This window comes from Haliotis asinina, chromosome 15, assembly GCF_037392515.1.
Source record: "Haliotis asinina isolate JCU_RB_2024 chromosome 15, JCU_Hal_asi_v2, whole genome shotgun sequence".
Taxonomy (NCBI): domain Eukaryota; kingdom Metazoa; phylum Mollusca; class Gastropoda; order Lepetellida; family Haliotidae; genus Haliotis; species Haliotis asinina.
Window position 1 is genome coordinate 6,685,417 of NC_090294.1, and position 72,089 is coordinate 6,757,505.

At 38.8% G+C, this 72,089-nt stretch overlaps 4 protein-coding genes across 5 annotated transcripts in view; all 4 read left to right on the plus strand.

Annotated features, from left to right (window-relative positions):
- The first annotated feature begins 4,556 nt into the window (after window positions 1-4,556).
- Window positions 4,557-14,169, plus strand: LOC137265804 (uncharacterized). 2 transcript variants are annotated; one of them, XM_067801262.1, is made up of 3 exons: window positions 4,557-4,731; window positions 5,537-5,707; window positions 11,301-14,169. In XM_067801262.1, exons 2-3 carry the CDS (start codon window positions 5,542-5,544, stop codon window positions 12,152-12,154), a joined length of 1,020 nt encoding a protein of 339 aa, XP_067657363.1. In that variant the 5' UTR covers window positions 4,557-4,731; window positions 5,537-5,541; the 3' UTR covers window positions 12,155-14,169. The 2 variants fall into 2 exon arrangements, with proteins under 2 accessions (XP_067657363.1, XP_067657364.1); XM_067801263.1 differs by having other exon boundaries at window positions 4,703-4,795.
- Window positions 14,170-15,827: 1,658 nt separating this feature from the next.
- Window positions 15,828-30,777, plus strand: LOC137266325 (uncharacterized). Its single transcript, XM_067801812.1, has 12 exons — window positions 15,828-15,936; window positions 16,657-16,827; window positions 19,786-21,381; window positions 21,975-22,072; window positions 22,414-22,632; window positions 26,500-26,721; window positions 26,989-27,073; window positions 27,361-27,563; window positions 27,731-28,142; window positions 28,736-28,878; window positions 29,501-29,684; window positions 30,006-30,777. The coding sequence occupies exons 2-12, from the start codon at window positions 16,662-16,664 to the stop codon at window positions 30,281-30,283; spliced, it is 3,606 nt and encodes a 1,201-aa protein (XP_067657913.1). The 5' UTR covers window positions 15,828-15,936; window positions 16,657-16,661; the 3' UTR covers window positions 30,284-30,777.
- A 6,941-nt stretch (window positions 30,778-37,718) lies between these two features.
- On the plus strand, window positions 37,719-48,260 carry LOC137266234 (uncharacterized). Its single transcript, XM_067801731.1, has 5 exons — window positions 37,719-37,740; window positions 38,478-39,494; window positions 43,541-43,775; window positions 46,838-46,941; window positions 48,172-48,260. The coding sequence occupies exons 1-5, from the start codon at window positions 37,719-37,721 to the stop codon at window positions 48,258-48,260; spliced, it is 1,467 nt and encodes a 488-aa protein (XP_067657832.1).
- Window positions 48,261-71,618: 23,358 nt separating this feature from the next.
- LOC137266326 (uncharacterized) overlaps window positions 71,619-72,089 on the plus strand; it is a 13,754-nt gene continuing 13,283 nt past the window's right edge. Inside the window, exon 1 of the mRNA XM_067801813.1 lies at window positions 71,619-71,665. The gene's annotated coding sequence lies outside the window, so the exon portion shown is untranslated. The remainder of the gene's footprint in view (window positions 71,666-72,089) is intronic.

Below are 72,089 nucleotides of genomic sequence, written 5' to 3' on the forward strand. Positions count from 1 at the left end.
TTGTTAGCGGGTACCCGGCGGGATGACATGAACTGTGACTGTTAACCGTCTAGCATCACGGACAGTCTTGGTTGTATCTTCCCATTGGTTGTATCTTAAGACTTACATCGAGTACAAGCAGATCCTGTGACAATGGTCATAGGAATACACCATGTGTACAGAGGCCAGTGTATGAATACACATTAAGTCTCTGCCAAAAGGCGGCGTCGATAGTACCATTCCGACTGTAGAAACGATAAGTTACCTTTGACGATCCCGACTGGAGTTTTTCTTTCATACTCATTTGGGGTTTTTAACAACAGAATGTTCTCCACTATGTTAAGGAAGAAGAAACATATCTACAATATCTCTGTTTAATTCTGATCATCAGATTTGAGTATCGCTATGACCATAACGTACATTACTTAGTTACAATATTTGAAAACTCGAACCATTACTTTGAACAGCAAAATAATATGTTGTAAACAAAGATTACTTGAAAACTCTGATTGTATAGTATGTACCAAGTACTCTACTCTCAAATAATCGTATAGGTAATAAACATATATTTACTTTATTTTCGGTCTTTGATATGGTCAAAGGCGCTCAATTAGTGAGAGTGGGTGTTGACATTGACTCATACCATTACTGCACAAATACATATGCATATTGCTGCATTACCTGTTCTTCAACCAACATGTGACAGAGAGGTGGAGAATTTACAATGAACAATGTTAAAATTTATCCTTATCTGAAGGGCCCAAATGCATGCCAGTGCAAACGTCTTTATCAAAGAGATGAAATCACATCGCTATGTGAACACAACCCAACATTCTTGTGTAGACAATTTTAGATCCCTATAAACTTTTTACGCTTAGACTGCATAAAAAGATTAAATTACTGTTTCTCGGGCACATTTTTTATCAAGAGTGGCGAGTTCGGTAAAACGTTTTTGTATTTTTGATCGAAAAAAGTGACGAGAGAGGAACACATTGTTTTTGTTTATCAGAAATACAGCTTGGAAAGTTTAACACGTGTTAATACAGTCAGGCCGCGTTAGTCCGGACCCCGACAATCCGATTCCCCCGATATCCGAACAATAACTAGCTGTAACCAATCTTGTTTACTATGTAAACTCATTACCTGTTGATTCATTAATCCGGTGCTTCACTCTCCGTATCCGGACGTTAATTAGTGGTAACAGACTAGCTAATTACACATACTTTTGCTTTATTAATCCGGTGGTACATCAAAAAGGTTAATTTGAATGAATGATGAATGAATGAATGAATGAACGTCTTTATTTCTTCTAGAGTTGTATCCGAAGATCATACAAACGCAGATCCATTATTTACAATACATCACACACATCTAGCAAAATGGAACAACATTTGTAACAAAATGGAAGTATATTTTAGGCTGTTCATTAAAAGATAATTTACAATGTACAATTTGTAAGCAGTAGGGGTGTGTTTAATAGATGTACATCAGATGTTTCCTTAGATTCCACACGAAATGACAAAATGACAGTATTATGTATTCCCATGTATCATAGTCAATTATTTCTCTTAAATCATGTATCTCCGGGCCGAGAAATAGTGCCAGTATGTCACCATCGTCGAGTATATCTATTTTCACATATATATCTACATCAAGTTTATCAATCAGACTGGAGAAGAAATTGTTCTGTCGGACATAAAAAAATTCACAGTGTAGGATCATATGGCTGTCATAGTCAAAGCAATGTCGATTGCAGTGGTTACATTCTTTTGATATGTTTGCTCTTGATCCGATTTTGACAGAGAGTTCCAGGGGTTGTCGTAGATGTGGATAGACATGGATGAGATAATGAGAACGTGCATTTGTAATCGTGTGTGGATTATGCAGTATCGTGAGAGATCTGGTCTCTGTGTTAGCCTCTCTCTCCAAATGCAACAGATGTCATATTTGGGATTTCACTTTCTTAGTAAAGTACAAATTCTAGTACGTTTTTGGTTGAGTCCCATCCGGGATTCGAACCCGCATCCTCAGAGTCAGGCACCTAATCGCCAGCACACAAAGTCAGCCGCCTAACCCGCTCAGTTTCTCTCTCCACATGTTTTGTTCATATTCCGAGAGACGTCTAATTATAATAGATCGCCAAGCTGACTTACTTGGAAATGAACCGCTGTAAATAATTCCTTGATATAATGATCTAAGTGATATTTCTTAGCAGTGTGCAAGAGATTACTACGTATGCTTGTGGGACACCTAGTATTGTTAGAGAAATGGGTGGTGATATGAGCACAAAACATATCTTTCGTTATTGAGTTGCAATCACTATTGCAGAGCCATCCTAGTTGTTGTAATCTACATTTGCCTATGTAACCATTCACTGACCATATTCCTAAGTTTGAAACAGAAGTGCCTGTTGGGTGTCTTTTGCCCAATCCTTGTAAGCGTCGAGCAAAGTAGCCAGCTCATTACCGTATATGGCTGATAGCAGTTCACAAGCTTGTAGCCAGAATCATTCGTTTGCATATGTCAACACACGTAGCTGGGTGGAGGTCATAGTTGTTCAGGACAAGTGATCGTAATGAATTTACGCATTGTCCTGCTTTTGAACAAGAGAGCATAACTCTTTCTCTGCAGGATAAATTACTGTTTATTATTATTCCGCATTACTTAAAAGAGTCAGAGTTATAAATAGTGGCCTCACCAAATTTGTATTTTACTTTATTATGGGTCTGGCCTGACTTACAGAAACAAGTGACTTACTTTTAGAGGCGTTGTAGGTGAGTCTCCATTTTTGTGCTTATAGGTGAACTGAATTAAGTGATGTCTGAAGACCGCTAGGGGTTGAGGACAGGAGTGTTGTATCATCGGCTAATAACACACAAGGTATGTGTATTCCATGAATGGAGAAACCGTTGTTTGCTTTCCTTAATTCACAGATAAGGTCGTTAATGAAGGTAAGACAATAACAAACTGACATAACTCTGCCTTGTCCAACACCCTGTTCAATAGGGAACTCATGAGATCTTTCTCCGTTGTATGATAAATAGGCATGACTCTGTATAGCTGTTCAGTAGGAGATTCCGTAATTTGTCATATAGTTTGACAAAGAGGCCTGCATGCCAAATACGGTCGAAAGCTTATTCATTATCTAAACATGCAGCAAATACTTGTGACTCTATTTCCAAGTACAAGTAAACACATTCTAAAACTGTGAATACAAACATGACTGTTCCATGCTCTTTTTTGAAAGAGAGCATCAGGTAAGGATTGGAGGTTATCGTGTGTATATGTTTCTATTCTACTTCAAATGATTTTTCTCTAAGAGTTTAGACAGGCACGATGTGAGAGTTATGCCTCTATAATTACGATGATCATGCTTGCCGTTCTTGACTTTATGAGCAGATATTATCATACCTTGCCTGAACGCTCGTGGATACTACTGACACGTTAGTATATGGCTGAATAGGTATTTGAGTGTGACTACATGTGTCTCTCCTCCAAATATAAGTGCTTGTTTGTGATACCGTCAGATCCTGGAGACTTGATTCTTTTGAGATTGTGTATATGTGCAACATATGTCATATTTAGGATTTCACTTCCTCCGTAAAGTACAAATTCTAGCACTGTTTTGGTACCGTTACTCTTACTACTGTGTATATGTGATCTGACTTCTAAGTGGGTGATTTCTGTATAGGATATCTTCAAGTTGATTGTGCGCACAACCGTTTTTTTCAATAACTGAGTGAAGTTTTGATACAATGTTGCGTTCAGAGTTATCGAATGCGTCAGATTGGTGGGGTTTCGCTACGTCTGAGTAATAATCGCCTCACAGCTTACATGCCAGCTGATGAGACAGCAGTGCTTACGTTGTAGACTAGTTTTTCCATGACTGGACATGTGCGCCTCAGCTTACGGACATGTTTATAACATGTTTTGATGTCGCATGTCCGACCTAGTTCTGGTCGTATCTCTTTACATTGTTTACGTTTGATTTTCGATGTAATCGGGATGATCGGCAAAGTCAAAATTATTATTATGGCAATAAAAACCTGCTACACGCATAAATAAAAGTGATACCTGAGAAACTTTTCACATTTTTATTTAGCCTTGTCAATTTCACTTTCAACATTACATGTGTGAAAACACACAGACAAAACATCAAGGCAGTAATGAAGTTTAAATAGTCATAACCAACCCTACCAGAGTTATACATTTCAACATCATTCTGTATAAGAAATACGTTCATAGCCTGCAACCGTACAGTTGTACAGGCTGTATGTAATTATATTGATCCATGCCCTTCAAGAATGGGACAACTTGTAAAATGGGTAGCTAATAAATCTACTTTCGGTTTCTTTCAAATCTATGTATTCTATTTTTTAAATGTATGTATACATTTACAATGACAATGACAATGGCAGTGCATATTATATTTATCTGTATTTACAGCATATGTCTGCATTGATATCAGTACAAAGCCTTCACTGGGTTAGCAAGTCATATCTTGCCCTTCTTTACCTCTCATTATTCCAGGAAAGGGAATGCCCTGGGTAGTAAGAAACCTACTTTCGGTTTGTGTTACAGCGAAATTGACTTATGGTTATATCTTATGTGGCCACTTCATTTCCACATACATTCGTGATTGTCACGCCACACTGAACACATACGGACATAGCTGTTAATCGGCTGTTAAGAGCTTACACCACCGTGTTTGATATACGTGTACAACGTTGAGAACCTGAGACCGACCCACAGGTATGTACGACTAGTGCATGTATAACATGCAGTGGGATTGTCGTGCTGTGAAAATCAATTATCGGTAAGTGTGCTATGTTTGTGGATGGGTCTCAGTTATTGACGAGAAGCATGATATGCTCAGGGCCCGATTTCTCGAAACAGACACAAGTTTTTACTCAAATCTCAAACTGAGTTTCACAATTTGAAACAGCTGAATGTTTAACGCAAATGCATTTTTGAAATATGAAAGCCCAAATAACTTCAGTAATCTAGCCACAAAACTCATACTGTCTCCTATAGGTTGAGTTTCAAGCAGATTTCAGTTCATTCTGTGAAATGCGTTTTCTCAAATATGACTAAAACTCAGACTTAAGTCAAACAACGTTAAACTCACGTTTAAGTTTGTTTCGAGAAATAGTCGACCAAAGACGTGTAATAACCTATCCTTCATACATACATACACACATACATACATACATACATACATACATACATACATACATACATACATACATACATACATACATACATACATACATACATACATACATACATACATACATACATATAAATACACTCCCCCTCTCTCTCTCTTTCTCTCTCTCACACACACACATTCTCTTTCTCACACACACACACACAAACAGATAGACAGACAGACAGACAGACAGACAGTGAGATACAGCTAGAGTATGCCTACGTATATTTATGGCAGTTCAGCTGCAATATATTTGTGGGGCGCCAATGTTCTGATCGAAATCGCCCTTGCAATATTCCTTCATTACCACCATTTCTTATGCCTTTCTATTTCCTGTGTCAAAAGGAACTATGGGCGAGCATTCTGTGATCAAAACAACCCGTATCCACACCTCTGTGACTGAAAGAGCTCTGAAGCTGTATTTCAAGAAATGGCAAAGTGAGGGATATACCGTAACTGACGTCTACATAAACAAAGATGAGGAGGCAGCATCGGTACATTTCAAAGAATGTAACTGTATGTACACATATATCCAAATTTCTTTAATAAAAATATGAGTTGTCTCCCTTTAATGCATAACCATAGTGCATCTCCCATAAACCTACATTTATATTACTTGCGCTGCTCCTAAACACATATAAAAAATATTTATATTTAGAATTGGACCTATCACATCTAAATTTTTCATCCACACAACTTAAACATATTTGCGGAAAATTATTAATTTCCAGAAATTATTTTGATAAAACATACGTATTTTTGAGTTTATAAAAATTAAAGCACGGTTATTTTAGAACAAGAAGTTGCCTGAATCGCAAGATTCATCTCAACTTTGAGCTTGCAGTCTTCAAACTAATAGGCCATGGCCCTATTCCAAAAGCATTTAAGATCTTTACATTATTTCTTACGAATTCATTCTAATAAGGTGTGGATTACATAAATAAAATACGTAATTTTTTAACTCGTATTATCATCAAACAGTGTTGTGTGAATCTGTTCCCTTAGAAATTGATAACGCCATCGTGCATTGAGCACAATATAACAAGGAACACCTTGTATAATTACGTTTTTAATTTCCAATAGTAAATGGTGCTACAAAAACTAAGCGTGTAACGACATGAACTTTACAAATGATAAAGTCTGAACACTCTGCTAGAGATTTATCCATATATCCAATATCGTAGCTCATAAGTAATCACCTCCGTTACTACTCAAGTTACTTCTGAGTGCAGATGCATATAAGTAAAAAGAAACTGAATCGCTAAACTACTATAGTAAGGTGGCAAATCTTGGGAAGTGTGGCTTCAAAATGTTACTAGTGAGTGAGTGAGTTTAGTTTTATGCCGCACTTAGCAATATTCCAGCTATATGGCGGAGGTCTGTAAATAATCGAGTCTGGACCAGACAATCCAGTGATCAATAACATGAGCATCGATCTGCGCAATTGGGAACCGATGACATGTGTCAACCAAGTCAGTGAGCCTGACCACCCGATCCCGTTAGTCGCCTCTTACGACAAGCATAGTCGCCTCTTACGGCAAGCATGGGTTGCTGAAGGCCTATTCTACCCCGGGACCTTCATGGGTCTCAAAATGTTACTAAAACCTTAACCATTTGCTAACTGGCCAACCTGAAGAAAGAACGTCCCCAGTTTGACCGGTAGCAGTTAAAGAGCGTTCGCTACCTCTACGCTTTTCTGTATCTTGTATGGTCTTAGTCGTCGACGCTTTGATGAAAGTTCCAATAATCTGTTTTGTTTGCACATCACTTGTTGCCAAGAGTCATGACCCTTGTGGTTAGAGGCTGAGAAGAAGTGTTTGGTTATGTTGTCATTGATCTTCTCTAGACCCTGCTGACTGAAACGAACAATACCGTCATGTAACCCCAAGATTTCTGGAACATGGTATCTCAGATTATGCATGTAGGGTGTTACATCTGTACATTGAAACGTCTTGGCGAAGTTATTGCACCACATCTCAGTCTTTGTGGCTGCATCATCCGGGTCGGGAGAAGCGGTTTTCAGTAAACAGTTAATTTCACGAAATCCCTCCCAGACTAACTGAACGTCTCTAGCCCGACAACTGTCTGCAATCAGATCTAGCGCCTGGAATTTCTCGAGAAAGGTAAATTTTTCAGGTCCTTGTATATCTCTGAACTGGAATTCCTTTGTGTCCCTTTTAATCGATACTTCGAACGGTATGCCGACATTACGTAAGACGTTCTCCAGGCCTGCCATATGCCTCAACTTGTCCCTGTCGACAGAGCTGAACGTACTCTGTTCTCTGATATTGTCCAAGGTTCGCAATTCTGCGCCAAGTTAGTTGAAGAGTTTGTCTATTACACGTGGAAATAAGTGGAGGTGATCAATAACGACCATCGTTGGAGGAATCGATGAAAATAAAGGACCATTTGTGATTGAGAAATTGTTTTTGTTTCTCCTACTACGAGTGCTCGGGTCACAGTCGTAAGATACGCATGCGCCACAACTGGGGTTCACCATAGACCAGCTCAAGGAGAAGTCCTTCGTCTCCGTCTTAGTGCATTTACAGTACACACAAGCATATGTTGCTGCAATGGAAGATATTCCTACAGCAGTAAAAAGAAACAAGTAATCACCCCCTAGGCAAATCGAATACAAACTCTCCGTTCCTTGGAAAGTACAAACGAATTCTGAAGTTCACTGATTTCCTCAATCAAATCATCTGCGAAGAAAGACGGGCACGCGCATAGATCCCTCATGTTGTTAATCTCATCATACTTGGAATCCCAGCCGATGTAATGAACTCGTTATCTATCGGATGATATAGGTGTGACCTGTGCATGGTACCATCCCTCCTGCCAGCTCCTCGGGATGGAGGTCTTGGGGTAACGTCTTGGGCGTGCTTGACACTTGTTTCTAATTGGATACTCAAAATAGTTTAGGCATTAATTGTTTAAGTGAACGCATATGAATATATCTGTATTTTGTTTGGGGTTACATTTAGAAATCATTTATAGTAACGGAACGTTTAGCACAGAGAACAAATTGTACTTTCACCTGTACGTATTCTGAGACGTTACTTTAGCCAATTTTAAAGCATTGTTGTTTACTGTATTTAGATTTAATCCACCATACATACTCACTAATTATAACGTAAACTGTCATCCTCGTCAAAACTCGACATCTTGGAAGTACGTGTGCTTGACATATTTCGCTAATAATGATGGTTGTGTTGACGTGACGTACGCGCCTTTTGTCAACCGGTGAGCAGAGAAATGTGGTGTAGAAAGAGGGATAACTCTAGGCAGCTCTTGCCGTTAGAGCGATATATTTCGCCATATGTGCCGGGACGACATTGAGAGTGAATCGGCTGTCACGTCATTTCCGGTACAGTTAGCGTTACATAACCATGGTACCAATCTAAAGGTTTTAGCAACAACCGTGCTCCAAGAATTAAGCGGGATACTTTGCAGATAATCCCTAAACTAATGATGGATATCATGAGCATCGATCTGTGCTCTTGGAGGTGCGAAACTAATAAATTTTGTGTTGTTGTAAGCTCGATAGGTAGCAAAGCTGTATAATTAGACAGTATTGAGGGTTTGCTCAACTTTCGGGGTGATCTTTAGCAAAACTCGTGTGTTAACCCGGGCTCTTTTCACAATGCTAGTTTGGGCTATGATGACATGTGTCTGTCTGAGCGGCGTGTTCCCTTTCTACCGGCAGGTATTGTTATCGGAATAAAAGCAATGAACCGTTCTAATCCTTAAAACCATCACATTAGGCAGGGTTCATCTCAAACTTCACACCATACTTTAATGAAGCAAGTAATATACCACACTAAAGTTTAAAATGAACTCATATTTTAATTCACAGTCACGTTTAAATTTATACATAGAAAGAAAATTTGATCTCACTCGTCTGAGCGAGCCTGGATGACCGCCGCCAAATCAAGTTATTTGCTTCTTATGACAAGCATTCGTTGCTGAAGATATGTTATACCCCGATCTTCAAAGGTGCAGCTGCACAGGCCTACGTGAAGTGACACGGGGTTATCGGTCAGAACTGCTTCACTCATACAGTTCATTAGTGGTAGGTGGCTGCTTCTATGTGTCCGGACCTACTGTACAGATTGTCCTGTGCTACACTTCCTGGTACAATGTAGATTGCCATTTGAGATGGTTGCACCACTCTGTTATGGGCTCCCAGCTCTAGGCTCTAGGTCGCTTTTAGCTGTATTCCAAAAACATCACGACGGGGGACACCAGAAACGGGCTTCACACATCGTATTAATGACAGGAATCGGGGAGCGAACGCTTTCACCACTGGAATACCCCACCGCCCCTTCACCTGTAGTAAGTCCTCAGAATGCTACACAAAAAATATCTCAAAATATCCACACCATGTATGCATACGTTGTCTACCAGGTGTCTTTACCACACTGTGGTCACATGCTACGTATAACACTTTGCAGATTCTGATACCTTTCGGTATGTACGAAACAAATCACAAATACATGCCAGTTCAGCCTATAATTTTAAAAAGACGCGATGAATAAAAGCCCACGAAATCGAGTTCAAACGATTCACTATGTGCATTGAATAGGTTCGCGGAGCTTGAAACGTATGCCTGCCCGGAGTATGGGGTCGTGAGCAGTAGTCTAATCGACCTTGGTTAGGTACACAAACAAGTCAATGATCAATCCATCGGCTCTGACTGGGTTCGGTGTCGCGGCTGCTTCATTTCAAAGGAGGTAAACCCATGTACAAAATACTGCACTTGCGATCATTCGCTTATAGTTCTGTTTATCTGGGTTTTTTTTATTAATTAGCAATGCTTTTCATATATCATGAATAAGTGATAAGGGTGTTTCAATTGTGCTTTATTTTTTTTGTTTCATGTGATCTTTAAGATAGTATTGAAGAATCATACAAACGTTATACTAAAAATATCCCAAGGAAAGTGAAACGTAAGCACAGCGGTTAAGTTTAAACCTTATTAGATTTATATAAATGTATTGATTTGAATGTAGAAGTTATTTATTTAACTCAAGGTATTACCAAAGTCCGCGTCAGTTTCAATGGAGACATAATCCTAACTTAACGGTCTTTAGGGCTTTGTTTAGTGTACCTAGCTAATACAATTGTACAGCCGAATTCATGTTTTTAAATAATTATAATGCAATGAACGGTAAGAGATTCAATACACACACGTGAGTTTGTTTACATAACGGCTATCACGTTTCTGCTACTGAGTGTTTTCTGATTATCTTACGCGGGCTTGGTCTGAAGGTTTTATGTAATCTTCCGACAATTTATGAGTGAGTGAGTGAGTTGAGTTTTACGCCGCACTTAGCAATATTACAGCTATATGGCGGCGGTCTGTAAATAATCGAGTCTGGACCAGACAATCCAGTGATCAACAACATGAGCATCGATCTGCGCAATTGGGAACCGATGACATGCGTCAACCAAGTCAGCGAGCCTGACCACCCGATCCCGTTAGTCGCCTCTTACGACAAGCATAGTCGCCTTTTATGGCAAGCATGGGTTGCTGAAGGCCTATTCTACCCCGGGACCTTCACGGGTACCGACAATTTATGAAAATGTGGTTGACATGAATAGCTACAATTTTCATTTCAATATATTTATTACAAAAAATGAACTTCGACACTGTGCTAATGTTTTACTACACTTATGATATTTTAGTCTGACGTTTGTAGAATTCCTTTTCAGCGTATTCATTTTAAATTCCACCTTGGATATAGCAGCAAGATTCGGAACACTGGTGAACACCGGTAAAAAATGTAATGTTTCTTCTATTTGAGATAGTATTACTCTTCAGCACGTTATAGGCCTTATTACTTACTACGTAGTTTATAAGTCGTTATAACGAGATCTGAGGTTATAACGAGATTATGTTGTTGTATTTTTAAAATGCAAATGTTCCTTCAGGAGCTTCCCATATTTCAGCTGAATCGGTATTCGACTTGTCCCGGAACAACACAAGTCGGTAACGAATCTTGAAAATCAAAGTTTGTAAATTTGAAATTGAGGAATTGCGGAACTTTCAAGCGTTCTCAAGCTTTCAAAAGTAACATCACTACAATTCACGTTCATTGCATTTCAGTGAAGCCTGACCTTTTGAAAAGACCTCACAAGATAGGAGGTGTGACATTCTATACGTCCCTCTACCCCGAATGGCTGAAGCTACCATCCCCATTTTCCATCCATGACCTAGATCCACAAAAGATGCGTTTCCTTAAAACGTCTGAGAGGACTCTGTCTGATTTTGAGAGGCAGCTGCACGATATTTATACAACATGTGAATTTGATTCGGAATACTCTGTTATCCTAACGTGTTGCCTTACCAAAGATGTTCCTAATGCAGAGCACAGAGCAGATACATGGGAAGCTGAGGTACGAAGTCTGTGTGAACAGTTCTTCAGTTCACTTAGCACTGAGCGAGTGAATATACCCCCTGAAATTTGGAACGACGTAATTAGAGCCATTGGCGACCTGCAGATGCCTAACAGGGATGAAGCAGTTTTACACATTAATCCTGAGTTGAACCTCCTAGATGTGGTCGGTCACAAGATCATCACAGAACCTTTGATGCAAGTGCTGACAACTATCAAAGAAAAAACAACGAACGATTACATGTATAGGACAGATCAGATCATGGTGGTCATGACAGTCAGATTGTGGCACCTCCATTTACTGAAGAGAGTGGATTTTGACAGGTTGATGTCAAGGAAATATCCACATCTGAAAACTGAGTTGGATCTCTGCAAGGAGGCGATAATATTTTCAGGGGTTATGTTTGACATTGAGCCCGCTCGTAAAGACCTGAAGGATATGATGCTTGCGACAGGACAAGAGCGTTTGTGGGTCTTATCTGAAGAGAAGTTCAAACTTGTTCAGAAGAGATCCGTAAGAGAATACATTGAGAAGAAGCTAGAAAACGTCAAGGGATCTTTTTGAGACATGAGAGGACACGGTTAACGTGTACAGTCAGTCAGAGGCTGACCCGAGACGTATATATCTGAAATTTGCACACACAGTCTGAATGAACAGGTCATATCTCTTGACCTCGAATCTGTCCCATTGGTTGAATCTGCAGAATGGAAGAAACTGTGTTGTGACCTGATTAGACCACATGAGGACGTTTTTGAGATCGCTGTTGGACGAGACAAGTTCTTCTTACTCCAACGGACAACGTTGTTGAAGACGTGACTAAAGGCGTGGATGGGATCATGTAAACATAAAGTGTGCTTCTCACAATACATTAGGTCATCTCTTGTTTTCCCAGAATAACCGCATTTGACGTATTTGTTTTGGAGGGAGAGGTTTTACTTTTTGCTAGGAAGACCTCTTCCCAGGTTTTACTTTTCGTTAGTTAGACCGCTTACCAGGTTTTACTTTCTCTAACTGCCAATGAACATCAGCATACAAATGATACATGAGTGTTTGAAATCAATTGAATTGAAATGACTTAACTCACAATACAAATGTTTTTGTATTTCATGCTCATTCTTCCAATAAGAGGTGTGCCACAGGAGATCAGAAGAAAGAAAACGAATTTTGTTTCATCTTGTGTGGTTAGTTTATTTATGTACATGATTATTTGTTGCTATATATACTAGTACATTAAACGGACTGAAATAATGATCATGGGCGTTCAGACAAATATGTACGACGTTGAGCATTTGAGACCGATGTATGTGTGACTAATGTAAGTATAAGCAGCAGAGGGTTTGTCGTGAAGATGTAGATTGTATTGTAATATTGTAGATGAATCCCTACTGCAAACCCAGTGTTCTTATGCAGGTGAAACAACTGAATTGTTTGTGATTAATTTATGTGACGTTTGGGAGATGTAAATATGATAACAATGCGAAACAAGTACCTCAGTTATCTCCCTTTTCTTTATTGATTAATCTGTAATATCCCTGTGATATGAGCTACTCTGTGATGTCGACCGGCGGTAAGTCGCCTGTGTTTGTTGCGGCTGTCCAACAAGACCCGTTATATGTTCATAAGCAATCTGGGAATTCTAAATCACGGATGACATCTCGACACCAGACAGCTTCTAAGACTTCAGGTCTGTCTCATGTCTCAAGTCACGCATGTGATATCACCTTAGTTATGCAAATGACTGTTTTAATAAGACCCATTTGTTAGCGGGTACCCGGCGGGATGACATGAACTGTGACTGTTAACCGTCTAGCATCACAGACAGTCTTGGTTGTATCTTCCCACTGGTTGTACCTTAAGACTTACATCGAGTACAAGCTGATCCTGTGACAGTGGTCATATGAATACACCTTGTGTACAGAGGCCTGTAGAAACTGAATACACCTTGTGTACAGAGGACTGTAGAAACTCTTATTATATAGTATGTACCTAGCGATGCAAATGGCTGTTTTAATAGTATGTCTCTCTTCACCCATTTGTTAGTGGTTCACGGCGGGATGACATGTACTGTGACTGTTAACCGTCTAGCATCACAGACAGTCTTGGTTGTATCTTCCCATTGGTTGTATCTTAAGACTTACATCGAGTACAAGTTGATCCTGTGACGAGGGTGATAGAAATACACCTTGTGCACGTGTACAGAGGCCAGTGTATGAATACACATTAAGTCTCTGCCAAAAGGCGGCGTCGATAGTACCATTCCGACTTTAGAAAGTTACCTTTGACGATCCCGACTGGAGTTCTTCTTTCATACTCATTTGGGTTTTTTAACAACAGAATGTTCTCCACTATGTTAAGGAAGAAGAAACATGTCTACAATATCTCTGTTTAATTCTGATCATCATATTTCAGTATCGCTTTCACCATAACGTGTATTACTTAGTTACAATATTTGAAAACTCGAAGCATTACTTTGAAAAGCAAAATAATATGTTTTAAACAAAGATTACTTGAAAACTCTGATTGTATAGTATGTACCTAATACTCTACTCTCAAATAAACGTATAGGTAATGAACATATATTAACTTTATTTTCGGTCTTTGATATGGTCAAAGGCGCTCAATTAGTGAGAATGGGTGTTGACATTGACTCATACCATTACTGCACAAATAGGTATGCATTTTGCTGCATTACCTGTTCTTCAACCAACATGTGACAGAGAGGTGGAGAATTTACAATGAACAATGTTAAAATTTATCCTTATCTGAAGGGCCCAATTTAAGACTTCGTCGCAGTGCAAATGTCTTTATCAAAGAGATGAAAACACATCGCTATGTGAACACATCCCAAAATGCTTGTGTAGACAATTTTAGATCCCTATAAACCTTTTACTCTTAGACTGCACAAAAAGATTAAATTACTGTTTCTCGGGCACATTTTTTTATCAAGAGCGGCGAGTTCTGTAAGACCTTTTTGTATTTTTGATAGAAAAAAGTGACGAGGGAGGAACACATTGTTTTTGTTTATCAGAAATACAGCTTGGAAAGTTTAACACGTGTTAATAAAAATGAATGAATGAATTAATTGTCTTTATTTCTTCCAGAGTTATATCCGAAGATCACACAAACGCAGATCCATTATTCACAATACATCACACACATCTAGCAAAATGGAACAACATTTGTAACAAAATGGAAGCATAATTTAGGCTGTTCATTAAAAGATAATTTACAATGCACAATTTGTAAGCAGTAAGGGTGTGTTTAATAGATGTACATCAGATGTTTCCTTAGATTCCACACGAAATGACAAAATGACAGTATTATGTATTCCCATGTATCATAGTCAATTATTTCAGTTAAATCATGTATGTCTGGGCCGAGAAATAGAGCCAGCATATCATCTTCGTCGAGCATATCTATTTTCACATATATATCTACATCAAGTTTATCAATCAGACTGGAGAAGGGATTGTTTCTGTTGGACATAAAAAAATCACAGTGTAGGATCATATGGCTGTCATAGTCAAAGCAATGTCGATTACAGTGGTTACATTCTTTTGACATGTATGCTCTTGGTCCGATTTTGGCAGAGAGATGCAGGGGTTGTCGTAAATGTGGATGAGGTAATGAGAACGTGCTTTTGTAATCGTGTGTGGATGTTGCAGTAACGTGAGAGATCTGGTCTCTGTGTTAGTCTCTCTCTCCAAATGCAACAGATGCCATACTGGGATTTCACTTTCTTAGTAGACCACGAATTCTAGTACGTTTTTGGTTGAGTCCCATCCGGGATTCGAACATTTAAAAAATTATACATCATACATCATTCTGTATAAGAAATAGGTTCATTGCCTGCAACCGTACAGCTGTACAGACCGTATGTAATTATATTGATCCATGCCCTTCAAGAATGGGACATCTTGTTAAATAGGTAGCTAATAAATCTACTTTCGGTTTCTTTCAAATCTATGTATTCTATTTTTTAAATGTATGTATACATATACAATGACAATGACAATGGTAATGCATTTTACATTTATATGTATTTACAGCATATGTCTGCATTGATATCAGTACAAAGGCTTCACTGGGTTAGCAAGTCATCTCAAATGGACTTTCCCCTTCTTTGCCACTCATTCTTCCAGGAAACGGAATGCCGTGGGCGGCCAGAATACATTTCCAAGCCTACTTTCGATTTGTGTTCTAGCGAAATTGACTCATGGTTATATCTTATGTGGCCACTTCATTTCTATGTACATTCGTGATTGTCGCTCCACACTGAGCACACACTGACATAGCTGTTAATCAGCTGTTAAGAGTTTACGTTGAGAACCTGAGACCGACAACAGGTATGTACGACTTGTGCATGTATAAGTTACAGAGGGATTGTCGTCCTGTGAAAATGAATTATCGTGTGCTGTGTTTGTTTCGCCTGTGTAACCAACGATTTTGTGTTCATGTTAGCTATTGGAAAGTGTGGATGGGTCTTAGTTATTGACGAGAAGCATTATATGCTCTGGGCCCGATTTCTCGACAGAAATCTCAAACAGTTTCACAATTCGAAACAGCTGAATGTTTAACATAGCATGAATTTGTTTTGCATTCTTGAAACATAAAGGCCCAAACAACTTCAGTAATCTTGCCACCAAACTCAAAGGTTGAGTTTCATGCCGATTTCAGTTCATTCTGTGAAATGCGTTTTCTCAAATATGACTAAAACTTCTGTTTGTTTCGAGAAATTGGAGACGGACATGTATACCCAAGTGTCATCCCCATTTGTATGCATATACAGATACATGTAACTACACACACTCTCTCCACCCCGTCCCCCTCTCTCTCTCTCACACACACACACACACCCTCTTTCTCTCATACACACACACTCACACACACACACACAAACAGATAGACAGACAGACAGAGAGATATAGCTAGAGTATGCCTATGTATATTTATGACAGTTCAGCTGCAATATATTTGTGGGGCCCCAATGTTTTGATCGAAATCGCCCTTACAATATTCCTTCATTAGCACCATTTCTTATGCCTTTCTATTTCCTGTGTCAAAAGGAACTATGGGCGAGCATTCTGTGATCAAAACAACCCGTATCCACACCTCAGTGAGTGAAAGAGCTCTGAAGCTGTATTTCAAGAAATGGCAAAGTGAGGGATATACCGTAACTGACGTCTACATAAACAAAGATGAGGAGGCAGCATCGGTACATTTCAAAGAATGTAATTGTAAGTACATGTATGGACGACATTGAGTGAATCGGCTGTCACGTCATTTCCGGTACAGTTAGTGTTAAATTATCATGGCTGGTACCAATCTAAAGGTCGGTTTGGATTAACTGACTCTGTTACACATTTAGCGACAACTGTGCTCCAAGTGTTAAGCTGGACAGTTTGCAAATAATCCCTAACCTAATGATGAATGTCATGAGCATCGATCTGAGCTCTTGGAGGTGCGAAACTAATCATTTTTTTTGTTGGCGTAAGCCCGATAGTTAGCAAAGCTATATAATTAGATAGTATTGAGGGTTTGCCCGACTTTCAGGGTGATCTTTAGCAAAACTCGAGTGTCAGCCCGGGCTTTTTTCACAATGGTAGTTACGACTACGATGACATGTGTCTGTCTGAATGGCGTTTTCTCTTTTTGCCGGCAGATATTGTTATCAGAATAATAGCGGTGGACCGTTCTAATCATTAAAGCAAACAGATTAGGCAGGGTTCATCTCAAACGTCACACCATACTTTAACGAAGAAACTAACATACGACACTGAAGTTTACAAAGTCACATTTTAATTCATCATCACATCACAGTCATAATCAATAAACCGTCTGAGCGAGCCTGCACGACCGCCGCCAAATCATGTTCTTAGTTTCTTATGACAAGCATGCGTTGCTGAAGATAAGTTATACCCCGATCTTCAAAGTTGCAGCTGCACAGGCCTACGTGAGGTGAGACGGGGCTGTCCGTCAGAACTGCTTCACTCATATAGCTCATAAGTGGCAGGTGGCTGCTTCTATGTGTCCGGACCTACTGTACAGATTGTCCTGTGCTACACTTCCTGGTACAATGTAGATTGCCATTTGAGATGGTTGCACCACTCTGTTATGGGCTCCCAGTCAGCTGTAAACTTGAGCGAGTGAGTTGGGCTCTAGGTCGCTTTTAGCTGTATTCCGACGGGGGACACCAGAAACGGGCTTCACACATCGTATTAATGAGAGGATTCTTCGGCGTGCCGAGCGAACGTTTTCACCACCGGGATACCCCCACCGCCCATTCACCTGTAATAATTCTTAAGAATGATACAGAAAAATATCTCAAAATTTCCACATCATGTGTGGAGCACATTTATGTTTGCATACGTTGTCTACCAGGTGTCTTTAACCACACTGTTAGTGTGACGTGCAACGTAAAACACAACTTTGCAGATTCTGGGTTGTTTTTCGGTATGTACTTGCCGAAACAAATCACAAAAACATGCCAGTTCAACCTATAAAGTTCAAAAAAGCGCGATGATAAAATGCCCACGAAATCGAGTTCACTATGCGCATTGAATAGGTTCGCGGAGCTTGAAACGTATGCCTGCCTGGGGTATGAGGTCGTGACCAGTAGTCTAATCTAGGTTGTGTACAGAAACAAGTCAATAATCTATTCTTTACATAAAAACACATGTTGATTGTGATCAGCACACTCTGTCACAGAGAAAACTCAATGTCCGGTTTATTCACACCTATATGTCTGCCTGCCTGCCTGTCTGCTAATGACAATATGCACTGCACAACTTCAATCACTGACCACATCCAATGAAATTAACACCTATCATATACGCCATAAACAAAGAGCACATCCATCCGTTTTGAATGGGTTCGGTGTCGCGGCTGCTTTTGTAAACCCAAATACAATTTAAAATATTGCACCTTTGATTTGCTATTTTACGCTTTTAATTCTGTTTATTTTTTCTCCTTAATCAGCAATGTATTTTATATATCATGAATAAGTGATAACTGTGTTTTAATTGTACTTGATGTTCTGGTTGCATGTGGCCTTTAAGAAAGAACTGAAGAATCATACAAACGTTATACTAAAATGGCAAAGTGGTTAAGTTTAAACCTTATTAGTTTTATGGAAATATATTGATTTGAAAGTAGAAGTTATTTACATTACCCCAAATCATTAGAAGGCGCGCGTAAAATGTCCAGTAAACCGACATAGGGATAAGGGGGGTAGTTCAAGGTATTACCAAAGTCCGCGTCAGTTTCAATGAAGACATCATGCTATCTTAACGGTCCTTAGGGCTTTCTTTAGCGTACCTAGCTAATACCATTGTACGGTCGAATTCGATTTTGTAAATAACTATAATACAATGAACGGTAAGAGATTCAATACACACACATGAGTTTGCTTACGTAACAGCTATCAAGTTTCCACTACTGAGTGTTTTCTGTATCTTACACGGGCTTGGTCTGAAGATTTTACGTAAGCTATAGCTATGATTTTCAATTCAATGTATTTATTAAAACAAAAACTATTAATCTTGGGCTTGGTCTGAAGATTTTACGTAAGCTTCCGACAATTTATGAAAATGTGATTGACATGAATAGCTACGATTTTCATTTCAATATATTTATTTTAAAAAATGAACTTCGACACTGTGCTGATATTTCACTACACTTATGATATTTTAGAGTGACGTTTGCAGAATTCCTTTTCAGCGTATTCATTTTAAAATCCTCAAGGGATATGACAGCAAGATTCGGACCACTGGTAAACACCACTTAATAATGTAAGGTTTCTTCAATTTGAGATAATCTTCGGCACGTTATAGGACTTAATACAACGAAGGTTATATGTCGTTATAACGAGATCAGAAATTGTTACAACGAGGTAATAGATCATTATTACGAGATTATGTTGGTGCAGTTTTTAATACGCAAATGTTCCCTCAGGAGCTTCGACTTGTCCCAGAACAACACGAGTTGGTAGCAAATGTTGAAAATCAAGGGTTGGTAATTTGAAATTAAGGAATCGCGGGAATTGCACGCTTTGGAGATGGCACATAACGTTTATAAGTAATATAAATACGAAATATCAAACGAAAGACATAATCCCTTCTCTATGTCATAATGTCTACATACAATTACTCAGTTCAAAAATAACATCACTACAATTCACGTTCATTGCATTTCAGTGAAGCCTGACCTTCTGAAAAGACCTCACAAGATAGGAGGTGTGACATTCTATACGTCTCTCTACCCCGAATGGCTGAAGCTACCATCCCCATTTTCCATCCATGACCTAGATCCACAAAAGATGCGTTTCCTTAAAACATCTGAGAGGACTCTGTCTGATTTTGAGAGGCAGCTGCACGATATTTATACAACATGTGAATTTGATTCGGAATACTCTGTTATCCTAACGTGTTGCCTTACCAAAGATGTTCCTAATGCAGAGCACAGAGCAGATACATGGGAAGCTGAGGCACAAAGTCTGTGTGAACAGTTCTTCAGTTCACTTAGCACTGGGCGACTATATATACCCCCTGAAATTTGGAACGACGTAATTAGAGCCATTGGCGACCTGCAGATGCCTAACAGGGATGAAGCAGTTTTACACATTAATCCTGTGTTGAACCTCCTAGATGTGGTCGGTCACAATATCATCACAGAACCTCTGGTGCAAGTGCTGACAACTATCAAAGAAAAAACAACGAACGATTACATGTATAGGACAGATCAGATCATGGTGGTCATGACGGTCAGATTGTGGCACCTCCATTTACTGAAGAGAGTGGATTTTGAAAGGTTGATGTCACGGAAATATCCACATCTGAAAACTGAGTTGGATCTCTGCAAGGAGGCGATAATATTTTCAGGGGCTATGTGTGACATTGAGCCCGCTCGAAAAGATCTTGAGGATATGATGCTTCCTTTCAGAAAAGATCGTTTGTGGGTCTTATCTGAAGAGAAGTTCAAACTTGTTCAGAAGAGATCCGTAAGAGAATACATTGAGAAGAAGCTAGAAAATGTCAAGGGATTTTTTGATACAGGAAAGGACGGGATTAACGTGTACAGTCAATCAGAGGCTGACTCGAGACGTATATCTGAAATTTTCACTCACTGTCTGAAGGAACAGGTCATATCTCTTGACCTCGAATCTGTCCCATTGGTTGAATCTGCAGAATGGAAGAAACTGTGTTGTGACCTGATTAGACCACATGGGGACGTTTTTGAGATCGCTGTTGGACGAGACAAGTCTCATGTTGTCGTTACTGCAACGGACGACGTTGTAGAAGACGTGACAAAAGGCGTGGAGGAAATCATAAACAATAACACTGTGTATAGGGACTCTATCCAGTTCAGCTTCAGATGCCATCGTTTCCTCACAACGTACATGCGTAGTGACACAGACAATTTAGAAAGATCATATGCCGTAGAAATTCACGCAGACTCAGAAACGTTTTCATTGAAGGGCACTAAACATGGGGTGAAAAGTGTCAAACAAGAGCTGAAAACACTTTCTCAGGCGATAGTGTACAAGTGCTGCGTTTTCGACAGTCCTGGAATAGTCAAATTACTTTTGTCAGAGGAAGGACACTCACAGACAAATCACATTGCTTCCAGTAAGAGGTGTTTGATAGAGTACCAGGTAAAGCCCACGGGTCTTTCAGAAGAAACTCTCCAACACCAGCGAGGGCACATGAGATGTGACGACACTGCGAGATCTGTTCCAGCTACTGATGAATACACATTGGTTCAAGGAGTCACCACACCTGTGCTGGACGAAGGTAAGCTCATCTTGGTGTCATGATTTTTTAACAAGTTACAAGCTATAAACGTCAGTATTATACACGCAGTTTGATCCTCTGAGTGAGTGATTGGCAATATCACGCTTTAACCACTTAACTACATTAAGCTTGATTACAAAATACTTTTCTCACATGAATATATTTAAATGGTCATGACTAATATCAGGTGTGAGATAGTGAATAACAAGTTAGACAACCTTTCTCAAGCACAACTGGAGACGAGAGCACATGAAGCATGTGCTCTATGTGGCAAGGAAATATACGAACCAGAATGCTATAACAAACACATTCGTGTCTTAACCCGTTTTCAAACATCTTTCAGTGATCAATTCATGTAATTTCCAGGAATGGTGTATCTTTCATGCACAGTGGAATTTGTTTGGACAGACCTGTTCTCATGATCAGGTGTTCTGCACGAATTAATATAAATAACATTTCTCAATTGCAAGCAGTCATCCTGGCAATATTTCTGAACGTCACTTACACGAAAAGAGCTTTTTGTCGACATTGTGGTCACTTTTTCACGTATGTCCTGGTATGCACAACCCCAATGAATTGTGTGTGTTCTGCAGGACCTTCTACAAGTGACAATGTACCTTCCGACGTGGGCGCTGAACTGAGTCCACCATTTGAAATAGTCATCATAGATGACGATATTACGAAGCAGCAGGTACGAGTAACAGGTGCTCGAGTGCATTACATAACGTATTTTTGCGTATATAATTTCTTGTCACTTACGCTTCATATAATTTCACATTCATGTCATGAGTATATGCAGTACATAAAATATGGCCTGTCCGACCATCCCAGACGGACAATCAAAAATTAGATTTAACCAGCCCGATCGTCTTGCAAAAAAATTCTGGTAAATTCTGGTATCTGACCTGGTTAAATCCACTTTGGGTTTGTAACATTTTGAACTTGCGCTGATTTGTTCCTGGAGTTTTCGCTTATTTCAGACATATGTAGAGTATTTATTTGTGGTAAACACTTGTAATTGTATTTGAACAGACCGACGTTATAGTGAATAGCGCGTCAAGTGATCTCCAACTTAGGAACGGTTCTGTGTCCAGCTCCATCCTTGACGCTGGAGGAGAGGACATACAACAAGAATGCAACCCCGACGGAATTAAACCAGGAGAATTCGCCATCACTGGCGGGGGAAAACTCAAGTGTAAGCACGTGTACCACGCCTGTCTCCCAACACGGAGGGAAGAATCGTGGCATCAGGTACATGTGCCTGGTCCTTTGGCCATTTATAGTGCTATGTCTATGCATCTAACCTGTATGTATTTCAGTTAGTAGCATACAGATTCATACTTTCAGGTAACGCCTGAACATGTACACACAATCACTTGTCAGTGGAAGCTGTCCAAGCCGGCATCCATTTAATCCGGCAAATTGCCAACACCGGCATAAAATCTCAAACCTGTTCATGTCTTGAACATTTTATCGTCAGCCCTACAATCCGGCACGTTGTTTTAAATGGATTATTTCTTCAGGTCCGATGACTGCCGGTTTAAACAGCTTCTACTGTGCAATGCCGGTGATAACAACTTGACGGATTGGCCACTTGCCGGTTTTGACAGCTTCCTCTGTATAAAGACACATATGATTAATAAGATTTGGTTAGATTTTCAAGTTGTGAACATGTTTTTGCTGATGTCGAAAGTGTTCATCGATAGAATGGCATGCATAAAACGTCAGTGAAAAACATCAAGTTTTAACTACTTATATCCCCAAAAGTAGATGCTGTATGTTGCAAAACAGCTGTGAAAATACTTAGAATGGATCACTTGAAACCATTGGTTATACCAAATGTGTTGCACTACGGAAACCTCCACAGTTTACACACTTTGGATCAAATAACATTTATAGGTCAACGCCATGTGGCAGTGCTCTTGTCATGTGGCTGTAGCCAGTGAAGAAACCAGACAACCGAGTGATCGATCAAACAGACATTTTACTTATAAAGTTTGAAATACAACTGGTGTGTGGAAATACAGAGCTGTTACAATTAGAGAAAGACGTTGTAGAAACAGATTTGTTCTTAAAAGCATAATGGGAGTCAGGACCAAGCATTTCTTTTGGCGTTGCCTCAGAGTTGTACCTTGTAGCTGTCTGTAGTCCCGTTTGATATGATATGACATATGATATATAACATTTAACCACAATATTTATGATGGATACGCATCCGGATTGTATTGTTTTGTCTTGCGCTGGCATGGTGTCGCGACAAAACGTGATCATGGGCATCTCTTGAATCTGTTCTTTGACAGTATAATCAATGGCGAGGTATACGCGGGTCAAGCCTTACGAACTGTTGCTTTCATCTGTAGGACCCCAGTACGAAATATCTTACATCCCTTCTTTTTATAATCTCAAAACACTAACCAACAAAAGATATTATTTTTGTGTTATTGATTATTCTGGTATGGCTCAATGTAACTGAGTAAGTATTCAACATTGTTATAGCCAAATAATAAGTCATCTCAATGATAAAAAGTTCTTGCAGGTATTCAGATCTTATTGGCATAAAGATTGCCCGACCCCTGGATGAGTAGGCAATAGGCAGTGAATGGTTCACTGGGACAACAGGCTTAACTTTAGACTGTGGAATATTTTCTACTCGGGTTTGCTCAGCTCGACTATCTTTGCTTTTAGCAGCTAGGTGATATCCAGATACACTAGAGAGAATCACATTGGTGGAAGGCGGCCAGAATATGACACACTCTCTCTCCTTGCTCTTGACGATTCTCATACGGCCTGTATGTATCCTCTTTAATGTACTCTCCCAAAAAGGAAACGCACATAGGAATTTCAACTGTATTTTTATGTTTATTTTGAAACATCTTGTAGACTTTATGAGTCAATGAAATTTAACGAAACTGCACATTGGGAACGCAGTTTTATCCGTCTTTGGCAACGATAGCCGGGAAGGTACCGGAGTAGAATAGACCTTCAGCAACCCATGTTTGCCATAAAAGGCGACTATGCTTGTCGTAAGAGGCGACTAACGGGATCGTGAGGTCAGGCTCTCTGACTTGGCTGACACATGTCATCGGTTCCCAATGGCGCAGATCGATGCTCGTGTTGTTGACCACTGGACTGTCTGGTCCAGACTCGATCATTTACAGACCTCCGCCATATAGCTGGAATATTGCTGAATGCGGCGTAAAACTAAATTCACTCACTCACTTTGGCAACGACTCGAGGAAATCGGTTCAGTGTCACATGGAGGCGTGTGGTGATGCTGAATTCAATCCTATTGTGGCCACCATGGACATCCAAAACTGCAGAACGGCATCGAACGAATAATTCTCAGAATCTCGTATTGCCCAATCGCAGTGTCTGGGGCCGAGGATTGAGACGTTGTGCCCGTCTGTCCAGTGCATCCTATAGATGTTCCATCGGGTTTAAATACAGTGATCTTGAGGGCCAGAGGAGCACATTGATATTGTGGTTCTAGAGGAAGTCTCTAGTGCTAGGCGACTTGTGTGGGGACTGATATTGTCCGGTTGAAACAACTGACTCTGACAACGAATGATTGGAAGTGGGTGTGGGCGTTGCCCTGGAGCATCACTTTTCCTGCGGCAGGTGATCCCTCCCCACATTATAACACTGCCCTGGCCGAATTTGTCAATCTGGGAAACGTTCACGTCGACATCTGTACATCCGCATTCTTCCATCGCATTGTTCCAATAGAAATCACTGCACCAGATTCTACGCCAATTTGGTAGGTTCCAAGTCTGAACGTTGGTGCACCATTTAACTCGATATCGAGGATGTTGTTAGCGAAGCACAGGACCAAACTAAGGTCTCAACCTGTTCCTGACGGCCGGTGCAGAAAACCTCCTCAATTAGGGTATTTGTTGAGCGATACTGGTCGCCGTACCTGTTTGAAGACGCGGGTGATGCACCGATCCTGCGCCACAGTGGTCGCTCGAGGTCGCCCACTACGAGGGCATCTGTTACCGAATCCTCCCGGCGATATCTCCACCAGGTGCTATGGTGCTTTGGTGAATATTCATGCGTCAACTGCACGTTGAGACTGCCCAGCTTCATGGAGACCAATGGTGGTTGGCGTCACTTAGACGTGACATTTAGCGTTCGTCAACAATATTCCAAATACAGTGAATAATCGACAAACAGCGATCAACCTTGTATTCCCATCGTTGAGGCTACCTGATCCCTAACCTTCACGTGCATTACATATGAAATGTGTATTCTGTGACACCACACGCCGAAATTGTAAATCATGATGTTAAATACAGGTAATTTACGGATAGTGCGTTTCGAGACGAAACACCACGCGACTCATAAACACAGCAAACCATTTTGTAAAATGAATCACGTTCTAATTCATTGTTACATGAAACTGCAATTTTCATTGTGCGTTTCTTTTCGGGAAGAGTATGTATCCTTTTTCATAGATATTGAAATGGCAATGTTGTCACCCTTCTAGACAATTCCTTCCATAACTGTTAATTTCTTGATACTGCTCGGACAATCAAATTCTGAGTCCATCCGTTCATGATTATCTTGGAAACATCAAATGTTGGGCACCTCACTATTTTCTTTCTTTTCTGGTCTTTTCCAGCTTCTTGTCAGATACTGGTAGGCTGTTTGTCGTCATGTGCACAATTGACTGGATATCTTCATCAAGAGATTCTGTGAAATGTCTGCTATAGGAACATTCTTCCACGGTGTGAACTCTACATCTGCATCATATATAGATGAAGGTCTCATTCTCACGCGTTGATGTCTCGGGGGAGTAACATGTAATGGTTAAAATGCTTGCATGGTGCCACAACAAAACACGATCGTGGGCATCTGTTGAATATATTCTACATAACGAGATATACACACAGTGTGCATATGTAGCTTGTACAGATCAAATCTTACGAAGCGTTGCAATCAAGTGTTGGATCCAAGTACCAATACTTTCCACATATGGCCGGTACTAAAGAGCACGTATGTTACCCGGGTGGCGTACATTGATGGGGATATCAGATATGCGTTTCTCATGAGACAAAGGTTGTTGCACCTGTCCTGGTATTAGGAGCTTTTACCATTTGTGTTCTCGACTTCATTTAGGTTCTTCAGGAACTGATGTTAGACTGCCTCGAAAGAGCTTCCCAAGACGCGCACAAGACCATTGCTTTTCCAGCTTTCGGTACTGGAAACCTCGGATACCCAAAGGACGTAGTAGCCCAAACTATGATAGAAACAGCTCAAACGTTTGGCGAAAACAACCCTGAATCATCTCTTGAGAAAGTGAACATAGTGGTGCATAATGATGATCCTTCGATATTTGAGGTAAGTTTACAAATCCCTGTGATATACATTCTACTTGTCTTCAACTAGATAGATAAGTGTCGGTAAAGCGACCAAGAGCATGAATGCAGACTTGCTTATTTCAGGTACACAAAGAATTGTAATGTTTGCTTTGCGTTGAATTGGTACCGGAAAAATTATATACGATTTTCTTCATTCATTACTTACATACCACAAACGTTTCAAACATCACTTTGATGAATTATTTTAGTTTCCTCAAATTGTAATGGAATCCTTCATGTGTCTCAGGCTTTCAAAAGCGCCAGAGAGGCAACCAACGTAGAAATGGAGAGGAAAATCTCTTTCTACACCCGCAGAAACGACAGGGTCTTTGGTAAGGATCCGCACCTTTGCATTTACATGTTTGTGGGGTTTAGCTGTCTTGCTGACTTCGACTTTAGGGATGAAGCGCGCATATCGTAGACTGTTGACACTTTGGGAAACCATCTTGCTGACAGATCAATGATCCTAGTCTTGCGGGATGAATAATAGTTTTGCCCTAGCTTAACAGTCTTAAGTAAATCTGAAACAGTTATGATAAGGAGGCGACTGTTGGTATGAAAAATTACAAAATATGCAGATATGACCAGTGAAAATTCACCCACACCTATCCTCCTCCAGATACTGATGCCATGGAAGGAACTACAGGGACGACAGCCGGGACACAGACATCACAACCGGCAACCCAGGTTACTCTTGACGTGTACTCCGATGACATCAGTCATGTGGAAACGTTTCTAAGCCTGCTGGACAGATTTTGTAAACAAGCTATTACAACACAGTGTATTTCAGATGATATGTTGAAAACTATGAATCAACGACAGGTACAGTGTATGACTTGCATTCCTTCATGTCCTGCAATTTCTCTCTCTCTTTCTCTATTCTGTTCCACTAATTATATGTTTATGGCCTCATTATAAACGAAATATTTGTATCTTATGCAGCTTGGGTGTCGGTGTTCATTTTATCGGATCCTTTTCTTTTCTTGCAGCACGATAGAATTCGAACACTAAGTTTAAAGTACTCTGTTTCTGTTGACCTCAACCACATGACTGGCGCAGTTGAACTTGAAGGTCTGAAATCGGACGTGATGGAAGCCACAACCTCAGTTCACACCATTTGTAAGGACATCCTTTTACAAAGAACACGTGATGAGAAGGTCAGACTCATCTCATCTTACGTGAAATGGGGATACACTGATCTGTCAGGTACAAGGGCGATTTGTGATTATGATAACACCACTAACTTAAAGATTGAAGAAGCCTATAGGGCCAAGATGGATTCTCTCTGTCTACCAGTCATCGATGGCAACGAGTATGTTCTCGATTTTAAGAAAATGGAAGAAATCGATCGGAATGATCCCGAAGATCGGGTTCGTGTCATCAGGAAAGATTTAACAGAAGGTAAAGTGTTTCAGTTATAATACCTATATCAGCTTGGGAGTATTATCGTTATGCTAGCATTTGCGTAGCACCGATATCCAGCTGAATTGCTCAAAGGCGATTTAATTTTCCCTTGATCCATGCATGTCCATCACAACGGCACACCGTATTTTCAATCTCAACTCCCTGGGGAACATACAACTCTGTGCAACCGACTAGGCGCACCGACATAATGTGGCTTTCCCATCCTTATGAGGTACCCATTCACAGCTGGGTGGACGGGGACACATAGTCACAGTACATGCCAAAGTTTACTGCACGTTGCTGAACGTGCAACTGGGTGATTGCACTCATTCATGTGGCCACCATCTGGTCACATACCAACGGATTCATGGGTTCTTTTAAGTGCTCAGGGTTGTGTACTGTACACTAGGGGCTGTGACAACACTGAAAGAGTCTGCACACAAAGCTGACTCCAAGGTTTCTACACCTGGTCACCCGGCAGGATGCATTATAGATTGGTTGTTGTCTGCTTGTTTAAGACTCAGAACTCATTTGCGCTGATGTTTAATATTCTTCCGTGTGTAACAAGCACTTTCCATGTGACTTTATAGGAACAATATTTGAAACACCTTTGTACTGGTCTCCGGCGGATACAGAATGTCAAATGGTTGAACTCAAGAAGGAAACCAGCGAATACATGAAAGTAGAGGAGGCATTTTCAAACAGTTTTGGAGGACAAACAACAATCCTCAAGGTACTACATATAATAGTATGTACATATAATAAAATGTACTTCACACAGGATGCCTGCCACTCTTCATATCAGTGTTGAAGTTCATCGTAATTAGAATGAAAACAGTCCAACCAACTCTATTAATAAATAGCTTAGTCTGAGTGAGTTACGTTTTACGGAGCAATATCCCTGTTATATGGCGGCGGTCTGCAAATAATCGAGTCTGGACCAAACAATACAATGATCAACAGCATGAGCATCGATCTGCGCATCTGGAAAACTGATGACATGGGTGATTCAAGTCACCGAGCCTGACCACCCGACCCCGTTAGTTGCCCCTTACGACAAGCAGAGTCGCCTTTTATGGCAAGCATGGGTTGCTAAAGGCCTATCTACCCTGGACCTTCACGGGTCCATTGGTAAAAAAGGTCTGCGGTGATAAATAAATAAGACAAATGTGGGCGAACTTCAAGATGTATGTGTGGATATACATACAATTAGCCAATTGGTACACAATATATATGTTTGGAAAAGTATGGGTTACTGAAGATAAATTCTAACCCGGATCTTTACTGGTCACCCTAGTTTGAGGGCGTTTTGTATACATGTGTTTCGTCAAAGTTATATCATAAGTTCTTTTCAGATACAGCGGATTCAGGCTCGGTTGTTATGGAAGCTTTATGTAATGAAGAGACAGCATCTAGAAAAATGGCAAAAACAGAATCCAAAAGTCAAGATTGAACATGTCCTGTGGCACGGTACAAGCGTGGATGCCATTCCATGTATAGTAAAGAATGGTTTCAGTCGGAGCTACAGTGGAAAGCATGGTACGTCCGTGTTATTAGGAATATATTCCACATGTATAGGCAGCATATGGTGGTGATTCATATTGATAGCTAATTGCCTGTTACCCAATGGTGTCTCCGTGAAAGTATCCTGAAACTTAATATAGACAGTTGCAGAATATCATGACATTGTGTTGGTATTATGAATTATCTTAGGCAAAGACAAAGTGTGTGTTTTCAGAAAACACACGGATATCTCATTTTGAAATATTTGAAAGAACATTTTAAGGGAGCACTGAAAATCATTGACGTTGTTTTGAATGAATAATTTTGTCATTGATGTTTCCCATACAATTTCTTCAGCGACCGCATTCGGAAAAGGCGTGTATTTTGCAGTCAGTGCTTCTTTCTCTCACAAGTATTCCGAGCCAGACAGTCAAGGACACAAGCACATGATCCAAGCCCGAGTACTCACGGGAAGGTACTGCCAGGGGGAGAAGGCAATGAGCGTTCCACCGATGAGAGATTCGAAGAATCAAACATTATATGACTCGGTGGTGGATAACCCCAAAGCTCCCACCATGTTCATCATTTTCCATGATGCTCAAGCCTATCCAGAATATGTTATTACCTATCACTGACACCCAGGTTTGTCCACAATATCTTATTACCTATCACTGATACCAAACCAGAAATTTATTTATCAATACTCACGTCTTAAACTTTAAGGAACCATTGTATTAAATATGGACTAGGTGTATTCGACCTTATTGAAAATAAGGGAAGAAATATGTCCATTGCAAAATCGAAACGAATTTGTCAGTTATGCAATATAGAAATAGAGAATGGAATTCACTTTGTGTTCGTCTGTCCGTTTTATAGTGACCTTCGAAAGAAATATATTAAAGATCATTTGACAAAAATGCCGCCGTTGCAAGCTTTCGTATATGTTTTAACTGCTAAGAACGAATCTCAAATATTAAACCTTTCACTATAAATTAAACATGCATTAATTAAAAGGAGTGAACTGGTTAAAGAACGTGTTTCTCTCTGTGTGTAGCTTTATGTTACATACATGCTCTCTTGTATATGAGACGGAGGCCTTTTGTACAATAAACCTTTTGACTTGACTTGATACCCAAGTTTGTCCAGAATATCTTATTATCTATCATTGATACCCAAGTTTGTCCAGGATATCTTATCACCTGTGCGTGATGCTCAACAATGTTTATATTAAGAACAAAATAGGGGATGTTTTGTTTTGATGTGAAATTGCAGGAACTCCAACTGTGCGTGTGAGTGGATGTACGCCAGGTTTACAATTGTGAGTCTGTTGGTAGCTGATGCATACTAATTTGTTCAATAAATCACACTATCAGGAACACCCAGATACGGTGCTGGTCATGTGAGGTGTTCTTTGAGTTCTGCAGGTATGCTGTGTTACGAGTGTGTATTTTCTGTATATTTTGTTATTAATTCAGTAATAATTATTATTGGGTCACATTGTTTAGTGTTTTGAATAATGGCAGCAGGCTTGTCCGGAATTATCTGCCCTTGACTTCCTACTTGTTTGCGTCCGGGACAGACTGTTTCGAGGGTATTCTACAGTGTTGACGATAGCAGTAAGTGCTCGTACTTTCGGGAAACGACAGAAAATGTATATAAATGCTAGCTGCCATGGTGTAAGCAACACTGAGACACATATTCGGACATTCACAATTATTCACTGGAGTTTACATCGCCAACAAATAGGTCAATGCCTGATCAACTGTAGCGGTATCCAGCCAAGGGAGATAACCAAAACAGTTCTTCTCGTAAGCACAAAAACATGGCCAGAAAACAAGGGGGTGCGTCTCCGCGCATTTGTAACGTTGTTTCTGATTGCACAAAGAATACAAATGAACCAATGGAAAGAAGGATAACAAAGCTGATACACCTTTTTCCATAATTTGAGAAATGTGACGTCAAATGTTGACTTTGTGATGGTAAAAACTGCCGAAGTGTAAGAAACATATTTATGCAAAGCGCACATGTTTGTAAAAATTCTCACAGTTAGGAGAATCATCCAGCTATAAATTCCACTAGTAATTGTATTTTTTTAACAACGTGTTGATGTCGAAATAAAAATGGAAACGACCCAACCGTCTATACCGGAAGTAACTTTCGCTTGCGATGAAGCAACCATCCTGGTTCCCGGGTTACCCATTAATGTTGAGAGGCCCCTGAACAAGGATGCATACAGAGCCTGCCAGCTGAGATCTTATTGTCGAACGTATATTTATATAAAAGCTGTAAAATATTGGGGTTTTTTTAATTTTACTGTCACCCTTTTGGGATGGAAAGGCCTGTTGTATCATGACAATGATTATGTATGCTTATTTTGATGATGTTTTACTCACCTTTTGACATTAATCATGAAACAGTTGTATAAAGATGCAAAAAAGCTTTAAAATTATTGATATGGGGCTACTCTTACAAGGCCAGATTTCCATACTGTATGTTGTAAATATGTGACTGCTGTCACCAAAATGGATAGTCAGGAACTAGAATACTAAAACATATTTTTTTAAAGTTCAGAAATATTTTTAAAATGTTCCCAACCAAAAAAGGGCTGAAAAAAAGTTCTTTTTTCAGGGTGGGTGTCTTGAAAATCTAAGAACTTTTTAATTAAAATTTTTAATATGAAAATCAAAGTGTTTTGTTGTTATTGAAACTTCATTCTAGTAACACACCAAATTTTGTTGAAAAATTCCCATAAATAAAAAATGACTGGTTATACCTATCTACTGCTGTCAGACCGCTTACTGTGTTCAATTTGCACGACTGTTTCTCTTTCACACTAAAACCTTGGTGACTTTGCTATACTATACATTTTGTGACCCATTGCCTTAGATTTTATTTTGTATTGTATTTGAAATCTGTTTTGTAGAATTGACTTGTGACTTTGTATACCTTGCTCTCGTTGCATAATAAGACATAATATGAATGCTTGAGACCAGTCTTTGTTACATTTCTTACATTGTTTGTCACGGTAAATTCTTAACCGAAACAACTGGCCATATGTCATTGGTGTCTTGAACGTGGGCGTTTTTTTTTCCAATTTACTAGTGACGGTGATTCATAAGACTAAAACCTGTTATGTTTATAATGAATACCACTTTAAGCCGTGATACTTGAAGAGTAAATATAAACATGCTTCTTGTCGTATCTATTTGCTTATATCAACACAGTTCTCACAGACTACAGTGTAGCAGAGGTCAGTATGAAGAGCAATTATGTATTACAGTTTAGTTGCTCTCCTGCGATAATCGTTAGTAGCTTTAGGACATGTTTATTGATACTCCTTGTTTCTTGCTTCACAAATACAATCCTACTGTCAATACTGATTGTTCTCAGAATGTGGTGATTAATTGCAGTTTTCAGTCATATTTATTAACTCATATTACTTCGATAATTCAACAAGACAATAACTGAAATTGCTTAAAGGTCACATGCAACCAAAAAATCAAACATAATTAAAACACATTTATCACTTATTCATGACATATAATAATACATTGCTGCTTTTAAAAAACAAATAAACACAATTATAAGCGTACAATCGCGGTTCAAAAGTGCAATATTTTGTACTTTGGCTTACTTCCCCCGAAACGAAGCCCTCGGGAGACCGAACCCAGTCATAGCGGGTGGATATGCATTCAAGTGTAACGACGGCTTCCGATTGGCTGTTTCATTTGCTGATATGCTGAGGGTTCATTGTGTGTACAGAAAGATGATCCGTTTGATGGGCATGTTAGCAACAAGAAAGTAAGATTCTTTACGGATAACAACTTCTTTTTGTGTACTTGATGCGTCGTTTCAGTATGGATTCATTTACTGTTGTCAAACAAAATCATATACACGAAAAGAAGCCGTTATCCATGAAGAATGTATATAGAGATGTTGGGTTTGGAAAATACATGTTCTCTGAATTTGCACTCGATCCAATAAAAAATCATGTCAGTAGAGATAGTAAACTACTGCGTGGCTGGAATCTGTCATTCGTCCAAGTACAAAGCAGGACTTGAAACTGACAAGAGTTTGCACCAGTTTCCGTCAGATCCAGTCATCCGAAAAAAATGAATGTAGTTTGTTTGCAACCCACAGACATAAAAACGTCATGTGTATCACACGTGCCTAATTACATAATGTGGCAGACACGGGACTCGGGTGCACGAGTCATAAATCAACTTATTTTCTTTATGTCGTATAGTCTGATAGGTGTTAAGTTCAAATTGCACGTGGTCAATGACTGAAGCTGTGTATTGCATGTTGTCTTTAGCAGACAGGCAGACAGACATATAGGTGTGAATAAACCAGACATTGAGCTTTCTCTGTGACAGAGACTGCTTACCACAATTAGCAAGTTGTTTTACGTAACGAGTAGATTAGACTACTGCTCACGACCTCAGACGCTGGGCATGCATACTGTTTCATGCTCCGCGAACCTATTCACTGCGCATGCGTCATGGACGCAGCGCAGCACAGCAGTTGAAACCAGTTTTCCCCCCAGCGCTGGGGGGAATTTAGTGAAACGTTCGAACTCCGATTTCGCGGGCTTTTTTGTCATCGCGTTTTTTTCAACTTTATAGGTTCAATTGGCATTTTTTATGATTTGTTTCGGTAAGTGCATACCGAGAGGTACCAGAATGTGCAAACTTGTGTTTTACGTTGCATGTGACCTTTAAGATATTAGTATTTCAAAATGACTCAAAAGCATAGCGTTTTTGTTTGGTTGATTTAGTCATTGTGCTCGTGAGTTCTTTAATACACGGGGTCCTGTACAAACACAAAGGACGTCAAATGTGTGCCACAACGTAATTACATTGCGGTATTGTTCCGAATATAGGCTAAGAAGTGTGTTGCCCGATAAGTATTGCCGATGTAATCTGAGCGCTTATTGTTTAGAGCACAACTGGTTTCCGCTCTGTTCTCCATGATCTTGGCTTAGGTCACAGGTTGGATCGGAGGGTGATGGGAAAACCTTGTGCACATTTGAGGTATTAGGAATGTTTGCCTGGTGTCAAGCACTTGAATGTTTCGTCCAGACTCGACTTGTTTACAAACAACATACAGCTGTAATACCGCTGAAACAAGTATATGCGCGTGACATTGTCACAATGGTATAATCCATTCCGCTATTGGCAGAGATTTCCGATGAATGTGGACAGGGTTTTATCGTGTCTCGAAAATCATTTTGCCTAGGTAAAACAGAATGACACAACAGCTATCCGGTTTAAGTGGAGTGGATGTGAGTCATCCATGTCGAGACTACAGTCCATTGGAGTCAAAATCGCCCCAGTGAACTCTTAACTCAAATGAAATAGTCGTAAAAGACTCAAACCAACGCCACAGTAAACAGACAAAACACACCGACGTGGTTTTGTTCTAGCTTTTGTCGACAAAACAAAGAAAGTTATCCAGAAAAATAAACTTGCACTGAGAACATGATCATGCACATAGACAACACTGTAACCAAAGGGTAACAAAATAACCAGACGATCCTAGATTGTGTTGAAGACAAGGCAGTTTTCGTCTGTGGAAGTAGACTGCAATTTATAAATGGTGTAATTAGTAATCGCTGTAGCATGAGGTGGTGAAATACGTGTATGGACATGCCCATATATTTAGCAAACAGACACACATCAGTCGTAGTAATGATACAAATCAAGCACAGCATGTGTTATTGAACTTGTGTTGTATCTTTGCTATTAAATTTATGTAAACAACGATTGTGTAATGTAGGTTGTTCTTGTCTGTTCATTATACCTGTAAATGTGTTTACTGCAATGCCTATTATGATATATTTAGAAAATATATATCTTCATAACATACAAGATTATGTATGTACTATGCACAGTGTGTCGTTAGGTCAAACGTTAGGACATAATGTTAAATGATATGGGACACCTGTGTCTGTCTCGATCAGTGTGTCTTCTCTTGTAACCACAATGTAAGCAGTGTTGTTTGGCACGCCTGCTCCTCATTCGCAATGGAATGCCAACAAGGACGACTCTGCAGTGGAAGCTGACACACCTCCTTAGTAAAGTACAGATTCTTAAGCACTCTCGGAAACAGAAAAAAAACAATTAAGCTTTTCCTCTGTCTCCCTAAAGTTTTGAAAATAGCATATGTCGAAATAACCCACATTAGCCTAATTTTGCGTTCAGTGAAATGCGTAATAGAATAGCCAGAAAAACAAGTTTTTTCGTAAAATCAGACAAAACAAGAAAAATGCTTATATTTGCTGAAAACAATAGCATAGACTATAAATGACAGCTAGGTAGCTTAGACAGGTATGTCCACAGATAGTTGACTCACCCAAATTGAACAATGAAATTCACATGCTGTCTACCGCATAGGGAGGCGCCGAACATACAGTGCCTAAACAGGTATCAAGTAACTATCTTTCCGTTCTTTCCCTAAATGTATGTGGTATTAAATCCAAACTCCTCAACCCCGACTTTATTACCACCATCAACGATCATGATATTCTGTGTCTAACTGAGTCTAAACTGTGTGACATCGATGTCATAGATATTCCCGGATACTGTGTCTACTCAAACACTCGACCTCAACCTTTGTCAAATCGTGGATCGGGAGGAATCATATTGGATGTGAAAAGACATCCGAGAGACTATATATCTGTGATCCCAAGGACAAATGGTATATCCTTATGGTGTAAAATTTCCAAGAGTTATCTCAAACTCCCATCTGATTTAATCATAGGATGTGTCTACATGCCGCCTGAAAACAGTAAATATGCAGATAAAGAACACTTTACGCAACTCGAACTTGATATTGTTAGTATGTCTACACTTACCAACTATGTGTGCATAACTGGTGATTTTAATGCTCGCACAAAGGACTTACCTGATTATACAGTTATTGATGACTTTTTTAGGGATAATGACCAAATTGACGAATCCCTATTGTACTCTAAAGTTGAAATACTAAGTGCAAATAATATCAACATTGAGAGACATAACATGGACAAAATTGTAAACTCATATGGTTATAAGCTCTTGGATGTGTGTAAAAACAATGGTGTATATATTGTTAATGGGAGAGTTGGCAGAGACAAGGATATCGGAAAACATACTTGCAAGAATGCCAGTGTTGTTGACTACTGTGTTGCCACGGCCGAAATCTTTCCTCATATAGAGGATTGTGAAATATGTGATTTTGATGGAATATTGTCAGACGTTCACTGTGCTCTTTCAATCAAGTTAAGATGTGAGGTGAAGGTACATAATCTTACACAAGTAAGTGAAAAGGGTACTACACGTATAAAAATGAATCCATGGGAATCCTGTAAATGTGATGTTTATGTAAACCAGCTTGATAGTAATGTATTGCATGAAATCGATAAGCTAATTGACTCTATCGATTCTAGTAATGTATCAGATTGTATAAATGGAATTACGAATGCCATGTCACAAGCACTTGTTAACGCAGCCAAGAATACATTTGGGTGTAAAACTACCCAAAAAGGACGTAAATCAAATCAAAAACCATGGTTTGATAAAACATGTAAACTGGCCCGAAAGAATTACCATAAGCGCAAAAGATTATTTGGGTTACATAAAGGCAATGTTGAAAGAAAGCTATTCGTTTCGGCCAGTAAATTCTACAGAAAAACTATAAGAAAGTCTTACAAATTATTCAAAAACTAATGTACACAGCGGTTGCGTGAGACAAAAGGCAGTGACCCTAAAACATTTAAGGGTATCCTGAAATCATTTGGTAAAAGCGCAGATCAGCCATGTCAAATTAAAATCGACACATTATTTAACCATTTTAAAAACCTGAATACCGATGTCCATAACGATAATATAGAAATGAGTGGTGCGTTTTCAGTTGAGATAGCTGTGTTAGACAGTCGGATCACTGAAGCTGAGATTACGGCATGTATAATTAAAGATTTAAGAAACAACAAAGCCTGTGGTTTAGACAATGTACGTAATGAATATATCAAAGCCTCTGCTGATGTAATGCTACCAGCCTATGTTAAATTGTTTAACCTGGTGCTAGATCATGGAGTTTTTCCTCAAGCTTGGTCAGACGGTTACATCAAGCCCATTTATAAAAGCAAGGGTAGCCAAGCCGACCCCAATAACTACAGGGGGATATCCATTGTTAGTTGCTTAGGCAAGTTGTTCACGGCAATCCTATCCAAGCGCCTACAAAAGTTTTCAAACAATGCGAATCTGATAAGTGAATCACAAGCTGGCTTTCGGAAATCTTATTCCACAATAGATAATATATACATTCTTAAAGCTCTGATAGAGATATATCAAAATATGAGGAAGAAACTGTTTTGTGTTTTCATCGACTTTCGTAAAGCATTTGATACTGTCTGGCGCTATGGTCTCTGGCTAAAAATGATTAGAAATAATATTGATGGAAAATGTTTTCGAGTTATCCGCAACATGTATCAAAACATAAAATCCTGTATTGTATTTGATGGAATCGAATCCCCTTTCTTTTCCTGTGATATTGGTGTGAGACAGGGTGAAAATTTGTCACCATTTCTGTTTGCTCTGTATTTGAATGACCTAGAATCTTTCTTTGCTGAACACAACTTTACTGGTTTGAAGTCAACTCGGAGTATGTTTGAAGATCATATCGGTTCGTACATTAAGTTGTTTCTCCTGTTGTACGCAGATGATACTGTAATACTTGCAGAACCAAGTGATGATCTTCAGCATGCATTAAATATTTTCTGAGAATACTGCAAAACATGGAAACTGAATGTTAATATATCAAAAACTAAGGCTGTAATATTTTCCAAAGGAAGTTGTAAAAAATGCCACCTCTTCAAACTTGATGAAAATATTGAGGTTGTAAAAGAATACATTTATCTTGGTATTTTGTTTAACAATAATGGATGTTTTTGTAAAGGTATTAAACGACTTCATGCTCAAGCTTCCAGAGCCATGTATGCAGTATTGCGAAAAATAAGAATGTTAGATATGCCACTAGACTGCCAGTTAAAAATGTTTGACCAAATTGTACAACCCATATTACTGTATGCCTCAGAAGTATGGGGATACGAAAATACACAGCTCATAGAACGTCTCCATCTAAAGTTTTGTAAATACATTCTTAAGGTTAAAATGACAACTCCTGATTACATGGTATACGGCGAGCTGGGCCGATACCCGCTAGATATCTCTATAAAAATCCGAATGCTTTCTCATTGGTGTAAAATGCTAGTACTGCCACACAAACTGTCATCCAAAATATACTCTCTCATGTATACCCTGAAGTCAGCCTGTCCTAAATATACGTTTAACTTACTTTCGGCAATAGAAAATATCTTACGGGATACTGGCTTTTACCATGTATGGATGTCACAGTGTATTGTTTCTCCAAATGTTTTAAAAACTTATGTTAAACGGGTTCTCATTGATCAGTTTTATCAGTCATGGAATGCAACAGCAAATGCTTCCTCAAAAGGCAAATATTACATTCTTTATAAAGAAGTACCTAATATAAATCCCAATCTTCTGGATCTGCCTCCAGGTCTTAGAATATGGTATACACGCTTCAGGACAGCTAACCACAGATTACCTATAGAAACTGGAAGATGGACTAGTATCGCTGTTTGTGACGGGAAATGCACACTTTGTAATGATGCAGTGGGCGACGAATACCACTTCCTTGTAATATGCTCAGGTCTAGCAACGCTAAGAAATAAATATCTGCCTAGGTACTTTTGTAATAATCCTTCATTAGATAAATTCATCTCAATAATGAAATCACATTATAAACCACTCACTTTGAAATTAGCTAAATATATCAAGGAAGGTTTATGTCTGTACAAATGAGACTGCCATGTGCAAAATTGTAATTTTCATTTTATTGTTGACTTGCACAAACCATACTGTACATATTGTGAATCATCTGTATGTTCTCTGTGTCACTTCGTGTGATTTATGAGAATAAACTTCTTCTTCTTCTTCTTCTTCGTCTACACGCAGGGGTCATCGCAAAGATATAATGTGCGATTTCTTGTGTATTGAATGTGTCTCATATTTTTTTAACATCTAACATGTCTTTCTTTCATGAAGGTTATGTTGAGATATGTAAAGCATTATAATAATCATAGAAAGGCTTAAATCATCCATCGAATTAAATGTCTCAAGATGGCATGATCACCCGAAGATCGACATGACTGGATGTTATGTGTGGTGTGTTACTTTCCCAGTTTAATTCTCCTGAAGGGTCATCTTATGTTAGCTGATATCTTCATCTCCATCCCGACATCAGCTACTGTCTGCAATACCCGTCCTGGATTTGCTTTTGAGACGACCCCTCCTTCATGTTTGGCTTTACAGTGGTAGAGAGACTCCAAGGGAGCAATATCTTTGATCGTTGCATAATAATATTATTATTTTAGCATCAGCTATCGTTAAGGATACAACAAAACTCTAACTTCAAAATGGGCATTTAAGAAATTCCTTTGCAATAACATATCATCGCACACTAATTTGCATAAAGTCCTTTTTTCACGATTCCTATCTCCCTGCCATTGGAACTGTAGGTTGGCTATACTAAAGTCTTAGTTTAACAGACATCTCACACTTTCGCATATCAACTACAAAAATTACGTAAATCGTACAGATAAATGTAAGAAAAAGTTTTCTATTTCCGACAATACTATATTGCAGCAAAGTCTAACTTCAAAATAGGCATTTAAAAAGTGTCCTTTGTAATAAAATACCATCGCACACAAATTTTCTTAAAACCATGTTCTATTCCAAATAGTTGCTTTAGACTTGCGAAAAACGCCTTGCTGATTTGTGCACCAATCTTTCCTCGGGGAAAGTCCCTTTTCACTCTGAATACCTACTTTTCATATCTCCCTACGACTGAGGCTTTAGTTAGATAATGCTATTTGTGATATTCTGGTTGTTTTACTGTCCTTCGTTGACAGGTTTCATAATGTACATATGGTCGCGTCACGATGTGGCTGAAATATTGCCGATGTGACGTTAAATATTAACTCACTTTAGTTAGGCCGAACAGACATTTCATACTTTCACATACTAACTACACAAATTGTGAATATAAATTTGAAAAGAAAAACAGTTTGTTACTATTTCCGACAGTATTATAGTACTTTTGTTGGGTTGTGTCCAATGTGGGATTCGAGCCAACACCCTCTTGGTCAGGCGCCTAATCGCCAGCATAGGCAAATGCATAGCTTGCTTAGCAACCACGGCTTCGACAAAAAGTGACTTTTTGTATCCTTCTGATATTTTAAACCATATATTCATCATAAATCATAAATAAAGTAAAACCAATATAGACAGGATCTTTTAGAAAAATCTTTCATGGTGAACGGTCTATCGAATGGATTAAAGTATTGCAAGATTAAATTTAAGCATGTTACTATTATTAATCACAGTATATATGTTATTTTAATCTATTACTAAAGTGGTCCAAAACTGCTAATAACTTAAGGGGCGGTATGTACTTATGGATATAAGAGGTGATATATACTTATGAATGATATGTAAAATGTTAAAAAGGCTATAAGACTTATTCATATATAACTTATACATTTAAGCATGCTACTATTACGGACCACAGTGTAAATGGTATTTTAATTTATGACTGAAATTGTCTAAACTGCTAATAACTCAAGGAGTGATATATACTGAACAGCAAAATAGACGCAAGTTGCAAAAAAATGAGATCTCAGAAAAGCAAGCATTCATATTTATGAAACGTTCATGGTAAAGTGACGTAATGATCCCAGATGAGATGATATCATGCAATTTGACATCCATACGAAACATTCGCACAAACACATCCGCAGTGCAGCAAAACCGGAACTTTAGCGCGTACATAGACGGTTCTGGACGGAAAGCATGCATTTCACCCTGAGGTATCCTTTATGAAGCGGTGTGTCAAAAATAAGCTGAGTTTTGAAGCTGGGTGATGTACTCACAACACAAACGATGCCTAGACAAACGACTGAGCAGAAGGGAATGAAACGTTGCACGAAGGTAGCTAGGCAATTGGGCTGTTATCTTACTACAATTACATGACTTGCTCCACGTCATCAGCAAACCGGAGTTGTTACTGATCATCCCGTACCGGACGGCCACGAGTGACGGCCATGAACACATGCGTAAGATTGGTTCATCTCATCACTCATCTCTGGAACTGAAGCAGCAAAAGTACCATCATCCCTAGTTCATGGGTCAAGAGGACCACTGTCCAGCGATACGATTAGTCATCGTCTTTCACGTGGAGCACGTCAACAACAACAACAACAACAACAAAGGCGCAAAAACCCTCACACAGCAAGGGTGTCGATGGATTATCTGGCTAAGAACATCATTAACGGCCGTCCCTTTCCCCGGATATTGCTCAAGCACTGTTTCAGACTCGTGAACTCAATAATTCAACGTTGCACGCCCTGTGTGCCAGCTCAAAGGGGTAATACGCACTACTAAAGAGACTGTCACCTTTCGCGTTCAGGGGTAACTCCAATTGATGGACTGTGATCAGTTTGAACCTATTTCAATTCAATTTTTTCTATAAAATAAACGATTAGGCAAAATTGCTGTTGTCTGCTATTGAAACACTTGAATGAAGCCAATGTACTGAAAGTTTCCTGTCCTCAATGCTGTGATCTTCCTTCAGGTGTCTGTAATCTGTAGTCTATTTTATATATAAAACTTAGGTCTAAATTATAAAAGTGTTTTCTGACGGGTTTTCTGTCCTTCCTTGACTTGAAAGGGTTTTTTCGTTTTTGTTTTTTATTTTTTGTTTGTTAGTTTTGTTTTGTTTTTGGGGATTTTTGGAGGGTTTTTATTTGGGTTTTTTTGTTGTCTTTTTTAATGAAATCTGTTGCCATGGGGATGATAAGGTCAGATAAACATGTACTTTGCCCTGTACTGTGGCAAACGTGTATTTTTCTCCTCTGTTCGTGAGACGGAGAAGATCCCTGTTAGGATAGGCCATCAGCAACCCATGCTTGCCATAAAAGGCCACTATGCTTGCCGTAAGAGGCGACTAACGGGGTCGGGTGGTCAGGCTCGCTGACTTGTCTGACACGTCATCGGTTCCCAATAGCGCAGATCGATGGTTATCCCAGATCATGGGATTGTCTGGTCCGGACTCGATTATTTACAGACCTCCGCCATATAGCTGGAATATTGCTGAATGCGAGATAGAAGTAAACTTACTCACTCACTTCTCAGTTCGTGAAGATATGACAGACTTTCTCAAGATATGCTGGATGACATTCAATGTAAACCAATCACTAATACTGATGTACCTGAGAGAGACGACATTGGATTACACTTTTGCGGTAAAGAACTGATCCTAGTAATTTGTTCAGTTGAGTCCCGTCCAACCAGCACTCACACAATAATGCACTTGAAATCAACCATCTACCCTACTCAGCCGTCACTCTTCCACAAAATGGAAGTATATTAGTAGTCTACATACCGGATTTTGTCTTTCCCTCTGATAAGATTAAACTGGCACGGCTGAGAAGGCCTCGAGCTATGAATAGACTTTTAAAAGTCTTTTTTGTAGTTATATTTGGGATCACATTTTATCAGTAAAGTACGGACTCCAGTACTTTTGTTGGAGTGCATTCTTTCCACCCCTCCCTGATGTACTTTTACATGGTTTGACCAATCCTAGAGCGGCGTGATTTATCTTTCGTGACCTTTGGAAGCAGTGGTGGCTGTGCCCATTTGCATACTTCTTATCGTCTGCGGCTGCTATTTTATCGACTATATATACCCTGCATATTATGTCATGCTTTACTCTAAACCAAAAGCCCAACATGCAGATACATGTATGTGCTGTCGTCACTTTGTTGACAGCTTCTTCCATATGTTGTAGTAATGTATCGCTTAGTATTGCCTTCACCTCCGTCACCACTGACAACTTGAAGAACTCCATCAGATTCTACACCGAGATTCTGGGCGGGATGCTGGAGCCACAGTTAATGTTCCGCTACTCCGGGAACCAGCATTACAACATGATGTTCCAGAAGGAGATCCTACAGCCCCGGCGGTCCTCGGGGTCCCGGATATCAACGATAATGGCACATACGAGGTCAGTCAGGAGAAAATCATAAAATATACTAATCACAATATTTAAAGAGAAAAACCTGAAATATATACACTGAGAGAAAAAGAAACGCAAGGTTGTTTGTTTTATGACGTTTTTAAACAGAAGACAACAAAAATTATAAATGATCATTTAATCGATAGAAAACACCCAGATTGTATCACCTATTTCAGCACGGCTCCCTTGGGAGCTGCATTCGCCGCCTTACACGCGCATCCTGCATTTCGTTGGATAGCGGGACCCTTGCGCGTCACGTAGAATTTTTCCGTTTCTTTTTTGGCAAATTTATAGCCGATCAATTAAGGTTTCTGTGACTTTAGGCCGTCTGAATTTCTTCCACAGAAGTCTCGGTGGAAAACTTTTCTTCCACCCAGCCTCCGGTGGAAGTCGCTCGCACCATTGTATTTTGGGAGCCTTTTACTGTGTGATATCTATGCATGTTATACATGGTTGGAAACCCGATCCAACGCTCTCTCCAAAAATGCAAACGTGATTCCAATGCTGTCCCTGGTAACCAGTCCAGATTGAATCTCCGACATGATGGTTTGTGTAATTTTGTTGAACTTCAATTCTTCTATATCACAGCAGTCATCATGCCACCATAGTTCGGTCATGATGTAATGGCAACCACTATTACGATTCACCTCAGAAAATGCATTTCTATACTGCGTTTGAAAGCCGTTTAAAGCGTGTGTCAGACAGTGTATAACACGCACACGTTGCGCATTTAGTGGTGGAGCTATATGGGTATTAATGTGCGAAATGCAACTAAATGGTACATCACCAACCCTCATGTATACATGCTCACCCCCTATCGTGTGTTATGTACATCATCCTATCATGCGTAATGTATCACCATTGGCTTCCATCCTTATCCCCAATCATGTTATGTAAACATATCCAATCAACTGTAATGCATTACCGTTGGCTTCCATCATTGTTATCTTAACTATCGGCTTCCTATCAGTGCTTGTTTATACTAGCTTTCGTTAACTCATTCCACTTGTTACTTTGTTATTGTTTTACCTGTACATATAAATACACCTCTGTATCCCTTTCTCAATCACCTGATGAAGGAGTAAGCATTACTCCGAAACGTTGTGTTCTCTCATAAAGAAGTTGATATCCATAAAATCTTCATTCTTATGTATTTACACTTCTAAATGACATTCAAAGACTTGACTACCAAAATGATTTTTTTTATCTCAAAATTTAAACTTGGCAGATAATATATATTTTTACTCAAAATACATATTTTTAAATGTTTTGGGGATTGTGAATAAATAAAAAATATGTTTATAAGTAGCATGACACACATTTCAACTCACTTTGACTTATTCAGCTAACTGAGAGCGATATTGAAATATCTCACCCATGGGCTAACATTTTGCCCCATGGCCGAAATTATTTACTTTCACTCAAACTACATCCTTTTCAGTGTTTTGAGGTTATAACTGAATGAAGGTATGTTAATAGGTATCATGACATACATTTTCACTCATTTTGACTGAATTCACATATAATATACAGCAATTTAAAGAAATCTCACCTATGGGCGAACCACATTTTGGTCCACAGGCGAGAATATTTACTTTTACTTTTTACCCGTAAATGAATGAAGTTATATTTCTAAGTCTCATGTCAAATTTCAACTCATTTGCTAACCCTGACTTAATTTAGGTAATTTAGAGCGATTTTTAAAAATCTCGCATGGGCGATAAACGTAATAAAAATAACGTCTTGCCAATAGTTTAACTATATTCTTGTGTGACCCAAAAAAACATTGATAATGAATAGATGTATGTTATAAAGCCTGGCACCAGTTGGTCAGCCCAACAACTTATAAAACGATCCCTTGGAGATTTCCAGAGAATGGAGATATTTGGCTGCACGTTATGCGCAGGCAGTCTTTTTCATCAAAATATTGTCACAAACACCTGTGACACTTATTGGCTCAATGTGATCAATGGATTGTATATAAGAAAAGCAAAATACACCAGAGAGCGGCAGCCGTATTGCTGAAATACACAAAAAGTATTACGGCCATAGGTGAGATTTTTTTTAAATTCCTCTATATTAGCTGAATTCAGCCAAAAAGAGCATACACTAATGTCATGAGACTTATTAAATAATTTCATTCACTAATACCCTCAAAAACATCGGAAAACATGTATTTTGAGTAAACGTAAATATTCTCGCCATGTGCCGGCTAATGGGCAAATACTCGCCCATGGGCAAGCAAGTATAAATTTTGAGTTTTCAAAAAACAAATCATTTTTCCGTCCTTAGCATATATTCATAACAACAGCATGTTTACTTGAATATGTCACATTTGGTACCTATTTGTAGTTCTTGATTATCAGTCGACAAAGTAATTGCCTACTTGATGATATCTACCGGTGGATGGAAGTGGAAACCTTCGTTTTACATCTATGTTCACTGTTTTACGTTTTAAAAACAACCATTTCCGTGTAATGAATCCGATTAAAGCCAATAACTGCAATAATCACAACTACAATGCACCTGGATAGGATAAGAATAGTATCAACAAATTGCACTGGGTTAGCAGAACGAAATAAAAGAAAAGCGAACATGGAAAAGAACGATATACCTAATCATCTGCCTCCAACATATATACATTTTAGAAAAAGACACAGGTATTATGAAAACTGAGTGGGGGTTAAATTGCATTATGGCACCCGTGGCGAGCCACCTCCTCGTGCAGTAGCTAGTGCCACTGTCATTGGAACCAGAACAATATCTTCTAGAATTCCAGATAACAGCTCTATTTTTACTGCAGAAGCAAACGTCATATTAACAGCTCTTAAATATATTCAAAGACACCCTAAACGTAAACAATATACAATCTATTCTGACTCTCTTTCTTGTCTTCAGGCGATTAAAAATATATCTTGTAAACATCCACTTTTAATTGAAATTATTGAATTGTATAATACTCTTGCTACTGGCCAATACGACATCGTATTCTGTTGGTTACCAAGACACGTAGGCATTTCCGGTAACACAATGGCTGATCTTGCTGCTAGGGCGGCACTCAACAAATCTGTGACACCACTTCTTATTCCATACACTGATTACAAAGCTAACATTAGAAGTTACATCGGCACCCGTGGCGAGCCACCTCCTCGTGGTGGGTGCTGGGTAACGCTAAGAGCTCGCCGACACCCCCGTAGTGGACCCGGGGGGATATTTGGTCCACCAACCCGTTTGCCGTGGGTTGCGGCCCTGTGTCGGCGGAGGAAGGGATCCTGGTGGTTGATGGCAATAGGAGCTTGCAACCGTGTTCCTGTTGCTCAATACACCACTTTGGCCCTGACTTCGCCTAGACGGGTTGTCCTTGTGATACTCCGTGGTGGGTGGGGAGCTCGGATGACGAACCAAAATACCAGTAATCATGGATTACCAAACCCCTAACAAGAAAACCAAACGTCAATTGGAAAATGACGATCAGCATCGACCCTCTGTACAAACTGATCACTGGCCACGTTTTTTGATTATTGAGACACTTGACAAGACTCCTTTGAAATTAAATCCCTTTGCAATTTCAAAAGGAATCTCTGGCATTGCAGGTGAGGTGAAAGATATCAAACGTTTGCGATCAGGTTCACTGCTGATTGAATGTAGCAGAAAACAACAAGCTACCAACCTGTTATCAACTGATATGTTTGTCGGAGTCCCGGTAGTAGTTTCTGCCCACAGAACACTGAATACAAGCAAAGGTATAGTTCGAGACCGTGAGCGTCTTCTAGCAGACATGACTGAGCTCGATATAATGTCCGAGATGAAAGATCAAGGAGTGTCTTTCGTCAAACGTTTCACAACACGGAGAAATAATGAGACTGTCCAAACCAACACATATCTGTTTTCATTTTCAGCTCCAACATCTCCAAAGTCAATCAAAGCAGGTTACTGCAATCTCAATGTTGACATATATATTCCAAATCCTCTGCGCTGCTTTAAGTGTCAAAAGTACGGACATGGTGTTAATACTTGCACATTGTCTGTTACATGTGCTCACTGTGCTGAGAATACACATGTAACCGAAGATTGTGACAGTATTCACAAAAAAATTGCAGACTGTTCAGGAAATCATTCATCCTTTTCGAAAGAATGTCCCATCTGGAAAAAGCAAATGGAAATTAACAAAGTCAAATTCTCCAGGAACGTCAGTTTTGCTGAAGCAAGAAAGATTGTACAATCTACTGAGCACACTGAAACGTACGCCTCTGTCACAAAAACATCTGAGACCTTATCAAAAGGAACAACTACGAAATTACTAACTTCGTCAAGGTCATGTCAGACTGACTTAACATGGGTATATTCAGATATTCCTGAGTCTATCTCACCTGATCTTCCACAGTCTATCTCAGAACAGTCTACTCAGACAGATACAGCTCAGTCTACGCAAAAGACTATAACTCCTTCGACTACAACTCCTTCACAGTCTGATAGACATGATAAGCAATCTGTAAAATCGAAATTCAAGACAAGGCCAGAAACTTCGAAATCAAGTCGAGCACCAAAGGAGTCAGATAATAAAATCAAATTGTTTATCAAGTTTGGATCACTTGAGGAAATGGATGTATCTGATCACATCCATCCCAGGGCACATAGCTTGTCGCCCTCCAAAAGAGTGCGGGGTAGATCCCCAATAAATCCCCCCAAAAGATAGTTTATTCCAATAATATTGTACAGTGGAACTGCAGAGGATTGAGGACTAATTGACATGAATTACAGCTATTAGTCCAAGAGTTTACACCTTCAGTGATATGTCTCCAAGAGACGTATTTAAAACAAACAGATACATTTGACCTTCGTCATTTTAATGCATATCATTGTTTTTCACCTCCGGGTGATAGAGCCACTGGCGGACCATCTATTCTAGTCAGACAAAACGTTATTCAAAGCCCTGTATCACTTAATACTAATATGCAGGCTGTTGCTGTGAGAATTACTTTACATGTAGCGTTTACGCTATGCTCGCTCTATATTTCGCCGTCTTCGGCGTTTGCCAAAACTGATCTGCAAGCTCTATATGACCAACTCCCGAAGCCCTGTATTATAATGGGAGATTTAAATGGGCACAACCCAATCTAGGGTAGTGTAAATATAAACACTAAAGGTAAATTACTGGAGGACATTTGTTCTGACAATGATTTATGTATTTATAATGATGGTTCCAGCACATATTTACATCCTGGTACAGGGACCTACTCTGCTCTCGACTTGTCATTGACAAATTCTGAACTACTAAATTAATTCGAATGGTCAGTCCACGATGACCTATGTGGAAGTGATCATTTTCCTACTGTATTAAAAGCTGTAACTCCATCTGATGTTCCTCCATCATCAAGACGAAATTTTAAAAAGGCTAACTGGGCTTTATATGAAGCACTGTGTGCTGCAAAACTTACACCTGAAAGTTTTATTGACGTTCCCGATGCTATTAAATGCTTTTCTGATGAACTGAATTCCATAGCTGATGAGTGTATACCAAAGTCCTCTGTAGTTCCACACATAAGAAAACCATGGTTCAACGATGAGTGCAAACAAGCTAGGAAGGCAAGGAAAAAAGCAGAACATTATTTCCGTCGCCATCCTATGGTGCATAATTTAAATAAATTTAAGATTTTAGATGCTAAAGCACGGCGTACTTTTAAACAGAACAAACGCCAATCTTGGCAAAATTATGTATCCAAAATAAATTCTCGGACACCCATGTCCAAGGTATGGAACATGGTCCAGAAACTCAAAGGTAAAGGTACTAAATCTACTGTCCATCATCTTCAACAGGGAGATCAATTGCTTACTGATAAATCAGATATTGCCAACAAACTGGGTGAAACCCTTGCTAAACATTCTTCCTCTTCAAATTATGTACCAAAATTCCAGCAATATCAAAAACAGGAAGAAAAGAAAACTATTAATTTCAATTCTGATAATGGGGAAGATTATAATGAAACGTTTTCTATTCATGAACTCCACACTGCACTTGATCAAGCTCATGATACTGCTACAGGAGCTGATAACATGCATTATCAACTCCTGAAACATTTACCAGAATCCTGTCTGGAAACTCTCCTAAATATTTTTGATGGTATTTGGACATCGGGTAACTTTCCTCCTTCATGGCGTGACGCCATAGTTGTACCAATACCTAAACCTGGACGTGATCATACGGATCCATCCAATTATCGTCCGATTTCATTAACTAGCTGTGTTTGCAAGACCATGGAACGCATGATAAATAATCGAGTAGTTTGGTACTTGGAAACAAATAACCTCATAACTGATATACAGTGTGGTTTCCGCAAAAACAGAAGTACTGTTGACCACTTAGTGCGTTTAGAATCATTTGTTAAAAATGCACTAATTAATAAACAACATGCTATGTCTATCTTTTTTTTATCTTGAAAAAGCATATGACACAACCTGGAAATATGGTATTTTCAGAGATTTACATGACTTCGGCTTGCGAGTTCGTTTACCTCAATTTATAGCCAACTTTTTAAATGATAGACAGTTTCAAGTCCGAGTGGGTTCTACCCTGTCTGATCATTACAATCGTGATCAGGGTGTTCCACAAGGCAGTATTTTGTCTGTTACACTTTTTAGCATAAAGATAAATAGTTTATCAAAAGTTTTAAACAATTCAATTGATGGATCGTTATTTGTTGATGATTTTAATATTTCTTGTCGTGGTAAAAACATGCATACTATTGAACGGCAACTGCAGTTGTGTTTAAACAAAATAAATAAATGGTGTCTTGAAAACGGCTTTAAATTTTCTAAATCCAAAACTAATTGTATACATTTTTGCAGAACATATAAGCCACATAAGGACCCTGAACTATCTCTAGATGGCACTCCCATCAAAGTTGTAAAGGATGCCAAGTTCTTGGGCCTAATCTTTGACTCCCACTTAACATTTCTGCCTCATATTAAGTCCCTTAAAACTAAATGCCTGAAGGCTCTTGACTTGTTGAAAGTTGTTTCCAACTCAAAGTGGGGAGGGGATCAAGCAACCCTCTTACATCTATATCGATCACTCGTGCGTTCGAAACTCGATTATGGCTCCATCGTATATGGTGGAGCCTGCAAAAGCAACCTTAAACTTCTTGACTCTGTCCACCATCAAGGCTTAAGACTTTGTCTTGGGTCTTTCAGAACTTCACCTATTGATAATCTCTACGTTGAGGCCGATGAACCATGTCTTACTCAACGTCGTATAAAATTGTCTTTACAATACATTACTAAATTATATTCTAATGAATCTAACCCTGCCTATAACTGTGTATTCAATCCGCTTTATGAGGATTTGTATAACAAAAAGTCTTCTCTTGTACCACCTCTAGGGCACAGAATTAAACCATTTATTTCTTCAGCCGTTATAGACCTGGAAAGTATATCGCCTTCCCGTCTTCTTTCTTCTCCTCCTTGGCAATTGGTTAGGCCACAAGTTGACCTAACATTAACATCATTTAAAAAATCAGAAACAAATGACTTACAATATAAACAAGAATATCATCAATTAAAACATAAATATGGCAATTTACAAACCCTTATTTACAGATGGATCCAAGGACGGTGGTGCAGTAGCTAGTGCCACTGTCATTGGAACCAGAACAATATCTTCTAGAATTCCAGATAACAGCTCTATTTTTACTGCAGAAGCAAACGTCATATTAACAGCTCTTAAATATATTCAAAGACACCCTAAACGTAAACAATATACAATCTATTCTGACTCTCTTTCTTGTCTTCAGGCGATTAAAAATATATCTTGTAAACATCCACTTTTAATTGAAATTATTGAATTGTATAATACTCTTGCTACTGGCCAATACGACATCGTATTCTGTTGGTTACCAAGACACGTAGGCATTTCCGGTAACACAATGGCTGATCTTGCTGCTAGGGCGGCACTCAACAAATCTGTGACACCACTTCTTATTCCATACACTGATTACAAAGCTAACATTAGAAGTTACATCGGCACCCGTGGCGAGCCACCTCCTCGTGGTGGGTGCTGGGTAACGCTAAGAGCTCGCCGACACCCCCGTAGTGGACCCGGGGGGATATTTGGTCCACCAACCCGTTTGCCGTGGGTTGCGGCCCTGTGTCGGCGGAGGAAGGGATCCTGGTGGTTGGTGGCAATAGGAGCTTGCAACCATGTTCCTGTTGCTCAATACACCACTTTGGCCCTGACTTCGCCTAGACGGGTGGTTGAATGGGCCCGGTTCAACCAATCGGCTGGTCATGCCAAGCCCTGTGCATGGAGTTTATGTTTAAATTTGCACAAACTGTGATTTGGAATTGTTTAAATTTTGGTCTTGGCGCCCTTGGTTTAAATAATATTATTTAACTATAATTTTGTTTACATGAACTTTGCCTAGAGTCTTATGCCCAGAGGGCGGTGGCTCATGGGCCAATCTTGTGGTGCATATCTCTAATGCTACTGCTTGAGTATATCCTCTTGGTATCCTTGGTGCCCCCTGTTGGAGGCCCACAGGCATTAGGCATCGTCCTTGTTGACACTCCGTGGTGGGTGGGGAGCCAGGAGGATGAAACACAAATCTATTACCATGGCAAACCAAAACCCCAAAAAGCAAAAACGTTATCACATTGATGAAACTGATGATGAGGATGATATTATTACCAGACTCTGTTACTCTGAACGTAACACATGGCCTCGATTCATTGTCGCTGAATCAAGTGAGAAAAAGTTAACATCTTGTTCTCCCTTTCTGCTAGAGAAAGCAATTCAAGGAATTGCTGGGACTGTCAAGAATGTTACAAAAAACTCGATCTGGTTCAATTCTCATAGAATGTCTAAAGAGAGAGCAAGCGGCCAATCTTCTGGAAGCAAAATCTTTCTCAAATATCTCTGTAAAATGCTATGCTCACAAATCTATAAATTTTAGCAAAGGAATCATCCGAGACAGAGATAAGAGTCTTGCTGATCTGTCAACCGATGACATTGTTAGTCAGCTGCGTATGCAAGGAGTGGTCGAGGCTAAGCGATTCAGCTTTAAAAAGGACGGAATATATCTACCCACAAATACTTACTTGCTTACGTTTGATGTACCCAGTTTACCTCAATCAATTAAAGTAGGATGCTTCTCTATGACAATTGACATATATGTTCCAAATCCACTGAGATGTTTTCACTGTCAGAAGTTTGGCCATGGGCAGAACACTTGTACGAATCATGCTTCTTGTTCACGCTGTGCTGGTAAAGATCACGACAGCAGCACGTGTTCGTCTGAACTCAAATGTGTAAATTGTTCTGGATCTCACATGTCGTCTTCTAAAGAATGTCCGGTATGGCAGTTTGAAATGAGTGTCCAACGTATTAAAACTGAGAAGAACATAAGCTTTGCAGAAGCAAGGAAGTTGGCAACTTCAGCTACACCATCTGGTAGCACTGTATTGAGAGGTAAGTCAACATATGCAGAGGTGATGAGACCTTCCACTAAATCTACTGACTGCCAAACAGACCTGACTTGGCTGACAGCTCAGACACCTATGAGCATTCAGGATCTCCCTTCTGTTTCTTCCTCACGAAAAACATCACAATCCTCTGAAACTCAAACAGCACCTACACCGGTTATCAAAAAGAAGAATGTTAAAGTAGATTACTCTAAGAAGCGAAATACAAGTGACCGTCTTCCTAAAGGACAGAGAGGCTCTGTGTCACCTGTAAACAGATTTGATCTTTTAGATGACATGGAGGTGTCACCTCCTCTGACAACCCGCTCTCGGAGCTATTCTCCTAAGAAAAAGGGTCGTGAACTTTCACCCATAACACATCCTAAATGACGGATACACTAATACAATGGAATTGCAGAGGACTTAGAAAGAATTATAATGAAATTCTTTTATTGTTACAGGACTTTAAACCTTCAGCATTGTGTCTACAGGAGACGTATCTGAAACATACGGATGTTTTTAACTTAAGACAATATAGTTGTTACCATTCATTTTCTCCCCATGGGGACAAAGCTACAGGAGGATCTAGTATCCTGGTCAGACAGGACATGATTCATAGTGCCGTTCCGCTGAATACTAATCTTCAAGCTGTTGCAATCCGGCTGACCTTGCACATTGCTCTTACTTTGTGTTCACTGTATGTACCACCTTCATCAGTTCTTCGTCAAACTGACCTTCAAAGTTTGTATGACCAGCTCCCAAAGCCCTGCATCACTATGGGCGACTTAAATGGGCACAACCCTCTATGGGGTAGCACAAATACAAACAATAAAGGGAAAGTTATTGAAGATTTTATTTCCGATAATAATTTATGTGTTTTTAATGATGATTCCAATACTTACTTGCATCCAGCCACTGGAACGTATTCTGCACTTGATCTAACCCTCACAGAGTCGAACATTCTAAATGAATTTGAATGGTCTGTACATGGTGACCTTTGCGGAAGCGATCACTTCCCTACGCTCCTGAAATCTATAGCACCAGGTGACAATCCACTTTCGTCCCGTTGGAATTTCACTAAGGCAAATTGGCCTGTATATGAGCAATTATGCGTTGAAAAATTAACACCTGATCACTGCAGTAATGTACCAGATCCCATCTTGATGTTCTCAACACAACTGAATGAAATTGCTGATCAAACCATTCCTAAGTCCTCTGCAACTCCTCATATTCGTAAACCATGGTTTACTGACGAATGCAAACAGGCAAGAAAACGTAGGAAGAAAGCAGAAAAATATTTTCGCAGACATCCTACTGTTCATAACTTCAACAACGTTAAAATTACTAGTGCTAAGGCACGACGTACGTATAAGCAAAACAAGCGCCAATCTTGGAGGAACTATGTTTCAAAAATTAATTCACGTACACCCATGTCTAAGGTGTGGAACATGGTTCAGCGAATAAAAGATAAAGGTTCAAAATCTGCAGTTCACCATCTTAAAGATGGTGACAAATTAGTAACTAAGAAAGCAGACATTGCAAATAAAATTGGCGAAACTCTTGCCAAAAACTCATCATCAGCAAATTATGTTCCTGAGTTTCAGAGGTATCAGAAACACCAGGAAAAGACAAAAGTTAATTTCGATTCCAATAATGGTGAAGACTATAATGAAGTGTTTTCGTTACATGAGCTCCACACGGCTCTTGATCAAGCTCATGATACTGCAGCAGGTGATGACAATGTTCATTACCAGCTATTGAAACACTTGCCTGAACCATGCCTGGTCACACTTTTAGATATATTTGACAAAATATGGACGTCTGGAATTTTTCCTCCTTCGTGGCGTAATGCCATTGTAGTGCCAATACCAAAACCTGGCCGGGATCACACGGATCCATCAAATTACAGACCGATATCTTTAACCAGCTGCGTCTGTAAAACCATGGAACGAATGGTAAATAACAGATTAATTTGGTATTTGGAAACTAATAACCTCATTACAAATATTCAATGTGGTTTTCGGAAGAATCGAAGTACTATTGATCATTTAGTACGTTTAGAATCCTTCGTCAAAAACAACACGCAGTATCTATATTTTTTTATCTTGAGAAAGCATACGATACTACGTGGAAGCATGGCATTTTAAAGGATTTACATGATTTTGGTTTGCGAGGCCGTTTGCCTCTCTTTATAAATTATCACAGTTTTTAACCGACAGGCAATTTCAAGTCCGAGTGGGTTCAACCCTGTCTGCTCATTATAATCAGGATCAGGGTGTCCCACAAGGTAGTATTTTGTCGGTCACGCTGTTTAGTATTACAATAAATAGTCTTTCAAAGTTTTTAAGTGATTCAATTGATGGATCATTATTTGTGGATGATTTTAATATTTCTTGTCGTGGTAAAAATATGCGAACTATTGAGAGAAATTCATAAATGGTGTCTGGAAAAAAGGTTTAAATTTTCTATAACTAAAACCAATTGTATACATTTTTGTAGGAAATACAAACCCCATAAAGACGCCGAATTGTCATTAAATGGCACATCCATCAAAGTTGTGAAGGAGGCTAAATTTCTTGGTCTCATCTTTGACTCGCATCTAACCTTTCTGCCCCACATTAAGAACCTCAAAGCCAAATGTCTGAAGGCACTCGATTTGTTAAAAGTGGTGTCTAATTCAAAGTGGGGAGGGGACCAAACTACCCTCCTTCACTTATATAGATCTCTGGTTCGATCGAAACTTGATTACGGTTCCATTGTGTATGGTGGAGCCTGCAAAAGCAACCTAAAGCTATTAGATTCTGTACATCACCAAGGTCTGCGGCTATGTCTTGGATCTTTCAGAACATCTCCCACTGACAGTCTCTACGTTGAGGCCGATGCACCATCTCTAAAACTTCGACGTATCAAATTGTCTTTACAATATATCACAAAGTTATATTCTAATGAATCCAATCCTGCTCATAACTGCGTTTTTAATCCTCTTTATGAGGATTTGTATAATAAAAAAAACTTCACTTGTTCCACCTCTTGGGTTAAGAATCCAGCAATTCATTTCTGCTGCTGGCATTGAGCTAAAGAATATTTCTCCTTCCCGGCTTTTTTCTTCTCCCCCTTGGCAATTGGTGAGGCCACAAGTTGACCTAACACTGACAATGTTTAAAAAAAATCAGATACTAATGAACTACAATACAAACAAGAATTCATTCAATTAAAACATAAATATAATACATACAAATCCTTCTTTACAGATGGGTCCAAGGATGGTGGCGCAGTAGCTTGTGCCACTGTCATTGGATCCAGAACAATCTCTTCTAGAATACCTAATGATAGCTCTATTTTTACAGCAGAAGCAAACGCAATACTGACAGCTCTTAAATATATTCAAAGACATCCTAAATATAAACAGTATATAATCTTTTCAGACTCTCTTTCTTGTCTTCAGGCTATTAACAGAAATTATTGAGTTATATAATGTTCTTGCTACTGGCCAATGCGACATCGTTTTTTGTTGGTTACCCAGCCACGTTGGCATTTCTTGCAACACAATGGCCGATCTTGCTGCTAAGGCAGCACTGAACAAATCTGTGACACCACTTCTGATTCCATACTCAGACTATAAATCTACAATTAGATCTTATATCCGTGATCTAATGCAGAAGCAGTGAGACACCAAAGTGGGTATAAATAAATTACATGAAATAAAACCCTATATTGGTTACACTTACTTGGGTTGTCAGTCCAGATTTGAGGAGGTTGTTATGCGACGATGTCGCATTGGGTATACTAGATATACTCACGAATATATGCTTAAAGGTGAGGATCCTCCATTTTGTATCCCTTGTGATGAGGGAATTACGGTCAAGCATATCTTGCTTGACTGTACTGATTTTGCCATCACAAGTAATAAATATTTTAATGTCAAAACAATGAAGGATCTTTTTAATGTTAATTATCATTTAATCATTGAAGTTTTAAAGGAAATAGAATTATTCGATAACTTTTGAATAATATGTTTTGTAAATAGAAAGCTGATATTTTAATCATGGTGGTAAGAATTGTCAACTGCGATCGTTAGTGGCTGTACCCTCAAAGGGGGTTAAAGTAGCGTAAAATTATTGTCCCCCTGAGAGGATACGTAAGTTCCAAAACTTTCAAAGTGAAATCTAAACTGACCAATTTTTAAACGTAGTATTTCTGTCATTTTAAATTTCGGCTACATTTTCCTACAATCACCAACAGCTGAGGGGATGGTGTAAATACAGCTAGGGTCCATGCAGGTAGCAAAAGTAATGTAAGTCCCCATGGTCCCTAGTATGGTGATCTACCTTCAGTTGTTGGCGATCTACAGCCCGTATTTTATATTGTATGGTCCAAATAGTGGTATTTGTTTTAACTCTCCACACTAGTTTTAATTGTAACTGTGATATTCTAGTTGTTTTACTGTCCTTTGACGACAGGTGATTATAATATATACATATTTCATTTCAATATCAAAATGTTCTCGTCACGATATGGCTTAAATATTGCCGATGTGACGTTAAATATTAACTCACTCACTCACTAGAAGTTACATCCGTGATCTGATGCAGAAGAAGTGGGACACCCATGTAGTTATAAATAAATTACACGAAATAAAACGGTATATTGGTTACACCTACTTGGGCTGTCAGTCCAGATTTGAAGAGGTTATTTTAAGACGATGTCGTATTGGCCATACTAGATATACTCATTCATATCTTTCAAAAGGTGAGGATCCTCCATTTTGTATCCCTTGTGATGAGAGAGTCACGGTCAAGCATATTCTGCTTGACTGTGTTGAATTCTCCATCACAAGGGATAAATATTTCAATGTCAAAACTGTCAAGGATCTTTTTGCAAACATTAATTCTCATTTAATTATAGGTTTTTTTAAAAGATATTGATTTTTTGGTTGAATTTTTAAAAACATGTTCTGTAAATATACTACCGACAGAAAATAAGGGAACCAAGAAATTGAATGTAGATGACTTTGACTGTGACAGGGTCCGTTATCGTGGCGTATCTCCCAAACGCAACATCCAATGACAATGGAATTTTGCATAATGCATGTTCAGCACGTGCTACACGTGCATACAGAAGTTAACTCCTGTAAATGTACTGGAGAAGTCGCAATCACTAATGCAATAGAGATTGACACTTACTGACAGAAATGCCTCCGAGGTAGTATCTCGGTGAAGCAACAAAATGGAGAATTGTGGGGATGATAGAGGGGGGGGACATCATTATGTGAAGTTGCCCGGCAGATGGGTAAATCAAAAAGTGTAATTTCACGCCTGTGGGATACGTACCGTCAAACGGGTGGGGTTGCAACGAGACCTGGGCGTGGTAGACCAAAATCAACGACACCACGACAGGTTAATTGCTCTACGCGATAGGTTTAAATCGGCCCCTGCCATCAATAGAGAACTCCGCATACTCACTGGAAGACGCATTTCAACCTCAACCGTTAAAAACCGACTCTATCAAGCTCGTCTGAAAGCAAGACGGCCTTTTAAGGGTGTCACCCTTTCAGCTAACGGGCGGTGGGATAGCCTAGTGGTTAAAGCGTTCGCTCGTCACGCCAAAGACCCGGGTTCGATTCCCCACATGGGTACAATGTGTGAAGCCCATTTTCTGGTGTCCCCCGCCGTGATATTGCTGGAATATTGCTAAAAGCGGCGTAAAACTAAACTCACTCACTCACTCACTTTCAGCTCACCATAAGCGCCAAAGATTGGCATGGGCTAGGCAGCATCAGGGACGGGCTATGCGCCACTGGCGTTACACCATGTTCTCTGATGAGTCAAGGTTTTGCCTACGATTCACAGATGGCAGAAAACGTTGTTGGCGTCGGAGCGGGGAGCGATATGCCAGAGCAGCAATTCTTGACCATGATTGATATGGAGGTGGTAGTGTCATGGTTTGGGGTGGGATTACACATGACAGACGATCAGATTTGGTCATCATTAACGGAGCCATGACTGGTCAGCGATACGTTGACCAAATATTGCGTCCTGTTGTGGCTCCATTGGCTAGAGTTATCGGCCGAAATTTTGTATTCCAAGATGATAATGCCAGACCACATCGGGCCCGAATTGTCTCCGCTTATCTCCGACAAGAAGGTATCCAGACATTGGACTGGCCCTCTAAGTCCCCAGACCTGTCCCCAATTGAACATCTCTGGGACGTTCTTGGTCGAAGGGTGTACGCCAGGGACCCAGGACCCGCCAACCTGGCCCAGCTTGGTGCAGCTCTCCAAGAGGAATGGTGGACAATACCACGGGCAACCATCCGGAAATTGATTAACAGCATGCCATCAAGGTGCCGTGAATGTGTGAAATTACAATGGATGGACTGAATATTACCCTAAATAACCTGCATGGCCCAAGCAAGGATAAGCCTTTAGTTTTAAACTATTTCGATGACATTGTGGAATTCGGAAATGAGTCCATTATTATCTGTTGTTACGAGAGAATACTTTCTGTAATTTGTATTATTTTTGATTAAGTGGTAGTCACACTGTTTAGAGTTTTGAGTGAATCTGTAAATCTCAAAAATCTGCGACAAGGCTGTCTGTTGTGTTGACCACAGAGAGAGAGAGAGAGAGAGAGAGAGAGAGAAAGAAAGAGAGAGAGACAGAGATAGAGAGACTTACACTATGAGTGATGCAGAAGTCATCATTCGGCCTACCTACATCTGTCTTCCTCTTTGCCAACTTTGACCTACATAATAAGCACATTAATGAAAGCTGGCTGTGAAATAAACCAAGACTTTGGTGAGTTCGTATTATATTTGTGACCCATTACTTAAGATTTAATTCTGCTGCACTGAACTAGAAACCTCTGTTGTGGGTCTTTGTATCTTGTTTTGTTTTTGGTTATATTTTGCCGGTTTTGAGGGGATTTCCTATAACATTCGGTCACGGCAAATTTTTAAGCGTAACACTGTGGAGATTGGAATCTGGTGCTAAACCCCTCAATAGATCATGAAACCAACAAGAAAATAAACAACCTCAATGCAATGTTCTGGCAAAACAATGAGGAATTAGGTCTCTTAGATATTTGGAGAGAACATAATAGTGGATGTAAAAAATATACATGGTGGAAAGGGACCCTACACAGTAAGCAAGATTTGATTTTTTTCCTATTTTCTCAAGACTTGTTGAACATATTTGACTAAACTGATATTGTCCCTAGTTTTAAATCAGACCATTCTCCAATGATAGTATCACTTTCGAATAAGCTAAGTAATGGAAGAGGTCGTGGCTTTTGGAAACTCACTGTGAAAAATACATTAAAATTGTCAAAAAATACGTTGCATGATACTGTGCTGGAATATGCAAGAAATATAAATGATTTGAACAACCTAATTAAAATGGCATGCAGACATTGACAATATCTGATTCTATTTCTAGAAACTGTTTTAATGAATTTGAGAGAGAAAACATAATTTTACACATACATCAAGACAGATAGAGAGAACAATAGAAAAGATTTTGGAGAAACAATGCAAATTCTAAACGAAAATATAAGAAACGACTTTAACAATCTAAGTGAAAAATATTTCGCAAAATCAGCGAGGAAGATGTGAGAAGAATTTCTAAGGAGAACTAAATGGTATGAAGCAGATGAAAAACCAACCAGCTATTTTGCGAAATAGAAATTCTACTAGTGAACTTAAAGGCAGTGTTATTAAAGATAGCGGCGATTTGATTACAGATGGTAGTAATATTTTAGATGAACTGAAACAATTTGACATTAATCTATATAGAGATATTCACCATCATTTGGATGAAAATGATATCTAGGTGGTTCCGAAACAAGCTTCAAGGTTGCAGTTGAAGTTGCAATGAATACATTTTATTACATATCAGGACTTAACACAAACAAGATATAAGCCATCTGGATTTGTTCAATGACAGGGAGTAATATAACTTTAGCCAATTATTTTTATCTTGATTCGCACAGTTCTGGTTTTGACATTTATTTATTTATTTATTTATTTATTTATTTATTTATTTATTTATTTATTTATTTATTTATTTATTTATTTATTTATTTATTTATTTATTTATTTATTTATTTATTTATTTATTTATTTATTTATTTATTTATTTATTTATTTATTTATTTATTTATTTATTTATTTATTTATTTATTTAGATGGTGCGGTGCACCTAAGTCTTTCTGTTATTTTGTAACAGCTACTTAACACCTCAGGTAAATGAACACTGGTAGTCCACTAACCTATTAACATTGACATAACATTATGTACATTATGAAAATGCCTTGCTCTAGTCTCAGACACACCTCCTTTAACCTCTTGTTAACCATAACCCATGAACAGTTGTGTTTCAGTGAGAAGATGTGGATCCTAATGGTGTTTATTGGCTGCATGGTTTCCCAAACATCCGGGAGATGCTATGACCCAAATCTCTCATTATACGTTACAGGTGGGTGATTCCCCGTCCTTCAGCACAGAGAAATGATAGTAGCCTTCATAGTCTACTTTAGCGTGTATTTCATTATCTGATATTTGTGAAAATGTGTCATTTTCAGACATTGTACTAACGTTTAGGATAATGGGAGAATAATTGAAAATACTTGTTTTATGTATTGTGTGGACTTCCAGGACATATACATTATTGTCAACGTATTTTGTAGTTGCACATTCAGGTTTATGTAGATTACATTTGTACTTTGTTTCTTACCCTCCTAACTACCTTCGATGATATCATCCAAACCTCCAACTAGTACATCTTATGAATAAAGGACTCCCTATCCACAATATGGGATGACCTCTCCCGTTACGTCCTGTCGTGGGCATTGCAAGAGGGCAGGGCCTAATGTGACGGTAGAACGGCAGTTCCAGTGCTCGAGTACAATGACATAGACTAACTGAAACCCGATAAACTGAAAGCATATTGTGTGATACCTGATGATAATTAACGAACAAAAGACTTAATTAGAATAAGGGATACATTCAAGCCATATGACTCCAAAATGCTGAGCTGAGTTCGAGTCGAGGTCTTAAAAATGGCTCTAACCTTATAACATAGCATATGTTACAGGTGACTATTTTCTAAAGATCATTGTGTATTCTTAGCTTGCAATGTAACAAGCTGATGCCATATTGATCAAGCAATCGGTTTATGAAATGTCGTGCAGAAGAGGAATGTATATTCACAGTGCAATATAATAAGGGTCACATGCAACCAAAAAATCAAACATAATCAAAACACAGTTATCACTTATTCATGATATACAAAATGCATTGGTGATTAAACAAAATTATAAGTGTATAATCGCAAATCAAAAGGTCAGTATTTTGTATTTTGTATTTGGGTTTACCACCTCCCTCGAAACGTTATTTTTTTTTACTTTTTTGGGAGGAGGGGGGTGGGGTTGTTTTGCTTGGTAACGAGTAAATTATTTACTTGTTTGTGTAGACAACCAAGTTAAATCTACTGCTCACGTCCGCATACTGTTTTAACCTATTCACTGTACATGCATTATGAGCTCAGCGCAGCATAGCTGTTGAAACCACGTTTTCCCTCAGCGCCAGGGCAAAAATAGTGAATCGTTTAAAATCTGATTTGGCGGGCTTTTTTCGTCACGTTTATTTCAACTTAACAAGCTGAATTGAATTAGCTGAAATGTAGTTGCATGTTCAGGTTTATGTAGATAAATTTGTACTTTGTTTCTTACCCTTCTAACTACCTTCGATGCTACAATCCAAGCCTCCAACTAGTACATCTGATGTCTTGTTGTGTTCAGTTATGTTCCGTGTTAATCTCAAGTATCCTTTCAATGAATTGTGTTAACCACACACCCCTAACTTTACATTTCTTTGATTACACAATTCCATTTCGAAAGAGACCAAATGTACTGGCAGTATACACAATGGTGGTACGAGATCACTTTTGACCAGAGCCTCTGTAACGTTTCATTAAGTAGATAAAGCTTTACAGGGGCTTTTGTCAAAAGGATCTCCCACCATCTTTGTATATCTACTCCTTTGACATACTACTTGTAACATATGTTATATTAAGGATTACACTGTCTTAGTAAAGTGCAAATTCTAGTACATTTCTTGCTTTCCATCAGTTTCCTTGTTTCGATTGTTGTCACCATGGAAATGAGGTAGTCAAGTGATTAAACATCTCTCGCTCGTCAGTTGGTCGGTGAGTTAACCGAATCACTCCATTCCAACAGCGGAACAGCCTGTGGACTTTCATGCCTGACAGGACATATGACGCCATAACCTCCTCTGTAACAATGAATGATATATGTGTCGCCTTCAAGCTGTTACTAAAATCAGTAGTTACCACCAGACATCGTATAACACGACCTCCCATATCTCCTAAAGCGAAAGGCTGGGTATGTATTTCTTTCCTTGCATCCAGAAGTGACATACTTTTTTGGTTAACTTTCATGAAGATAATGAACACTTTTTTGTTTGGTGTCTGCCTAATTAAGTTCCCTCATTATATACGTCTAGTCGCTGTCACATATAGCTACTGACATCAGTAGAACGGTTTGAGATGAATAGTTTTGTAAATATTTGTACGTAAAGATGTATATGTAGTTGTGCGAGGACTTGTAAAGTATGGGGTTATAGATATTAACTACATAAGCATACAAATATGTTCATGTTAAGCAGACAGCGATGAAAAGGTAAGTCAACAAATATATGGTAGTATGTTTAATACAAAACACGTCACATTTCAATTCTGGACTCACAAACGTCCAGAAACTTTTTGTATAGCGGTCACTTTGACAAAATTAAAAATGCAGTTCTTAGGAATATATGCTATGGACGAAAAAAGGATTTTTAAAAATTTCAATCTCAAAATTAAACTAGCTCGCTCATAGCAGAGAATATATGTTTTCACTGATAATACATATTTTTGAATGAAAAATATGGTTATGAGTAGCATGACACATATTTCAACTCACTTTGACTTAATTCAGCTAACTGGGAGCGATATTAAAATATCTCACCCATGGGCGAAAAACATTTTGCCCCATGGGCGAAATTATTTACTTTCATTCAAACTACATTCTTTTCAATGTTTTTGAGGTTATAATTGAATGAAGGTATGTTAATAGGTATCATGACACAGATTTTGACTCATTTTGACTGAATTCAGATAATATAGAGCGATTTAAAGAAATCTCAACCATAGGCGAACCACATTTTGGCCCAGTGGCCAGAATATTTACTTTTACTCAAAATGCATCTTTTCCCCCCACATTTTGGAGGTAGTATTAAATGAATGGAGGTATGTTTCTAAAATATCATGTCAAATTTCAACTCATTTTGACTTACTATAGGTAATTCAGGTAATAGCAGTTTTTAAAAATCTCGCCCATGGGCGAAAACGTCGCTCTCACAAATAAAAATACCACCTCGGCAATAGTTTAGCCATATTTTATGTGACCCAAATAAACAATGATAATGAACAGATGTATGCTATAGAGCCTGGCGTCAATGGACAGTAAAATACTGAGAATATCGATCACATTTAATGTTTATTTAATAACAGTAATCGTACAATACACAAGATAAAAACAGGCCACAGGTCGCCAGCAAGTAATGAAAGATCGCCATAGGGACTTACAGTACATTTGCTACCTTCAAGAACCCGAGATGGGCTTACATGGCCCCTTCATCCGTTGGCGATTGTGCACAAATTTAGCCATCACTGACAAACATAAATATCCTTCAAGTATATACCTGGTATATCTATATTTACTTCAAATGTTTTGAGACTTACGTACCGTCTCACGAAGACAATTATTCTAGAGTCTGTTCGCTCTCCAAACTATACCCTTTGAGAAGCAGACGGCTTTTAGAGACTTTTAAGCGCATGGTATTAATTAACCACAATTTAAAAAAAAAACAATAAAAAAACAAAACGGTGTTCCGTTTATGATTGACCGGAAGTCTTTCATAAGCAGTAGTAAAATGAGTATTAAAAATGAGTTTATTCGTTCTCACCAAAGACATGCCGAATTGTTGTCTTGCCGTCAGTTGCTCCTTGGGGGCGGGTGATGGTGTCACTAGGCACAAATTTCCAATTTGTTGTTTGCGTGTGCGAAGCGAACGTTGTTGAAGCCTGTGGTGTGTACTAAATTGGATGGTTCGCCCCCTATCACGTTTCCAGGATGGAAAATGGAGTTCAAGTTTCATCGAGTTTATAAAAATCAAGATTTCTTACTACATGGCCAAAAGGATTTTGCATGACACAACTTGTAACATAACGTCTTCTAACGACTTCTTCCACGGAACCATTAATGCATGCAATATTATGCTGACCTCCCCCTCTCTTCCAAGAGTGAAATGTTTTATGTTGTAAGCAGTGGCATGCAAAATCCTAATGTCAATCAATAAAATACATATTTTACTACCAGTAGAAAGTAATTTGGCTTTTGTAAGTCGGTGAAAAGAAACTTAAACAGCATTCATCATCAGACAGGGGGCCGCCATTTTGGAAAATCGTGAAGTCACGGACTAAAGTCCATTTGAATTAATGAGATTATGGTTTGTTCTCATCAAGTAAGAAAATCAAAACTACTTTCTACTAGTAGTTAAATATGTATTTGAATCATGTCCAAAGGGCGTTTGCATGACACAACTTTGAACATAACATAAGCGAGGTCGGGGTCGAAGTGAAAATACTGCGCGATAAATTTCGTCACTTGCTAAATTTCCTTGGTTTGTAAACGTTCACTCACCAGTATGTAGACACTTGTCAATATAAGTCTTTATATTTGGTCTCATAATCCTAATTACTTTATAATCATACTTGTATGCATTTTGAAACTTAATAAAAAGAAGCGATCTGCGAATGTATAACAGGAATGTAATATCTAGACATTTTATAATTCTGCACAGACCATGATATCTATACCTAATATTACGTCACGGAGGCGTGTCGCTCTGATTGGCTGAAATTTCGTTTGCGGCTGAGAATTGTGCACTGTTGTCAAAAAGGTCGATTTAAGGTAATCAAAGGTCGAAATGAGCAGTTTTAATGACGTGGTTTCATTTATAACGATGTCAGTGGGTGATTTATGCATTTGCACCCCCCTAGAGTATATGTGATCTTTAAGACTGAACGATTATATAAATTATTCTAAACCAATATTTGTGCACAATTGATGAAACGTAACTGCAAGCTCAAGGTTCATAAGAACGTACAAGGCCATCGTCGATAATGTCCAGGGTATACGTTACGATAAATCTCGAAACTTAACCCTGCACCAGGGATAATCTACTCTATATAGTCTGCCTGCCCTGGATGCATCTACGGCCCCATAATTTGAGAGTACCAATCACAACTCACTTTCTCCAGGGAGCTTATGTTGTAGAGTATCCCTGTTTTCACTAAGTATATAGACTTGTTACGTTTTGTAAGTACATGGTTGCTGTACTTGCGCTCGATCCAGTCAGCAAATACTGACATGGTGAACCACTGTGTGGCTGGAGACTGTCGTTCGTCAAAGTAACAAGCAGGGTTTGAGACTGGCAATATGACTTTGACAAGGTGAATTCGTATTTTTGATAATTTGTTACTTTACGTATCAGACTCTGAAAAGTTGTGCTTTGCGGTGCATGTGGCCTTTAAATTATCTAACCAATTATACTTGGCAACGAAAATGATGCAGAGGTACTCTGAAAGTGGTAGGAGTTCTTGCATATAAGTTTCAGACCTGTCAATTTGTCTGTATGATTTCCCCCAAAATCTGAGTCGCGCTGCGAACATATCTTTGTTGCCACTGGCAAGCTTGGTTGTAACGGCGGTTTAGCTGATTGACTACTGTCAGAATGCGGAGCCAGCAAAGGGAATTAAAAAAATTACGATTCGTAGATGCATCTAGGGTATATTGGAGATTTTTCGTAACGTATACCCTGGACATTACTGAATATTGCTCACGGCACATCTATCCTTCCTCGTGAAAGAATGTTCATTTTTTATTGGTTCACGTGCTTGAACAAATTACTATATGTGTCCGATGCACGTTCGTACACTGCCCAAACGGAGTATAACTCTTTGCAAGGGAGAATAAAACAGTGATTTTTACCCCGATCCGTGGAACAACATGCATGCGGGGCATAAAGTGAGTAACCTCAAACAGAATTCCAATTGGTCAGCCCGACAACTAATAAAACATCAATTCCTAAGAATGTGAGATATTTGGCTGCACGTTGTGCGTCTTTTTCATCAAAATACTCCCACAAACACCTGTGACACTTGTTCGCTCAGTGGGATTGTATATATGGAAAGCAAAATACAACAGAGAGCGGCAGCCAATGCACAAATGAGCGAGACTTCTTTAAATTGCTCTATATTACCTGAATTCAGACAAAAAGAGATGAAATTAATGTCATGATACTTATTACCATGTTTTCATTCATTGATAACCTCCAAAACATCGGAAATCATGTACAAGAATATTCTCGCCCATGTGCACGCTAATGGGCAAGCAAGTTTATATTTTGAGTTCTCAAAACAAAAATCATTTTTTCCGTCCTTAGTATATATTCATAACAACAGCTTGTTTAATTTTGTCACATTTGGTACCTATTTGAAGTACTCGATTATAAGTCGACAAAGTAATTGATTATATCTACCGGTGGATGGAAGTGGAAACCTTCGTTTTACATCTATGTTCACTGTTTTACGTTTTAGAAACAACCGTTTCCGTGTAATGAATCTGATTAAAGGCAATGACTGCAATAATCACAACTACAATGAACCTGGATAGGATAAGAATAGTATCAACAAACTACACTGGGTTAGCAGAACAAAATAAAAGAAAAGCGATTATGAGAACATGGAAAAGAAAGATATACTTAATCATCTGCCTCCAAGATATATACATTTTAGAAAAAACACAGGTATTATGAAAAATAAGTGGGGGTTAAATTGCATTATTGCCCATTTAATAAAATTTCAAGGGGTTTAGCAATGTTATTTAATAACAACACTGAAACCAAAATACCTAAATCCCCAATTGATGAAAATGGCAGTTTCACAATAACTGATATTACAATGGGTGGACTGAATATTACCCTAACTAACCTGCATGGCCCAAGCAAGGATGAACCTTTAGTTTTAAACTATTTCGATGACATTGTGGAATTCGGAAATGAGTCCATTATTATCTGTTGTTACGAGAGAGTACTTTCTGTAATTTGTATTGTTTTTGATAAGTGATAGTTATTATTGGGCCACACTGTTTAGAGGTTTGAGGGATTATTATGGGTCACATTTCGTATCATCGGTAATAGTGTTTTAGTGGCATGCCTTTAAGGTAGTGCTTTAGAGTTGCCTCCCTTTGGTGTGTTTTAACTGTTGGTAAATGAGACCGATCGAGAAGGTTCCATACTTCACTGGAATGCTTGGAATATCAGGACTTACAATAAACACAAACAAGACAAAAGCCATCGGGATTTGTACAATGACGGGTAGTAATATCATATAACTTTAGCCAATTATTTTTAGCTTGATTGGCACAGTTCTGGTTTTGACATCTGAGTTGAATTTAATCAAAACTAGTTTGTACTAGTACACCTTTTCTCTACTCTAGTACACCTTTTCTCTGCGCTCCGTAACCCACCAAAAACATTCATCGAAGAACTCAATAAAATAATCTACAAATTTATATGGAATGATATAAATGATAAGGCCCAATATCACTAAAACATACGAGGAGACTAGAACAATAAAACACTAAACATATACATCCTCTATCGAACTGTCACGATATCCTACGTGTTTATATACATGTACATGTATGTCTATATACTTTAAAGATGTAATATATATTATTGCCTTGCTATGTGTAATGTATCTGAGAAATGAAATGGAATTTATGAAAATCCCTTGTCAGAGAGAGGCAGCAGTGCGACACTGTGACGTGTTACAAACAATCGTTACAAGCCGATATTTTTGTCAGCGTATTGCAGTCATGCACTAATGTGAAGCCAATATTACAGTTTTCATTGATTTTATATTGATTTGAACACATCAATATTTACAACATATGTTTGGCTCTTAAACACAATAACGTTTCACGCCCGTGTGTTCAAATATCTAGTAACGTTAGACTATTTATTTATTTATTTATTTATTTATTTATTTATTTATTTATTTATTTATTTATTTATTTATTTATTTATTTAGATGGTGCGATGTACCTAAGTGTTTCTGTTATTTTGTAACAGCTACTTAACACCTCAGGTAATGAACACTGGTAGTCCACTAACCTATTAACATTAACATAACATTATGTACATTATGAAAATGCCTTGCTCTAGTCTCAGACACACCTCCTTTAACCTCTTGTTAACCATAACCCATGAACAGTTGTGTTTCAGTGAGAAGATGTGGATCCTAATGGTGTTTATTGGCTGCATGATTTCCCAAACATCCGGGAGATGCTATGACCCAAATCTCTCATTACACGTTACAGGTGGGTGATTCCCCGTCCTACAGCACAGAGAAATGATAGTAGCCTTCATAGTCTACTTTAGCGTGTATTTCATTATCTGATATTTGTGAAAATGTGTCATTTTCAGACATTGTACTAACGTTTAGGATAATGGGAGAATAATTGAAAATACTTGTTTTATGTATTGTGTGGACTTCCAGGACATATACATTATTGTCAACGTATTTTGTAGTTGCACATTCAGGTTTATGTAGATTACATTTGTACTTTGTTTCTTACACTCCTAACTACCTTCGATGATATCATCCAAACCTCCAACCAGTACATCTTATGAATAAAGGACTCCCTATCCACAATATGGGATGTCCTGTCCTGTCGTGGGCATTGCAAGAGGGCAGGGCCTAATGTGACGGTAGAACGGCAGTTCCAGTGCTCGAGTACAATGACATATACTAACTGAAACCCGATAAACTGAAAGCATATTGTGTGATACCTGATGATAATTAACGAACAAAAGACTTAATTAGAATAAGGGATACATTCAAGCCATATGATTCCAAAATGCTGAGCTGAGTTCGAGTCGAGGTCTTAAAAATGGCTCTAACCTTATAACATAGCATATGTTACAGGTGACTATTTTCTAAAGATCATTGTGTATTCTTAGCTTGCAATGTAACAAGCTGATGCCATATTGATCAAGCAATCGGTTTATGAAATGTCGTGCAGAAGAGGAATGTATATTCACAGTGCAATATAATAAGGGTCACATGCAACCAAAAAATCAAACATAATCAAAACACAGTTATCACTTATTCATGATATACAAAATGCATTGGTGATTAAACAAAATTATAAGTGTATAATCGCAAATCAAAAGGTCAGTATTTTGTATTTTGTATTTGGGTTTACCACCTCCCTCGAAACGTTAATTTGTTTTACTTTTTTGGGAGGAGGGGGGTGGGGTTGTTTTGCTTGGTAACGAGTAAATTATTTACTTGTTTGTGTAGACAACCAAGTTAAATCTACTGCTCACGTCCGCATACTGTTTTAACCTATTCACTGTACATGCATTATGAGCTCAGCGCAGCATAGCTGTTGAAACCACGTTTTCCCTCAGCGCCAGGGCAAAAATAGTGAATCGTTTAAAATCTGATTTGGCGGGCTTTTTTCGTCACGTTTATTTCAACTTAACAAGCTGAATTGAATTAGCTGAAATGTAGTTGCATGTTCAGGTTTATGTAGATAAATTTGTACTTTGTTTCTTACCCTTCTAACTACCTTCGATGCTACAATCCAAGCCTCCAACTAGTACATCTGATGTCTTGTTGTGTTCAGTTATGTTCCGTGTTAATCTCAAGTATCCTTTCAATGAATTGTGTTAACCACACACCCCTAACTTTACATTTCTTTGATTACACAATTCCATTTCGAAAGAGACCAAATGTACTGGCAGTATACACAATGGTGGTACGAGATCACTTTTGACCAGAGCCTCTGTAACGTTTCATTAAGTAGATAAAGCTTTACAGGGGCTTTTGTCAAAAGGATCTCCCACCATCTTTGTATATCTACTCCTTTGACATACTACTTGTAACATATGTTATATTAAGGATTACACTGTCTTAGTAAAGTGCAAATTCTAGTACATTTCTTGCTTTCCATCAGTTTCCTTGTTTCGATTGTTGTCACCATGGAAATGAGGTAGTCAAGTGATTAAACATCTCTCGCTCGTCAGTTGGTCGGTGAGTTAACCGAATCACTCCATTCCAACAGCGGAACAGCCTGTGGACTTTCATGCCTGACAGGACATATGACGCCATAACCTCCTCTGTAACAATGAATGATATATGTGTCGCCTTCAAGCTGTTACTAAAATCAGTAGTTACCACCAGACATCGTATAACACGACCTCCCATATCTCCTAAAGCGAAAGGCTGGGTATGTATTTCTTTCCTTGCATCCAGAAGTGACATACTTTTTTGGTTAACTTTCATGAAGATAATGAACACTTTTTTGTTTGGTGTCTGCCTAATTAAGTTCCCTCATTATATACGTCTAGTCGCTGTCACATATAGCTACTGACATCAGTAGAACGGTTTGAGATGAATAGTTTTGTAAATATTTGTACGTAAAGATGTATATGTAGTTGTGCGAGGACTTGTAAAGTATGGGGTTATAGATATTAACTACATAAGCATACAAATATGTTCATGTTAAGCAGACAGCGATGAAAAGGTAAGTCAACAAATATATGGTAGTATGTTTAATACAAAACACGTCACATTTCAATTCTGGACTCACAAACGTCCAGAAACTTTTTGTATAGCGGTCACTTTGACAAAATTAAAAATGCAGTTCTTAG

Coding starts and splice junctions, on each gene's coding strand:
- LOC137265804 (XM_067801262.1), top strand. CDS start 5,542: ATGGGCGAGCATTCTGTGATCAAAACAACCCGTATCCACACCTCTGTG. Junction 5,708..11,300: donor ACATTTCAAAGAATGTAACT/GTATGTACACAT, acceptor ATTGCATTTCAG/TGAAGCCTGACCTTTTGAAA.
- LOC137266325 (XM_067801812.1), top strand. CDS start 16,662: ATGGGCGAGCATTCTGTGATCAAAACAACCCGTATCCACACCTCAGTG. Junction 22,073..22,413: donor ACGATATTACGAAGCAGCAG/GTACGAGTAACA, acceptor GTATTTGAACAG/ACCGACGTTATAGTGAATAG. Junction 27,074..27,360: donor CAGAAACGACAGGGTCTTTG/GTAAGGATCCGC, acceptor ATCCTCCTCCAG/ATACTGATGCCATGGAAGGA.
- LOC137266234 (XM_067801731.1), top strand. CDS start 37,719: ATGGAGTTTTTCCTCAAGCTTG. Junction 37,741..38,477: donor GGAGTTTTTCCTCAAGCTTG/GTCAGACGGTTA, acceptor TATTTTCCAAAG/GAAGTTGTAAAAAATGCCAC. Junction 43,776..46,837: donor ACGATAATGGCACATACGAG/GTCAGTCAGGAG, acceptor TCTTGCTGCTAG/GGCGGCACTCAACAAATCTG.